Source organism: Oncorhynchus mykiss, chromosome 26, assembly GCF_057628025.1.
Source record: "Oncorhynchus mykiss isolate SJ-2025 chromosome 26, ASM5762802v1, whole genome shotgun sequence".
In the NCBI taxonomy this organism is placed as follows: domain Eukaryota; kingdom Metazoa; phylum Chordata; class Actinopteri; order Salmoniformes; family Salmonidae; genus Oncorhynchus; species Oncorhynchus mykiss.
In genome coordinates, this window is record NC_143047.1 from 34,297,176 (window position 1) to 34,369,264 (window position 72,089).

The 72,089-nt window shown below is 43.1% G+C and overlaps 3 protein-coding genes across 4 annotated transcripts in view; 2 read left to right on the forward strand and 1 right to left on the reverse strand.

Moving 5' to 3' along the window:
- Positions 1-2,070: 2,070 nt before the first annotated feature.
- LOC110506077 (E3 ubiquitin-protein ligase MARCHF3) lies at positions 2,071-11,279 on the forward strand. The gene is made up of 5 exons (XM_036963799.2): positions 2,071-2,376; positions 3,887-4,096; positions 4,537-4,741; positions 8,089-8,295; positions 9,433-11,279. The coding sequence occupies exons 2-5, from the start codon at positions 3,912-3,914 to the stop codon at positions 9,589-9,591; spliced, it is 756 nt and encodes a 251-aa protein (XP_036819694.2). The 5' UTR covers positions 2,071-2,376; positions 3,887-3,911; the 3' UTR covers positions 9,592-11,279.
- Positions 11,277-32,883, reverse strand: LOC110506858 (lamin-B3). 2 transcript variants are annotated; one of them, XM_090222837.1, is made up of 12 exons: positions 32,221-32,720; positions 24,482-24,638; positions 23,879-24,004; positions 22,674-22,844; positions 19,558-19,683; positions 17,595-17,815; positions 16,641-16,863; positions 14,369-14,476; positions 14,089-14,205; positions 13,591-13,695; positions 13,307-13,376; positions 11,277-12,351 (listed from the first exon to the last, which is right to left on the reverse strand). In XM_090222837.1, exons 1-11 carry the CDS (start codon positions 32,583-32,585, stop codon positions 13,338-13,340), a joined length of 1,758 nt encoding a protein of 585 aa, XP_090078963.1. In that variant the 5' UTR covers positions 32,586-32,720; the 3' UTR covers positions 11,277-12,351; positions 13,307-13,337. The 2 variants fall into 2 exon arrangements, with proteins under 2 accessions (XP_090078963.1, XP_090078962.1); XM_090222836.1 differs by lacking the exon at positions 13,307-13,376 and having other exon boundaries at positions 32,221-32,883.
- An 11,492-nt stretch (positions 32,884-44,375) lies between these two features.
- Positions 44,376-72,089, forward strand: part of LOC149971460 (ADAMTS-like protein 3) — a 231,058-nt gene continuing 203,344 nt past the window's right edge. Inside the window, exons 1-3 of the mRNA XM_090222838.1 lie at positions 44,376-44,740; positions 45,639-45,754; positions 70,206-70,331. Of these exons, the coding sequence (XP_090078964.1) occupies positions 45,686-45,754; positions 70,206-70,331 (195 nt within the window). The 5' untranslated portion in view covers positions 44,376-44,740; positions 45,639-45,685. The remainder of the gene's footprint in view (positions 44,741-45,638; positions 45,755-70,205; positions 70,332-72,089) is intronic.

Sequence of the window (72,089 nt, forward strand, 5' to 3'; positions counted from 1 at the left end):
ATGTTTATTAATTTTCCCTTTTGTACTTTAACTATTTGCACATAATATGACATTTGAAATGTCTTTATTCTTTTTGAACTTTTGTGAGTGTAATGTTTACTGTTCATTTGTATTGTTTATTTCACTTTTGTTTATGATCTATTTCACTTGCTTTGGCAATGTAAACATATGTTTACCATGCCAATAAAGCCCTTAAATTGAAATTGAATTGAAAGAGAGAGTGGGGACGAGACACAACTCCATCTCATCCTAAACCCCTGCCCCCAACTTCACCCTAGCCCCGTCTTGACAGACCCCCCTTCTAAAAATAGGAAGTCCTTTTTCCAAGGCGATGTGACGTTGGGAATCATTTGTGGTGTTTCTATTCTGGGAGGTAATCTGTTGCGTCTGGGGTTATGTGTGCTACTGCTGCAGGAGTGTCAGAGGAATTATCCATCCTCTCCGGTTGTTCATGACAGAATGCCCAAGGATGTCCGGAACTCTGTACCTCTGGGCTTTGTCAAGAGGCAGCCAGTGAATGAATGGCAGACAGGATTAGGAGAGGGGGGGGGGGTGGAGGAGAGAGGAGGAGAGCATGTGAGACAGAGAGAGAGAGAGAGAGAGAGAGAGAGAGAGAGAGAGAGAGAGAGAGAAACTCACAGAGACCAGCTTTGCCAGTCCAAGAGTAAGTCTCTCTCCACTCCAACAAGTCCTCTTCAGAGTGCTCCAGCAATACTTTCATCTGAGCTTAGTGTGAACGTATAATGAGAATAGAAGCCATATAGATATGAATGGAAAGGCCTCTTTTACTGGCCTTGCCTGCTCGCTACTAATCTCTAATCTTGCAGACAGTGGCAAATGCTTTCTCACGTTCTCTCAGTTTATAGGCTACAAAATCTTCCTCCCTGACACTTTTCATTAAAAATATTGCAACAGTTTCTCTCCCCCTATTGTGAATGATGTCAAAATGTTCTTGACACAATTGTTTCGACACCAACTCCTTCCCATAACATGTACAATAACAGGTTAAATCAACACTGGCTTTTAAACTCTGAATCACTGCTTGCACAAAACCTGAGGGAAAAACAACCCTGACTATTTATCTATTTATCAAGTCAAACTCAGTTTGGTGATAGAGGCAGAAAGTGACGTCACAAGGCAGGATCAAAGAACCAGTTATCTTCCCTAAATATTCAACAACAAAAAAACGTCCTATAATCCCAGTTCACAGAAAAAGACTAGAAACTATAATGGTATGATTTACTGGATATATCTCCCACCCAAATTAATTTGCTTCCTTCCTAATAAAATAGAAAATCCCCAAGGACATATCAACGTTTATCGAAGTCAGCTGGCTTACTTATAGGATCCTGCTTTGTGATGCACCCCTCTGATGTCATTCTGTTGCCTACCTAAGTACTTCTTCCATCCTGCCCTCGTCGCCTCATTGAGTAGGCTCTCAGACACAGACAACTGGAGGGTCTGAGCTGTGGGCTCTGTGGGAGACGTATTAAACACTTTACAGTCTGCTGCCTCCATTGACAGTCATGACAGAGTGTCAGACCTATTGAATTCTATAGTCAAGGCTTAGTTGATCTGCTATGAGGAATGTGGTTAAAAGATCTCCATCCTACTTCCAATTTCCTCTGGCCGAATAGATGGTCACAGCAAGTGTGCTCTCTAAAGTGCAGAAACAAAAACACTCACACACACACACACACCACTGAAGTATAACAAAACTACTGCATCATTATACAGTACACTGTCTCTGTCAACGTAGAATACAAAAATGAAGTATAACAAAAGTTCTCTTCCCTCATCCAAAGAATTCACGTGTACTTCCCTGTCAAATGAATAATATCAACCAAAATAAAAGAGTACACCAAAACCCTTGCCTCAGCCACCACCTTCGCTCCTCCATGGAAGGTTTATTCTAGGAGCATTACCATATGGACCGAGACGCGGGCTCAATGAGTGAAAGGGCCTTGGTTGAGGCTGTCTGTAACAGGATTATGGGGATATTATGGTGAGTAGGAGTGGCTCCCGGTGTAACTGGCTGTGATGTGAATAGGATTTCTGTGTGTCTGGTCTGATCAGGGCCGAGGCTGGGGGAGGGCTACTCTCCTCTCCCCTCCTCTACTCCAGATAATCCTTTACTGTTCTCTTCTCACCCCCTGGCCGACCGGTCGACCTTCAGGATACTTCATCTGCAGCCACACACACACACGCTGCTACTGCTGCGACTGAGTTTCTCACTCTCTCTGTCTCACACACACAGACACTCACACAGAAAGGGATAGAGAAGAGAGAGAGACAGAGAAATAGCAAGCAGCCCTTGAGAGTAGGGCTTCACACTTTTTATTGAGGCCTGGGGACATGAAGAACTCTACTGGGATGGTAAGATCACTTGTTTACGTCTCTCACTGTCTCTCTCCCTCTCTCTCTCTCGCTCTCTCTCTCCCTCTCGCTCTCTCTATCTCTCTCTCCCTCTCTCTCTCCCTCTCTCTCTCGCTCTCTCTCTCTCTCTCCCTCTCGCTCTCTCTCTCTCTCTCTCTCTCTCCCTCTCTCTCTCTCTCCCATTTTGGCATGTCCCACATCAAGATTTGAACCCACTTTATTTAACCTCTTGACCTGGGAAAACATGATTTATTATGAAGTTCAACACGTGCTCTTCATGACAGAATGTTACAATGAGGTGAAATGAATAGATTGACAGAATGACATGACCCTAAAGGCAGTCTACTCATAGAATGATGACCCATGTGTGTTTGGTGTTATCTTGGCTGTGCCTACAGTAGCAGCTTAGGTATCGGTGTATTGGCGCTAGTGTTTTGGTGATTCAGTGAAATTGTTTGTGATACTGAACATGTGGGCTATACTGTCTCTGCAAGAAGGCTTTGGTAGTGAAAGAAGTACTCAACTTTAGAAATATTTAGTCAATTCAATTGAACATTAGTTGTATGTTTTGTATGAATCATTGCATTATTAGGCTTAAAGCTAGAATCTGCAGTTAATACAATAACAAAACAGAAACTCTGTCTTTGTTTTGGTAAAAAACTGAGGGATAGGGCTGGAGAAATGTAACCACTCTCAAATTCAAAGACAGAGCTATGGATGCAAAGACTGACCATCTATGGTATTAAAATGACAGTTTTAACCATGTTTTAACGCTATACAGTGTGTGTTTACATTTACGTTGTTGACAAACATTGGAGTAAAACAAGCTTATATTTTGGGTTCTGATGGGTTACAACAGTTGAACTAAGCTCATGAAGCATTTATACGTTTTTATAAGTCCAAAAATTGATGTAGCACCTAAAGATTCTTGCTTCAATAGGTATTACAGTTTGATTGGTGTCAACATGTTTCCCTACCATCAAGCATTATGTGCAGTTCAGATATAATAACAAATTCATCTTCATATCTGACATGGTAGTAACTAGATTCCATTAACAGTGTCTCTTATACAGAAAGACGTCTAATCAAATAAGGGACCTAGAGAGGATGTGTTATTTCAGTTGTGATTCATCTCTCTTCTCACAGCCGCTGTAGCCTGCAGAGTGCCCTCAGTCTGGCCAGAGACTGGGATAGACTATTCTGAACATAGACCTTCCATAATAGTCTTATGTATTAGTGTAAATGGCTAGAGGTCATTGGTAGTGGCTGTGTCAAAGCTACTTACTGTATATGGGAGCGTATTCCTGACATAATTCAATTCAAATTGGGACTTGATTTTGCCATAATCAACCTCACAGTCAAATAGTTGGATGGTCAAACTCCTGGATTTAGCCACATGGCTTCATTGTTTTGAACTGATTCTCCTGCCAACAAATACCATTGCAAGATATATGATCACAGTGTACACTGATATTATATGATGCTAATATATTATTGTCCAAATGTGTAGCAGAACCCCACACCAGTCTGATTGAATGGCCCCCTCTGTAGCAGCCATGGCCCCAGAGCAGCTCCTGGGCCCGCAGGTATGCAGTCCTGTAGGGGAAATGAAGGTCGTGCCTGAGGAGGAACGAGGGGAGGAGTCTGACCCCTGTCCTCAGGAAGTGATGGACTGCTATGGCCACTCCCCCTCAATGACTCACAGCCCCAGCACCGACAGGTGGGTCAGGAAACAAACAGACACACAACACACAGAACACACACACACACACACACACACACACACACACACACACACACACACACACACACACACACACACACACAGAAACACCCACAAAGGGAGGCAAGGGAGAGAGTGAAACACAGTGAGGAAGAGAGAGGATAAGAACACATGGTACAAGAAGGAGGGGGGTTAGAGAAGTTGTATGTGAGGTTATTCATAGAAGAATCCTTTAATACGGGGATTTAAATGATGTACAATAACATTCATTGACTCTCTCTTACGTCCTCCTTGTCTGGGTCCCAAATGTCTCCTTATTCCCTATATAGTGCACTACTTTAGACCAGAGCCCTGTGGTGTCAAATAAAGGAAATAGTGTGCCATTAGGGACTCTCAGTTTTGCCCTGTGTTGACTTTGTCTCTCTGTTGTCCTGCAGTCTTAGCAGTGAGGAGCCCTTCTGTCGTATCTGCCACGAGGGAGGGAGTGTCGGGGAGCTGCTCTCCCCCTGTGAGTGTTCAGGGACGCTGGCCATGGTCCACCGAGGCTGCCTGGAACACTGGCTCACTGCCTCCAACAGCAGCCGCTGTGAACTCTGCCACCACCAGTACGCCCTGGAGAGACTGCCCAAGCCACTCACTGAGGTAGGGGAGAAAGAGTAGGGTGAAGTTACCCCTAGACGCTTATCTTGGGTCAGTTTATAATTTTCCCCCACTATTGGTTAAGGTTAGGATTAAGGGAAGGGATGCTGATTCTAGATCTGTCCTTCATGGAAATTTTACTGTGGTGTTAGGTGAGACGGAGACATACGCACTCACATGCATTAAGGCATAGACAAATGCAAGCAAACACACACGCTCAAGCACACATACACTAACAAACGCACACTCATAAGCAACCACACACATTTCCGGGAGAAAGGGTGCACACACCAGAGGAGGCTGGTTGGGGGGAGCTATAGTAGGACGGGCTCATTGTAATTAATGGTTGAACTGCAATTAATCGAACAGAGTCAAATGGGGTACAAAATAGATGTCATAAAAAACACCATAAAACTACAGTAAAATAGTCATCACACACAGTGCATTTGGAAAGTATACAGACAGCTTTCCTTTTCTACATTCATTTTGTTACGTTACAACCTTATTCTAAAATGTATTGAATTATATTTTTCCTTATTAATCTACACACAATACCCCATAATGACAAAGCGAAAACAGTGCAAATGTATATATCTTTTTAAATACCTTATTTACATAAGTATTCAGACACTTTGCTATGAGACTCGAAATTGAGCTCAGGTGCATCCTGTTTCCACTGATCATCCTTGAGATGTTTCTACAACTTGGAGTCCACCTGTGGTAAATTCAATTGATTGGACATGATTAGGAAAGGCACACACCTGTCTATATAAGGTCCCACAGTTGACAGTGCATGTCAGAACAAAAACCAAGCCATGAGGTCGAAGGAATTGTCCATAGAGCTCCAAGACAGGATTGTGTTGTGGCACAGATCTGGGAAAGGGCACCAAAACATTTCTGCAGCGTTGAAGATCCCCCGGAACACAGTGGCATCCATCATTCTTAAATAGAAGAAGTTTGGAACCACCAAGACTCTTCTTAAAGCAGTCCGCCCTGCCAAACTGAGCAATCGGGAAGAAGGGCCTTGGTCAGGGAGGTGACCAAAAACCCGATTGTCACTCTGACAGAGCTCCTCTGTGGAGATGGGAGAACCTTCCAGAACGACAACCATCTCTGCAGCACTCCACCAATCAGGCCTTTATGGAGAGTGGCCAGACGGAAGCCACTCCTCAGTAAAAGACACATGACAGCCCGCTTGGAGTTTGCCAAAAGGCACCTAAAGAACATGAGGAACAAGTTTCTATGGTCTGATGAAACCAAGATTCAAGTCTTTGGCCTGAATACCAAGTGTCACGTCTGGAGGAATCCTGGCACCATCACTACAGTGAAGCATGGTTGTGGCAGCATCATGCTGTGGGGATATTTTTCAGAGGCAGGGACTGGGAGAATTATCAGGATCGAGGGAAAGCTGAACAGAGCAAAGTACAGAGAGATCCTTGATGAAAACCTGTTCCAGAGAGCTCAGGACCTCAGAAGGGGGCGAAGGTTCACCTTCCAACAGGACAACAACCCTAAGCACACAGTCAAGACAAAGCAGGAGTAGCTTCGGGACAAGTCTCTGAATGTCCTTGAGTGGTCCAGCCAGAGCCCGGACTTGAACCCTATCAAACATCTCTGCAGAGACCTGAAAATGGCTGTGCAGCGACGCTGGCAAAGGTGCTTCAACAAAGTAATGAGTAAATGTTCAGAATATTTATGTAAATGTGATATTTTCAGTTTGTTTATTTTATTAATATTAACTTTGCTAAAAATTTGAAAAAACATTTTCTTCTATGTTATTATGGGGTATTATAGTGTGAAGATTGATGAGGGGGAAAAAACAATTGAATACGTTTTAGAATAAGACTGTAAAGTAACAAAATGTGGGAAAAGTACTTTCCGTATGCACTGTACATCAACTATATTATGCAGTCTCAATTTATCAGGATTGAGGTCACTTTCAATTCACTTCCTGAATTGACTCAATTGAAATGGAATTTACCCCAACCCACCTGTCACTTAATTTCAAACCCATTAAGGAATATACAAACTGCTGTCTCAGAGATAGTCTTCATAGAAGAGAAGAAAACAAACATTATTCAGGTTGCAGATAGATATATATATAATGTGTAGAACTGCAACGATTCCCTATACTACAGTCCACATAACCCTATCAATTCTATTCAATACATTTCTATCTGGCCAGTGTGTAACAATTCACCCTCCTGAACAGAGCCCCTAGCTGGATTCACATTTGAGTGTGTGATGTCACTGACTGCTTTTACCAGTAAAGCCACTTAGCCTGAGAAACAGATTAGATGGTGTTTCCTGTCACTAGCTGTAGCTGAGCTGCAGCTGCTCCATAGAGTTTGATAGATGGTTCACTTGGCCCAAACACTGTTTTAGCATGGGCACAGTGATATCAAGGGCTTTCATCATTGTGAAGTAGTCAACTGGGTGGGACTTGCAATGGCTTAAGGAAGGATCCCAGAATTTCATCCAGGTCAGCAGAAGGGGTCAGCCAATGAAATATATTCCTGAGAAAACATTCCGTAATGGCAGGCGACAGTGAATAACCAACCTTGGCTTTAGCCTATACTTCCAGATTATACACACTCCAGCACAGTAAGTGGTGCTATGCACCTTTTCCGTTTATTTAGAAACTGGCAATTCCCTCTCAGAAGTAGAAAAAGAGGGGATTGTCTACTTTAAATGGAGACAGCATTGCCCTCAATGGCACTGCCCATGCTGAAACAGAAGCAGCCATTGCAAAGATATGAGCTTTGTAATGCATCTCTATGAGATTCCTCAGGACAGATTCCTCAGGACATTACGTCGTCTTGTATTAATGGTCTCCTCCCAGCCTATCGCATGTGTGTTGGCCACTGGCACCGGGTAATCTGTTAAGAACCATGTGTTGTATGGAGGGAGCTAATGTACGAGACACACACACACACACACACACACACACACAGAGTAGGAGACAAAACAACAGCTGATCTGACAGATGAATGGAGATACAGCCTGGTCCGTCACCACAGCGTACAATATTCAGTGGTTAACATTTTAAAGTCTCAAATTCTAAAGTGAAATGTGATTTTCGATACTCATCCAAAAGCCAAAAGCCAACACCATCTAGTGTAGATACTGTATTGTACATAACAGTGATTTAGATGGTTCTGTTGTCTGGTCTACCCACTCTAACTTTATGTTCCCTGGCCTCCTCTCTGTGTCAGTGAACGACACATGTGAAGTCATGCGGTGCTTAATGTCATTTTGAATTGAACTGATATTACCGTCATTCTATCCATTCTAATTACAGTACATCCCCCACCTCCCCCGTCCCCTCTCTCCCTCCCTCCCTTCCTCAGTGGCTGGGCTCACCAGCCATGCAGCACCAGAGACGGACGCTCTGCGGTGACGTCATCTGCTTCCTGTTCATCACGCCGCTGGCTAGCCTATCAGGATGGCTGTGTGTGCAGGGTGCCATGGACCTGTATTTCAGTAACAGTATGGAGGCTGTTGGACTCATGGTGCTCACCCTGGCTCTCTTCACCATCTACTGCTTCTGGACTGTGGTGAGTTGTTGGGGCTGTTGTGGGTTGGGGTTACATTGGGATTGTGTATAGCAGTGGAAGCTGGTGGGAGGAGCTATAGGAGGACAGGCTGGAATGGAATAAACGGAACGGTATCAAACACACAGAAACCATGTTTGACTCCGTTCCATTTCTTCCATTCCAGCCATTACAATGAGCCCGTCCTCCTATAGCTCCTTCCACCAGCCTCCACTGGTATATAGTGTAATGGTGGAACAAAGTAAATAGAATTACTAAGAAAGTTAGAGGTAGTTTCACCAATGCTAACTAGCGTTAGCGCAATGACAAAGTCTATGGGAAAAGCTAGCTGATTGTGCTAAAGCTAGCTGATCCCATAGACTTCCATTCATTACTATCTGTCAGAGATGATAGTGTAAACCAAAGCCAGCTGTTATTGGGCAGTTTCCCATTTAAAACCTTTTTAATGTGTACGTGGACGTGTACGTGGACGTTCCCTCTCTCAAGTGAGAATCTTTGAGCATGCTTACCTATGTACGCTCACGTGGAAAGAATGCTTAAGCCCACTTACACAGACAGGAAGCAATGATTAACTGACTTTTTGCGACGTCTTCATTATCCACCATCTTTGCTGTCCGTTTTCTTCAGTTTGGTGCCTAATCAACATGGCCCTGGTTGGGGAAGTAAACAAACACAGCTTGCATAAGTGAAGTCACCTGTGTTTAAATTAAAGGGGAAGTTAATCCATGGTTCTGTTTTTTTAGAACAGCCACTACAAACTTCCCTGACTTAAAGAGAAATGTCACAGTTTTCCCTTGTCATACTCATCATCTCCAGCACCACCCCAACATCAACATGTGTGAAAATGGTGCGTTTCTATGTTTTGTAGTAAAAAATATATAGGAAGATAAACGTTTCCAATGACATCTGTGTGCATCATGTGATTTTAACCAATTATGAGTAGGCATTGCCTACCAATTGGTTGATGTCATTGGAAACACTTATCTTCATCTATCTTTATTAATACAAAACATAGAAATGCTCTGTTTTCACATATGTTGATGTTGGGGTAGTGCTGGAGTGAACATGAAGTTGAATATTTAAAAAACGTCCCTTTAAGCCACTGTCTGGTAAAAATCAACTGCTCTCTTCCACCACCAGGTGTCGCTGCGCTATCACATCCACCTGTTCAGGACATGGAAACAGACAGACCAGAGAGTTAGGCTACAGATCCCCCGACCAGCACGAACCATGCACACACACCACACACTGAGCCTCAGCTTCCTTAGCAAGGACACCAGAAAGGAGACTGTGGTATAGATGGAGTGGAACTGGGTACAGTGTCCACGATACTTTGGCAAGAAGACAGTGATGTAGCCAGAATGGGACGGGGTCTAGTGTCACATTTCTAGTGTCACATTTAACAGGTCCCCAGTGTCCGGTCTGGAGCGTGAAGTCACAAGCTCTGCTGGTTGGCTACTGCACAGCAACCTAGTGGTGCCAAAAGCCCTGGTCTGCCCAAAAAAGCCTATGTCAACCATCACCAGAACGGCCAAACATATATATTTTTACACCCGTTTTGGACTCCAAAAGTTCAATCCCGATGGTGAATTATTTAAAAGTTCGCTACAAATCGAGAAATTGTAATAAATAGTGATCCATTCTGACTGCTACATTTGTCATCACACAGAATCAGGTGCTGACACAGACAAATCAGGGACCATAAAGCTACGAGCAGGCTCTCTCAGGCAGGATGAAAACGACTACATTGACCATGATCCTTCGCTAGTTACTGCCACTTTCACCATGATCCTTAGTGATTCTTTGGCGCCATTCAGCAATATGGTCCGCTTCAAATTGAAATAATTCCATGCGCCATCGGGAGCTTTCATAGGAACACGTGGATGACGTCAGCGCTATCACCATCTACTGGTTTTAATGTCTATGGTTTCCTGGGCAAGGATACTTTGGTGTAGCTGGAGTAGGACTGGTCCCAGTATCCACTGTACGCTCAGCAAGGAGTCAATGACATGAGCAAGGAGACTGTGGTGTAGCTGGATTGAAACCAGGCCAGATCTCACTAAGGATACAGTGGTGTTGCTGTAATGGGACTGGGCCCAGTCCTCATGCTGCTTCAACAAGGATACAAGGTTCTATTAGAATAAGGCCCCGTCTCTACACTTTTAACAAAGACTTGGATCAAGGAGACAGCAATGAAAATGTTCTACCAAGGAACCTTCAGAGGAAGAAACCTTCCTCTGCGGAGAATACTTTTTATATATTTATAGACACCAGCCTTTGAGACTTACTCAGTTGAACCTAACTATTTTCTAAAGACTGTTTTGTAAAAGAGTGATGAGATTAATGACAATGAAATTGATGTCCCACTCCCAATTGATGTTGGGCCCAGAGTTTTTTCCAAACCTGTTCCCAGACTATGAAAAAAAAAAAACTCTTGGACTCTAAGAATGACTAGTTATCGTTCACTAAACACGCTTTGTTACACCTGCAAATAACCACCTTAGTTAGACCTGCAAACATCTTTAAAGGACTATTCACTCAAAAGGTTTGTTAGATATTTGTAGCTATATTCCTCAATGGTGAACACTGTCTAATTTCCTGGTTTCCTGGTTCTAAACAACCAATGTTGTGGGATGTGGCTACGTTTTTACATCAGACTACTTTAAGGTTTGAAAACATCTGACAAACTTTGACTTGAAAGTGTAATGTCCCTTTACGTGACATTTGAAAACAATCTTTCCTGAGGACCACAAAGTCAGAAATGTTGCTTTGACGATCTGTCGTGTTTATACAAATCTTTAGTTCCACTTTATACTGAGTTTGTCACTACAAACACTGTGGCTAATTACTGTTGTAATATCACTACTAGAGTAACTTCAGCATTACTACAGAGGTATAAGAACCATTTTATGTAAAGGGTTATCCATAGTCCTTCCAGGCACAGGCTATACCAAACCACACCAACAATAAACCAAACACTGACATTAGTTAAGGAAAAATCTTTATTGAAATCATAAGTATTTTGGTGCATAAGGACAAACCAACATGGAGTTTCTTCGGACGTCAATTGAACGTTCAGAGGATGTTACAGTTAGTTGTTTTTCTAAATAGAAAGAAAATAAAGTTTCAGAAATAAAATAAGAAACAATATTGCAAAGCCACCAAAGTACCTGTCAAACACAGGAAAAGCATCCTGTCCACATACTTCAGGATGAACATGAAACATGTCCACATTATATGATGGATATATTCAGTGTATAACTCCTCTCTCAGTGGTAAAAAGTGCTGCAGGTTGAAGGGTAAAAACACCAGAAAACATTCATCTTACAGTTAGTTATAGTACTAACATACTGTAATACCATACGAGTGGAACAATCTGTCATTTTCCCAAACAGGATTTTAAACAGTCAGGAGACAAGGCATATTCATACTGTATGACAAATGAAACATATTTTCTTAAAAACTTTGACAATTGAATGATGTGGCATTAAAGACAGTAAGGGGCACATGAATGTCACTCGCAGCAAGCGGGAGGAGAGACGTGTTGGGAACCAGAGTAGCAGGACAAACGCCATGTCGCTGCTTAAAGAATACAAGCCTGGTCCCAGATCTGTCTGTGCTGTTTAGACAAATGACCATAGGAGTTGACTAGACAGCACTAACAGATCTGCAATTTTAAAGGGCTCCTCACTATTTTTCCAGGTACAGGCAACTATACAACCAGCCAAACTCTTGCATTAGTTTAGGAAAAAATCTGCATTGAAATCACACACATTTGTGTAGCAGTGCTCCCAAATCACCATCAAGCTCCCACAGGGCACATAAATAATACCATTGGTGACATGGCCAGTGTCAAATGACACCCACTTCCCTGTGCAGTGCCCACGCTGTGGTTCATGGCAAAGTAACGCACTATGTAGGGGATAGGATGTCATCGTAGCCTTTCCAGTGGTATTCCTGGGAATTCCCGGGTCGGATGCAGCGTTCTCAGGTCAGAATTGTGAAAGGAGGAAGGTGGAGTTACATAACAGAGCAACTCTCGTTTGTTCTCCCCGGAGCCTGGAAAACATACAACACAGTGTCAGTGAAGAGATACACACGCTCAGCCTCTTGACACATGCCTCGTGCAAACACTCAAACATACAATTAGTACAGCAATGATCACTCACACAAACAATTAGACTCATAATGTGTGCGTTGGCCAGCACACAGCAAGCATGGTTCATGCAGGAGTGAGGAACACACAGCAAGCTGAGCAAGCTGTGTCATCACAAGGGAGGAACAGCAGCCATTTGCAATGAGGTGTTGCAGGCCACTTCATTTTGGATGCACCCTAGGCCGTACTTAAGCCCACAGGCTCTGTTCAAAACTAGTGCTTTAAGAACCATTTTGATATTAAAAGAACATTTTGAAATGATTATGGATTACGTATTAGAAATGTGTATGGTGCCATTCAGTCATTGGAATAGGCTGATAGACGCCAAGCAGAGAGTTTCCAACCATGTCATTTTGTTTGGCTTCTGATCATTTTAGTGCCATTTTTTAAGATAATTTTGCCATCATCATCATCAGCAGCTTTGTTCAAAATACCTGGAATGTCTTCATTACCCAATCCTGAAACTGTGTGAAAGAGCCAGACCTTGTGTGTAGTACATTTGTGAAGATCATTGCAATCAGGAACTCACACGTATTGATTGGATTTCTGGATGAATGGGAAATGAGTTGGAACCTCCAGTACCTGCATTTGTGTCTAAAATAAATGGCTATTTAAGAATGTTGGACCCCACAAAAGCCATAACAAGTGTCCTATATAGGGAATAGAATGCCATATGGGACTTACTATGGCACCCTACAGGTTAGGTTATGGAGCATTAAGAGCTGTAGTAGGGATTAGACAAACAGGGGCTTCGACCCAAATGGCACCCTCATCTTTATAGTGCACTATATAGGGAATAGGGGGCGATTTGAGACACATCCAGGGAGTCAACAGCCACGCTGTAGGCAGTCACCTCACCTCCATCGGTCTGTGTCATGAGACAGGCTGTTCACAACACCAGACAGCCTTTCCTTTTCCTTCTCTTGGGCTTTTCCATCAAGGGGAATGGAGATCAAAAACACAGTACTGATCAGTTTCCCCTGGGTACAGGCCTGGGTACAGCATTTACCTGTCTGCTGAGGAGCAGCGTGTTTACAGGTTTTCTGAGGGAGGGAGGGAGGTAGGTAGGTAGGTATGTATGTATGCATGCGTAGACAGATCAGTGTGGATTTACACATCTCCTGAGCAGTGTGTGTGTTTACCTGTCTCCTGAGGTAGTGAACATCACTCCCTTCCATAAACTCTTCATCAACCTCCACATCAGAGTCTTCCTCTCCTCTCTCCTGCACACGCAGCTCTGCGGTCTCCTAGTGATGATAGACAATGAATATCAAACATCCGCTCACAGCTGATCTGATTGGAGTAGGGTGAGGTTTCCCCCTAGACGCTGATTTTGAGTCAGTTTTCCACTTCCCCCACTATGTAAAAGGCTGAGAGGTTTGATACATATGGCCCCAGATCCATCTACGCAGCACAGCTGAAATGCAACAGACATCTCTGCGAGCTTAGGAGCTTAAAGATCTTTGCAAGATGGCTATTAGAGAAGTGCACGAGGATAGAAATCAAATTAACTATAGTCACCCGTGTACAAGGATATGAATGAAATGAACTTGATTTCCCCTGGTGCACAAAAATATAGAAATGTATTAAGTAGATTGGGCCAGTAGACTGGGTCGTGGTGGCCAGTAAGTATGGGTCACCTCTTCATCTGGGTTCAGTAGGGTGACAATCACGTTGTTGACCGGACCCCAGTTCCTCTGGTTCTTCATGACCAGGTCACCTGGAGAGGCCTCTACGCCTGCCTCCGAACCCCAGATCTGACACACACAATCACAGTCCCACACGGTCAGCTGGCAACAATGCATGTTTTAAATGTTATTTCAGTTTTGGAGATGAGGACCATTGTATATGGAGGCCTGATTAGTTTCCCCCAATACGTACATGCGTATATGTGTGTATTAGGTGCATGCGTGTACTCACAGTGAGGGTGTTGCCCCCAGCCAGTATGTAGGAAGGGGGGATCTGGAAGAACAGTTCAGGAGAGTCCAGGTGACTTCTCCTCACCACCCAGCCCCCTAGTGGCTGCTCCTGGAACAGCAGAAAAAAAACAGCCAGGTCTTATTCATTAGGCATGTCCAATAAGGACTGCTTGTTCTGTTACAAAACATTTACAACGGTGAGCCCGAATGAATACAACCCAGTTGAAATTCAGATTGGGGACAGCGGCACGTTCAGCTGGGCGTACTGGAGCAAAATGTTTTGCAATGGAAAACAATGGTCTCTTTTCTAAATTGGACAAGTTCAAGTAGCACTTCCGGTTTAAAAACGCTTCGCCCTACTGAACACAACCCAGATCTTTCACACAGTTTCAGAGACTGGAATCCTTGTCAGGATACATTTGCATTGCAATAACACAAAACACAGGTTCGTAAACACAAAACACAGGTTCGTAAACACAAAACACTGGACTTAAAGAGACTCAATGACACCCTATCCCTCATCTAGTACTCTACTGGTTAACCAGTGGCCTGGGTGACTTTAGAGACTACTTGTTAACCAGTGGCCTGGGTGACTTTAGACTCAAAGTAGGACACTAAGGAGAGACGTAGAGCTTCAGATTCACTCAACACTTGATTGGTTGAAGCCAGGCGGTAGGTACTTCAAGATTGAATCCTTATTAATGGTCAAACTGCCTTGTCCTTTTGTGATATTACAACAAAGAAATTACAAACACTTATTTCCATCTCTGACATCATCGCACTGCACGATAGAAGAGCACAATATGTACTGCATTTCATAACCATGCTGCACGATAGTAGAGCACAATATGTACTGCATTTCATAACCATGCTGCACGATAGAAGAGCACAATATGTACTGCATTTCATAACCATGCTGCACGATAGAAGAGCACAATATGTACTGCATTTCATAACCATGCTGCACGATAGTAGAGCACAATATGTACTGCATTTCATAACCATGCTGCACGATAGTAGAGCACAATATGTACTGCATTTCATAACCATGCTGCACGATAGTAGAGCACAATATGTACTGCATTTCATAACCATGCTGCACGATAGTAGAGCACAATATGTACTGCATTTCATAACCATGCTGCACGATAGAAGAACACAATATGTACTGCATTTCATAACCATGCTGCACGATAGAAGAGCACAATATGTACTGCATTTCATAACCATGCTGCACGATAGAGCACAATATGTACTGCATTTCATAACCATGCTGCACGATAGAACACAATATGTACTGCATTTCATAACCATGCTGCACGATAGTAGAGCACAATATGTACTGCATTTCATAACCATGCTGCACGATAGTAGAGCACAATATGTACTGCATTTCATAACCATGCTGCACGATAGTAGAGCACAATATGTACTGCATTTCATAACCATGCTGCACGATAGAGCACAATATGTACTGCATTTCATAACCATGCTGCACGATAGAAGAGCACAATATGTACTGCATTTCATAACCATGCTGCACGATAGAAGAGCACAATATGTACTGCATTTCATAACCATGCTGCACGATAGAAGAACACAATATGTACTGCATTTCATAACCATGCTGCACGATAGTAGAGCACAATATGTACTGCATTTCATAACCATGCTGCACGATGGAACACAATATGTACTGCATTTCATAACCATGCTGCACGATAGTAGAGCACAATATGTACTGCATTTCATAACCATGCTGCACGATAGTAGAGCACAATATGTACTGCATTTCATAACCATGCTGCACGATAGTAGAGCACAATATGTACTGCATTTCATAACCATGCTGCACGACGCTCCTCAGCTCAGCAACAACAATAACAATGCTGGTGGGGCAGCCAGTGGCACCATTTCCCCCTACTGCGGATTCCATCTTTAATTGGTCAGAGTGGGTGGTAAGTTCACACTCTCCTAATTGGTCAGAGTGGGTGGTAAGTTCACAGACTCTCCTAATTGGTCAGAGTGGGTGGTAAGTTCACAGACTCTCCTAATTGGTCAGAGTGGGTGGTAAGTTCACAGACTCTCCTAATTGGTCAGAGTGGGTGGTAAGTTCACAGACTCTCCTAATTGGTCAGAGTGGGTGGTAAGTTCACAGACTCTCCTAATTGGTCAGAGTGGGTGGTAAGTTCACAGACTCTCCTAATTGGTCAGAGTGGGTGGTAAGTTCACAGACTCTCCTAATTGGTCAGAGCAAGGCAGTAGGTAGGTACCTTCTCAGAGTTGTTCTTCAGTGTGACGTAGTTCCCCTTCAGGTCTATCTCCGACACCATCATGTGACTGTGGGCCTTGGCGTGCTGCGAGACCTTGTAGGCTGGCGAGGACCCCGTGCCACCTTCATTCTTGCGTTTCTTCCCGCGGACAACTCGGCGGGCGCCGTGTGCCTGCGTGCGTGCCACGGCCCCATGCTGGGAGGGGCTCGGGGAGAGGTGGAGTCTGGAAACACAGAACGTCAGGGAGATGTTTGGGAAACCCTGGTTTCTCTGTTTTATCTACTGTGCTCCATCTTTGCTGCCATCTAGTGACTTGTTTTATGTATGACTCCCTTGTTCTCACTAACTGTACCCTCCCCTATTCAAGACCACGACTACTTTGTCTTTTCTAATACTTCTAACCTTAACATGCATTTTGGATAATATATCTACATCACAATTTTGAATATATATATTTCCTACTGCCGTGTGGCTCAGATGGTAGCGCATGGCACATGCAACACCAGGGTTGTGGGTTCGATTCCCACAGAGGACCAGTATGAACAAATATGAAAATGTAAGCACTCACTACTGTAAGTCACTCTGGATAAGAGCTCTGCTAAATTAATAAACTGGAAATACCGTTTACCATGTTGTGTCCACCAATGACTATTCTGTAACCACTTCCTCTTCAAATTAGGGTTAAGTAGAATATGGTTTGTTTAAAACATTGTTACTCCCTGATGAAGGCCAGTTTAAATAAAGGCTTTTTAACTAATTACATGAAGAGTGTCTTGGTCCTCTTAGTTTTTTATGTTTGGTGAAAGGACCTTGTGTGTGTGTGCCAGACCTGGGTTGAAATTAAGGTTGCCCCAAAGATTTGAATAATTCAGAATAGATTTGCTTTACTCAGAGTTGATTTACTAGAATTCACCATTTCAAAACGTATTTAAACCAGGTCTGAGGTGTACGTACCTCTGCTCCTCTCCCTCCAGCATCTTGCGGTAGGCGTTGATCTCCATGTCCAAGGCCAGCTTGACATCCAGCAGCTGCTCGTAGTCCTCCAGCTGGCTCTGCATCTGGGCCCGCATGGCCGACATCTCCTCGTCCTTGTGGCTCAGTCGCTGCTGCCACACCTCGCGCTCCCGGTCCAGGGTCCGCTCCAGCTCCCGCACACGCCCCTCTAAGGCCCCGTTCTGAGGGGAGGAGACAGTGAGGGTTGTGAGAAAGTCATCCACACAGACAACTTTCAGACTCCCTAACACCAGTCAACATACAATCATGGCCAAAAGTTTAAAGAACGACACCATTATTAATTTACAAAGTTTGCTGCTTCAGTGTCTTTAGATATTTCTGTCAGATGTTACTATGGAATAATGAAATGCTTGTAATTATATTTCAGAAGGGTCAAAGGCTTTTATTGACAATTACATTAAGTTGATGCAAAGAGTCAATATTTGCAGTGTTGACCCTTCTCTTTCAAGACCTCTGCAATCAGCCCTGGCATGCTGTCAATTAACTTCTGGGCCACATCCTGACTGTTGGCAGCACATTCTTGCATAATCAATGCCTGGAGTTTGTCAGAATGTGTGGGTTTTTGTTTGTCCACCCGCCTCTTGAGGATTGACCACAAGTTTTCAATGGGATTAATGTCTGGGCAGTTTCCTGGCCATGGACCCAAAATATCGATGTTTTTGTTCCCCGAGCCACTTAGTTATCACTTTTGCCTTATGGCAAGGTGCTCCTTCATGCAGGAAAAGGCATTGTTCGTCACCAAACTGTTCCTGGATGGTTGGGAGAAGTTTCTCTCGGAGGATGTGTTGATAGCAATCTTTATTCATGCCTGTGTTCTTAGGCAAAATTGTGAGTGAGCCAACTCCCTTGGCTGAGAAGCAACCCCACACATGAACGGTCTCAGGATGCTTTACTGTTGGCATGACACAGGACCGATGGTAGAGCTCACCTGGTCTTCTCCAGACAAGCTTTTTTACGGATGCCCCAAACAATCGTAAAGGGGATTCATCAGAGAAAATGACTTTACCCCAGTCCTCAGCAGTCCAACCCCTGTACCTTTTGCAGAATATCAGTCTGTCCCTGATGTTTTTCCTGGAGAGAAGTGGCTTCTTTGCTTGAGGACTTTCTTAGGTGCCCTGAAGCCTTCTTCACAACAATTCAACCGCTCTCCTTGAAGTTCTTGAAGATCCGATAAATGGTCAATTTAGGTGCAATCTTACTGGCAGCAATATCCTTGCATGTGAAGCCCTTTTTGTGCAAAGCAATGATGACGACACGTGTTTCCTTGCAGGTAACCATGGTTGACAGAGGAAGAATAATGATTCCAAGCACCACCCTCCTTTTGAAGCTTCCAGTCTGTTATTCAAAGTCAATCAGCATGACAGAGTGATCTCCAACCTTGTCAACACTCACACCTGTGTTAACGAGAGAATCACTGACATGATGTTAGCTGGTCCTTTTGTGGCAGGGCTGAAATGCAGTGGAAATGTTTTTGGGGGATTCAGTTAATTTGCATGGCAATGCGGGACTTTGCAATTCATCTAATCACTCTTCATAACATTCTGGAGTATACGCAAATTGCCGTCATACAAACTGAGGCAGCAGATTTTGTGAAAATTAATATTTGTGTCATTCTCAAAACTTTTGGCCACGACTGTACATAGTGATCTCTAGTCTGTTGTTTTTCAGTCTGAAACCAGTCAAATGTTCCTATACTATAATAAAGCCCTAGCAGCAGCCTGGTAGGTACCGGTTTCTGGAATGTCACTCAGACACACCGCCGGGGTGAAGTGTTCCCTAGCTACAGATCTAGGATCAGCTTCACTTCCCCATTCTTAAGCATAACCATAGTGGGGGAAATGCAAAACTGACCCAAGATCAGCATCTATGGGCAACCTTAGCCCTACACACATACAGCAAGTACCTGTTTTTGGAAGTGATTGAGTTGTGAGGAGAGGGTCTCGATGCGGAGCTTGGTGGCAGACAGCTCCTCTCTGGTGGACGAGGCAAAGTCACTACTCTTCAGCGCCGTCTGATGGGCGTTCTCCAGCTGTCAAAACACACACCCATGTTACATACACACCAAAGGAAAAGCAATGTGTTAATGTCATATGTTTTGACATGAGACTGAGCTACATTATATGTTTACCATAAGCCACAAATTTGAAGAAAAAAAAAGAAGAAAAACATTTGGATTTACAGCAATGTTTCTAAATAACTTCATCATATGAGTGGAGGTACCTAACATACCAGAGTCAACTGCATACATGTTGAATACTTGAGGTGAACTTGATTTGACCAGTACATATGGTGGACTGGGTTTGCACTTTTGGGACAAGTCGGTTGGTTCCATTTTACAGAGCAAGCCAAATAAGGTGTACCTCAAGTGTTTGCTATTGGCTACAATATGAGGACACTTCTACCGAACACGGGCTGGACCGGTGAGAATACCTTGATCAGCTGGACAAAGCTCTCCCTAATCTGCACTGGCATCTTTCTCACTCCTCTTTTCCCTTCCGTCATCATGCACTCCTGCTCTAACAGTGTGCACGACACACACAGCGACTCCCTGACACACAGCTCTCTCTGAGAGAAACACATACAGTTATACACCAGCAACACACACACAGCGACTCCCTGACACACAGCTCTCTCTGAGAGAAACACACAGTTATACACCAGCAACACACACACAGCGACTCCCTGACACACAGCTCTCTCTGAGAGAAACACATACAGTTATACACCAGCAACACACACACAGCGACTCCCTGACACACAGCTCTCTCTGAGAGAAACACATACAGTTATACACCAGCAACACACACACAGTGCCAGTCAAAAGTTTGGACACCTATTCATTCAAGGGTTTTTCTTTATTTTTGACTGTTTTCTACATTGTAGAATAACAGTAAAGACATCAAAATAATGAAACACATATGGAAGCATTTAGTAACCAAAGAAAAGTGTTAAATCAAAATGTATTTGATATTCTTCAAAGTAGCCACCCGATGGCTTGATGACAGCTTTGCACACTCTTGGCATTCTCTCAACCAGCTTCTTTTTTTTTTTTAACTAGGCAAGTCAGTTAAGAACAAATTCTTATTAACAATGACGGTCTACTTGTAAAGCCCCCCGGCCAGACCCTTCCCTAACCCAGACAACGCTGGGCCAATTGTGCACCGCCCTATGGGTCTCCCGATTACGGCTGGTTGTGATACAGCCCGGGATCGAACCCAGGTCTGTAGTGATTCCTCTAGCACAACGATGTAATGCTTTAGACTGCTGCGCCACTCAGGACCAGCTTCATGAGGTAGTCACCAGGAATGCATTTCAATTAACAGGTGTGCCTTGTTAAAAGTTCAAAAGTGGAATTTATTTCCTTCTTCATGCGTTTGAGCCAATCAGTTGTGTTGTGACAAGATAGGGTTGGTATACAGAAGATAGACCTATTTGGTAAGACCATATTATGGCAAGAACAGCTCAAATAACCAAAGAGAAATGTCCATCATTACTTTAAGACATCAGTCAATGAGGAAAATTGAAAGAACTTTGAAAGTTTCTTCAAGTGCCGTCGCAAGAGCCATCAAGCGCTTTGATGAAACTGGCTCTCATGGGGACCGCCACAGGAATGGAAGACCCAGAGTTACCTCTGCTGTGGTATGATGAAACTGGCTCTCATGAGGACCGCCACAGGAAATACTTACCTCTGCTGTGGTATGATGAAACTGGCTCTCATGAGGACCGCCACAGGAAAGGAAGACCCAGAGTTACCTCTACTGCAGAGGATGTCCATTAGAGTTACCAGCCTCAAATTACAGTCCAATGCTTCACAGAGTTTAAGAAACAGACACATCTCAACATCAACTGTTCAGAGGAGACTGCATGAATCAGGCCTTCAAGGTCAAATTGCTGCAAAGAAACCACGACTAAAGGACACCAATAATAAGAAGAGACTTGCTCGGGCCAAGAAACAGGAGCAATGGACATTAGACCGGTGGAAATCTGTCCTTTGGTCTGAGGAGTCCAAATTTGAGATTTTGGGTTCCAACCGCCGCAGAGTAGGTGAGCTGATGATTTCTGCATGTGTGGTTCCTACCGTAAAGCATGGAGGAGGAGGTGTGATGGTGCTTTTCTGGTGACACTGCAATTTATTTTGAATTCAAGGCACACTTAACCAGCATGGCTATTACAGCATTCTGCAGCGATACGCCATCCCATCTGGTTTGCGCTTAGTGGGACTATCATTTGTTTTTCAACAGGACAATGACCCAACACACTTCCAGACTGTGTAAGAGCTATTTGACCAAGAAGGAGAGTGATGGTGTGCTGCATCAGGTGACCTGGCCTCCACAATTCCCCAATCAAATTGAGATGGTTTGGGATGAGTTGGACTGCAGAGTGAAGGAAAAGTAGCCAACAAGTGCTCAGTATGTGGGATCTCCTTCAAGACTGTTGGAAAAGTATTCTAGGTGAAGCTGGTTGAGAGAATGCCAAGAGTGTGCAAATCTGTCATCAAGCCAAAGGGTGGCTACTTTGAAAAATATCAAATATATTTTGATTTGTTTAACACTTTTCTGGTTTCTACATAACTCCATGTGTGTTATTTCATAGTGTTGATGTCTTCACTATTATCCTACAATGTAGAAAATAGTACAAATAAAGAGAAACTTTTGACTGGTACTGTACATACACACAAACCTCAACATAATCCAAAATACACTGTGTCTGTAAAATGTACATAGGTTCAGAACTTTGTTAAACATCACAGCATAGTTGAAAAACATATGGCTTATAGAAATCAAAACTGAATGGTCTTCAGATAGATGGGATGGGTTGAGGATTGCTGGGTGGGACTAAAACGATCTGCCCTTGAGCAAAGCACTTAACCCAAAAACAATACGCTGGAAGTAGAAGCCTAGCTGTTGTTGTCCATTAGTTTACTCCAGTTAGGGGAGGTGGGGCTAGGGGAAAGTATATATTTAAAAAATAAAAAGAGACAGGGAGGCAGAGAGGGAGGGAGAGTGAGAGAGTGTGTACCTTGGCATTGAAATTCTTCTCCAGATCCTCTTTATACTGCTGGATTTGTCCGTCGTGCTCCTGCCGTAGCTGCTGCATGGCCTCAGCCAACTTACTCTCAAATTCTTTCTGTCTCCCAGAATCCACCTCCACCAGGCGACTCTCATGTCTGCTCCGGATCTCCCTGACCTCCTACACACATGCGTGCGTGCGCACACACACACAGACATGAACAGACACACACGTCTACCGCGGGAAGACGACATGGGTCACATTCCATTCGAACCCCTAGTCCTCTCCCAGACCCTATTCCCCCCACCACGACCCCTTCTACTCAACATGGACGAAACGACATGGGCCACATTCCATTCAAACCCCTAGTCCTCTCCCAGACCCTATTCCTCCCACCACCACCCCTTCTACTCAACATGGAGGAAACGACATGGGCCACATTCCATTTCAATCCCCAGCTCTTAACCATTTCTTCTCACCCTCCTACCCCTAGCCACTTCATTAACCCCTTCCCTCCTGCATGCTGTGGATACCCCACACCTCCTAGAAAGACAGGCAGAGACAACATTGAGTTTGATATCTTACTATTATTAGTATTTGTAAATAGTTACCCACTTCAACAACCAATCAATCTGACTTCTGTGTCGCTTCTGTGGTAATAGTGGGCCACATGTGAGGTCTTTCTTATGCAGCAGATACTGCAGTGTGTGTGTCCGGTTTCAAGTGTGTGTGTGTCCGGTTTCAAGTGTGTGTGCGTGTCCGGTTTCAAGTGTGTGTGTGTGTCCGGTTTCAAGTGTGTGTGTGTGTGTGTGTCCGGTTTCAAGTGTGTGTGCGTGTCCGGTTTCAAGTGTGTGTGTGTGTCCGGTTTCAAGTGTGTGTGCGTGTCCGGTTTCAAGCGTGTGTGTGTGTGTCCGGTTTCAAGTGTGTGTGTGTGTGTGTGTGTGTGTCCGGTTTCAAGTGTGTGTGCGTGTCCGGTTTCAAGTGTGTGTGCGTGTCCGGTTTCAAGTGTGTGTGCGTGTCCGGTTTCAAGTGTGTGTGCGTGTCCGGTTTCAAGTGTGTGTGCGTGTCCGGTTTCAAGTGTGTTTGCGTGTCCGGTTTCAAGTGTGTGTGCGTGTCCGGTTTCAAGTGTGTGTGTGTGTCCGGTTTCAAGTGTGTGTGTGTCCGGTTTCAAGTGTGTGTGTGTGTCCGGTTTCAAGTGTGTGTGTGTGTGTTACCTGTTCGCCAATGTGTCTCTGGAACTCCAGCTGTTCCCGTAGCGTCTGCACCTGGTTCTCCAGGTCCACCCTCCTCAACATCTCAGAGTTCAGCTGGGTCTTAGTCTCCGCCAGCGCACACTCCAACTGAGACAAGGAGTCAAAGAGATCACCTTTTGCATTCGAGGACTTAACATTTAGCCAAAACAAAGCAACTCCCCTCATAAATTACATAACAGCATAACAGCCCATAAGTGTCTTCTCAGTAGATGCTCGCAAGCTAATGTTAGCCACCCTACACTAGTACCAACTTAAACCTATGGCTAACCAAACTAGTTAGCTTTAGACGATTTTTAAAAAATTATAACATGAGAATCAAAAGGTTGAATCAGCGCATCTCTAGGCAGAATATACTTTTTTTGTCTGATGCTGTTTAATGCCTTTTGCATTGTCAACCACTCCTTCTCAGAGCTGCGTTCACAGCCGACACAGAACCTGATGCATAACACTGTCAAAATGCTGCAAAAACATCTGTATGTGGTGTTGGTTTAATTGTATTTAACTTTAAACAAAACATTAAATTAACCTCACTAGAAGGCCTATAGATGGCAGTCTAGTCCTTACATTGGCCACCTGGGCCTGTAGGTCAGTGACGTCATCCGCCTGTCTTCTGTTATCTGCCAGTTGATTGGCCAGCTCTGCATCTTTAGAGTTGAGGACCGCCTCCAAGTTCCTCCACTGACCCATGGCCATGTTACACTCTGCTTCCTTCTTCTGGTTCCTGGTAGGATGAAAAAGAGAGGACAGGTGGTTACTATGGTTCCTGGAAGGAGGATAGATGAGAGAAGACAGGTGGTTACCATGGTTCCTGGAAGGAGGAGAGCAGAGAGAAGACAGGTGGTTACTATGGTTCCTAGAAGGAGGAGAGATGAGAGAAGACAGGTGGTTACCATGGTTTCTGGAAGGAGGAGGGCAGAGAGAAGACAGGTGGTTACTATGGTTTCTGGAAGGTGGAGAGCAGAGAGAAGACAGGTGGTTACTCTGGTTCCAGGAAGGAGGAGAGATGAGAGAAGACAGGTGGTTACTATGGTTTCTGGAAGGAGGAGAGCAGAGAGAAGACAGGTGGTTACTCTGGTTCCAGGAAGGAGGAGAGCAGAGAGAAGACAGGTGGTTACTATGGTTCCTAGAAGGAGGAGAGATGAGAGAAGACAGGTGGTTACCATGGTTTCTGGAAGGAGGAGGTCAGAGAGAAGACAGGTGGTTACTATGGTTTCTGGAAGGAGGAGAGCAGAGAGAAGACAGGTGGTTACTCTGGTTCCAGGAAGGAGGAGAGATGATAGAAGACAGGTGGTTACCATGGTTTCTGGAAGGAGGAGGTCAGAGAGAAGACAGGTGGTTACTATGGTTTCTGGAAGGAGGAGAGCAGAGAGAAGACAGGTGGTTACTCTGGTTCCAGGAAGGAGGAGAGATGAGAGAAGACAGGTGGTTACCATGGTTTCTGGAAGGAGGAGGTCAGAGAGAAGACAGGTGGTTACTATGTTTTCTGGAAGGAGGAGAGCAGAGAGAAGACAGGTGGTTACTCTGGTTCCAGGAAGGAGGCAAAAGTGATAGAAAGAAGTGAGAGGTCAATGAGGTTAGTATGATTCCTGGAAGGAGTGAAGAGATGACAAGAGATGAGAAGATATGGCTTCCATTGTTCCTGGTGGGAGGAAAAAGAGATCACATTTAAATTTGAGTAATTTAGCAGAGGCTCTTATCCAGAGTGACTTACAGGAGCATTTTGGGTTAAGTGCTTTGCTCAAGGGCAGATCGACAAATGTTTTATTTAGTCAGCTCAGGATAAGAACTGGCAACCTTTCATGACTACAACATTCAGGTTAGCCAACTATGGTGTTACAGGGACTACCTGTTAGTGGGACTAGGTCCCCATCTAGTGGCCTTCATGTGTATTGCACCTAGAGTATGTGACTTTGCATTGTTGTCTATCCATCCTAGCGTTCTGTTCTGAACATGACTGAAGTTAAAGTGCAAATGAATGCAAAAACCAACTTCTCTGGTTGAAATGTGGCATTAATCAAACATGTATTCCAGTGTCAAAATTGACAAAAAAGTGTAAGTATGATAATTTTGGGCATAAAATCAGTATTATTCCAAAACAAAGTAGTGGGATATTTGTCTAACGAGTTCGTCACGACTTATTTGGGGTTGGGTTTTGATTTCGATCATGCCCACTATAAAGGGATTGTAGCGCGAATTGTCATGCACCGAGAAACAGCTGTGCAGATTGCCCTCTGTCTAATCATACTGAAGAACACATACAGTTAGAGACCTGAACCACATTGCCAAATGATGGAGTTGGTTTTGCATGGCGCCAGGGACCGATGTGGAGATCTGTGGAAATCTGTGGTGGAGATTTCACATTAAGAACCAATGAGCAAACTCTGCCTACCTGGGGGCACCGGGCCAAGCAAAATGAACTTGACCATTTTTATGTTGAAAGAAAACTTGGCCCAGAAGCCCTTTATGAGGTGGCCACTTGCTGAGGTGTTTGATAGGGATCACTATAGTCTGCCTAGTGGTTGACTTGGACTGAAATAGGTGCCGGTAGCCTACTCCTTTTGGGTGCAGGAACTCCATAATACTTTGGAGCTAATATTCTATTTGAGGTGCAGGAACTCAAGCAGTTGACCTCTTGCCCAAGTCAAGCAGTCTGAGAATTGACTGGAGATGATGTGTGCACTTGTATCCCAACTGCCACTTGTCAATATTCCAACATTCTGAACCCAGTAGTGAGCATCTTGTATCCCAACTCCCACTTGTCAATCAGCTCGGGGGTTTGAACTTGCAACCTTCCGGTTACTAGTCCAACGCTCTAACCACTAGGCTACCCTGCCGCCCCAGGGTAGCCTTGTATCCTGCCATGACTTGCTTTGTTATTTATTTTTCCTTTATTTAACTAGGCAAGTCAGTTAAGAACAGATTCTTATTATCAATGACGGCCTAGGAACAGTGGGTTAACTGCCTTGTTCAGGGGCAGAACAAAATGTGTTTTTATACCTTGTCAGCTCGGGGATTCGATCTTGCAACCTTTTGGTTACTAGTCTACCTGCCGCTTTACATGATTCACTATGAAACAGTGCCAGAAAGACGCATACTAATAGAGAAAGTTGAAAAAAAACATAACGGCACCGAGGCACACACCCACCAGTGATTAAATAGGCTGATTTATCTAACGTGGCTTTCCTGCTCAATGTGCCTGCTAGCTAGCTTCATTGACAAACACAGATGGAACTTAGCCTGCTAGTGATTTTGAGCGCTGATAAACAGCGTGTAGCTTATGCTTTATTTACAATTGTTTGTCAGCTTGCTGATTAAGGTTGGAACGAATCAGTCCTGTGCAGCTGTTGTTTCTTCATGTTCTGTATGATGTCATGTTTCGTGTGGACCCCAGGAAGAGTAGCTGCTGCTTTTGCAACAGTGAAATGGGGATCCTAATAAAATACCAAATAAACAGCTCCGTGTGTGCAGCAGCAGACGGGATATTCATCTGCATTGCAATGCTAGTTGTCATGCACATTTTTGAACTTGAGAAATACTGCACCAAACACCTAGCTAGGATGTAAAATTGCACAACAAAAATGTCCTCTGCAAAAACGTCAAAATTAATTACAGATTTCTTGATTCATCTTAGATCAATTGTGACTATTTTGGGGAGGTGGTAAGCTAGTGGCTCTGTTGTTGCTACGGTGTGTCAAAAGCGACAAATGAAAAAGAGAGAAAATATTTGAGAAAAACAGCTCCCTTGGACCTTTTAAGAATAAAAAGATTTCAGTCTTGTGGGCGTGGTTCGATGTGGGTGTGTTATCAAACCACACCCCCAAGACTGAAATCTTTTTTTTTTTTTTAAGAAAAATTAAAAGGTCCACGGGTGCCATTTTTACCTCAATATCAAATCATTTCTGGGTAACAATTAAGTACCTTACTGTGAACATTTTATTTGAAAACAGTAAAAAAAAATATATATATTATATATATATTTAAAATAGCTTCTTAGCAAAGAGTAATTTCTCAAGCAAGAATTTTGCTAGGACTGTCAGAGTGGTCTGAATGGGGAGGGGAAAACTGACAACTATCTGTTATTGGCAGAGAGGCTTGGAACTCTTTCTGATTGGTCTATTAACTAATTCACAGCATGGCGATGTAACCACGGACAAAACCCTCATCCCACCAAAACAGGCCGACATTTCAGGTGGTCTTTCAAACAGCTTTTACACTAAAAGTACATTATCATTTTCACAAATTCACAGTATTAGTCCAACCTCAGTGTGAAAATGTATATAAAACTCAGGAAAATCATATTTGACTGCACTAGGCCTTTAAATGAGCAACAGAAAAACAAAAGGAATCACTGAGTTCAGTCGCCCTTTAAAATCTTAGCTCCGACTCTTTGCCATTATTACTACACAAACACCTGGTGGGAGGAAAAGAGATGACAGAAGACAGGTGGTTACTATGGTTACTGTTAGGATAGAATAGAGATGACAGAAGACAGGTGGTTACTATGGTTACTTGTAGGGTAAGATAGAGATGACAGAAGTCTGATGGTTACTATGGTTCCTGTTAGGATAGAATAGAGATGACAGAAGACAGGTGGTTACTATGGTTCCTGTTAGGATAGAATAGAGATGACAGAAGACAGGTGGTTACTATGGTTCCTGTTAGGATAGAATAGAGATGACAGAAGTCTGATGGTTACTATGGTTCCTGTTAGGATAGAATAGAGATGACAGAAGTCTGATGGTTACTATGGTTCCTGTTAGGATAGAATAGAGATGACAGAAGTCTGATGGTTACTATGGTTCCTGTTAGGATAGAATAGAGATGACAGAAGTCTGGTGGTTACTATGGTTCCTGTTAGGATAGAATAGAGATGACAGAAGACAGGTGGTTACTATGGTTACTGTTAGGATAGAATAGAGATGACAGAAGACAGGTGGTTACTATGGTTACTTGTAGGGTAAGATAGAGATGACAGAAGTCTGATGGTTACTATGGTTCCTGTTAGGATAGAATAGAGATGACAGAGACAGGTGGTTACTATGGTTCCTGTTAGGATAGAATAGAGATGACAGAAGTCTGATGGTTACTATGGTTCCTGTTAGGATAGAAAAGAGATGACAGAAGACAGGTGGTTACTATGGTTCCTGTTAGGATAGAATAGAGATGACAGAAGTCTGATGGTTACTATGGTTCCTGTTAGGATAGAAAAGAGATGACAGAAGACAGGTGGTTACTATGGTTCCTGTTAGGATAGAATAGAGATGACAGAAGTCTGATGGTTACTATGGTTCCTGTTAGGATAGAATAGAGATGACAGAAGTCTGATGGTTACTATGGTTCCTGTTAGGATAGAATAGAGATGACAGAAGTCTGATGGTTACTATGGTTCCTGTTAGGATAGAATAGAGATGACAGAAGTCTGGTGGTTACTATGGTTCCTGTTAGGATAGAATAGAGATGACAGAAGTCTGATGGTTACTATGGTTACTGTTAGGATAGAATAGAGATGACAGAAGACAGGTGGTTACTATGGTTACTTGTAGGGTAAGATAGAGATGACAGAAGTCTGATGGTTACTATGGTTCCTGTTAGGATAGAATAGAGATGACAGAAGACAGGTGGTTACTATGGTTCCTGTTAGGATAGAATAGAGATGACAGAAGTCTGATGGTTACTATGGTTCCTGTTAGGATAGAATAGAGATGACAGAAGACAGGTGGTTACTATGGTTCCTGTTAGGATAGAATAGAGATGACAGAAGTCTGATGGTTACTATGGTTCCTGTTAGGATAGAATAGAGATGACAGAAGACAGGTGGTTACTATGGTTCCTGTTAGGATAGAATAGAGATGACAGAAGACAGGTGGTTACTATGGTTCCTGTTAGGATAGAATAGAGATGACAGAAGTCTGATGGTTACTATGGTTCCTGTTAGGATAGAATAGAGATGACAGAAGTCAAGTGGTTACTATGGTTCCTGTTAGGATAGAATAGAGATGACAGAAGACAGGTGGTTACTATGGTTCCTGTTAGGATAGAATAGAGATGACAGAAGTCTGATGGTTACTATGGTTCCTGTTAGGATAGAATAGAGATGACAGAAGTCTGATTGTTACTATGGTTCCTGTTAGGATAGAATAGAGATGACAGAAGTCTGATGGTTACTATGGTTCCTGTTAGGATAGAATAGAGATGACAGAAGACAGGTGGTTACTATGGTTCCTGTTAGGATAGAATAGAGATGACAGAAGACAGGTGGTTACTATGGTTCCTGTTAGGATAGAATAGAGATGACAGAAGACAGGTGGTTACTATGGTTCCTGTTAGGATAGAATAGAGATGACAGAAGACAGGTGGTTACTATGGTTCCTGTTAGGATAGAATAGAGATGACAGAAGTCTGGTGGTTACTATGGTTCCTGTTAGGATAGAATAGAGATGACAGAAGTCTGATGGTTACTATGGTTCCTGTTAGGATAGAATAGAGATGACAGAAGACAGGTGGTTACTATGGTTCCTGTTAGGATAGAATAGAGATGACAGAAGACAGGTGGTTACTATGGTTCCTGTTAGGATAGAATAGAGATGACAGAAGACAGGTGGTTACTATGGTTCCTGTTAGGATAGAATAGAGATGACAGAAGACAGGTGGTTACTATGGTTCCTGTTAGGATAGAATAGAGATGACAGAAGACAGGTGGTTACTATGGTTCCTGTTAGGATAGAATAGAGATGACAGAAGTCTGATGGTTACTATGGTTCCTGTTAGGATAGAATAGAGATGACAGAAGACAGGTGGTTACTATGGTTCCTGTTAGGATAGAATAGAGATGACAGAAGACAGGTGGTTACTATGGTTCCTGTTAGGATAGAATAGAGATGACAGAAGACAGGTGGTTACTATGGTTCCTGTTAGGATAGAATAGAGATGACAGAAGACAGGTGGTTACTATGGTTCCTGTTAGGATAGAATAGAGATGACAGAAGACAGGTGGTTACTATGGTTCCTGTTAGGATAGAATAGAGATGACAGAAGACAGGTGGTTACTATGGTTCCTGTTAGGATAGAATAGAGATGACAGAAGACAGGTGGTTACTATGGTTCCTGTTAGGATAGAATAGAGATGACAGAAGACAGGTGGTTACTATGGTTCCTGTTAGGATAGAATAGAGATGACAGAAGACAGGTGGTTACTATGGTTCCTGTTAGGATAGAATAGAGATGACAGAAGTCTGATGGTTACTATGGTTCCTGTTAGGATAGAATAGAGATGACAGAAGTCTGATGGTTACTATGGTTCCTGTTAGGATAGAATAGAGATGACAGAAGTCTGATGGTTACTATGGTTCCTGTTAGGATAGAATAGAGATGACAGAAGTCTGATGGTTACTATGGTTCCTGTTAGGATAGAATAGAGATGACAGAAGTCTGATGGTTACTATGGTTCCTGTTAGGATAGAATAGAGATGACAGAAGTCTGATGGTTACTATGGTTCCTGTTAGGATAGAATAGAGATGACAGAAGTCTGATGGTTACTATGGTTCCTGTTAGGATAGAATAGAGATGACAGAAGTCAAGTGCTTATATGCTTCACTTCTTGAAGGGAGTGATTTTAGAGATCGTTTTTTATTCTGGGTATAATTCAATTGTTACTTTAATTGTGGATGTTAATACACGGCATATGGTTCTATTGATATTAGGCTACTATTATGATATTAGGTTACTATTATGATATTGTGGTTATTCAAACAAGAGATAGCAGAAGGATAATAATAACAGGAGGATATTCTCATGCTTCTTATTAGGAAAGATGACAAACCAAATCTATCTGAGGTCTCTTCCTCAAAAGGTAATCATTACTATCTGTAGATCATTCAAACAATATGATCATAAATGGGGAACCCCATAATCCAAGAGTGTCTAAGGGGAGTTGGGATATGCCAAAACACTAACAATTCACAAGTGTATAATACACAGTTATACATGGGTGAAATAGGACAAATAAGCACCCACCTAATTAGTATGATTTAAATTGAGAATTTGCGATTGTTTAATTAATGATAAAGGCTACACATTGATTTTTGAAGAATTTAACTTAGAAATGCATCATTAGCTTAGTTCAACTTTCGTACCCTATCCCAAAATATAAAACTTTTTACTGCAACAATTTAGGCCTAATTGCAAACTAACAATTTATGCTATTTTTATTTTTAAAAACTATGGATCTCAACACTCAATGACAACAGCGCGAATACACAGTACAAACATAGATTGGTTTGTAGGTTATTATATCTAACGTTACCTGGCTTGTAGGTTGCTATGCTCTTCAGAAAGATGACCCATCTCTATCTGCAGCCGGGCCCTGTCGTTAGCCAGCACGTCCAAGCTCTTCCTCGCGTCGGCCAACTCGGTCTCGTACAGCCGCCGAACGTTGGCCGTCTCCCGGGTCGTGGACTCCTCTTTCTCCTCCAGGAGAAGCAGCATTGAGGACTTGTCATTCTCCAGCTGGCGGACCCGCTCTATGTAGGCGGCCAGGCGGTCGTTCAGGTGGCTAAGCTCCTCTTTCTCCTGGCTTCGGGAGAGCCGCGTTGGACTGGTGCTGGACGGGCCGGCGCCGCTTCGTCGGGAGGAGCGAGTTGAGCGACTGGTTGAGGTAACTGAAGCCATGGCGCGTTCTCATGTGACTGCATGCGCTGGGTTTGGGATGAGTTTGCACCAATAATTTATGTATACAACTAGATGACTTTTAGGGGGCGCTGTGTTGAAGCCGCCGTGCCTCCATCTTGGCACTCCCCCAACGTTGTAAAAATTTAGGAAGCTATAGATATGCATGTATTAATGTCTACATTCGTTTTTGCCACATTCATTATATTACATACACCTTAATGCATACGTTTACATTACTAATATGTGAGCTAAACATACAAATAAAACATGACAAAAAAATATATAAACATTACAAGTAAAACAAGTATACTTTTTAGAGATAGCTAATGTTACTGTCCCCAACATTACAAAATAAGTACTTAAATACATGTCATTTTGTCCTTGAAACAATTAATTGAAATAGTGTAGAATTCCATTCATTCCTGTGGAGGACTGCTCCTACTGGGTGTGCTCTCAATGGCCAATAGATAGAATTGCATTCCAGGATGTTATACATTATTGGTTTGCACTGAGTTCTTCTTTTTTCTTCTTCTTCTTCTTCTTCTTCTTTGGTATAATGGTGGTCCGCAAACAAACGTTTGAGGTGAATGCTGACACCTACTGTGCTGGAGGTGGTGGCGCAGAGGAATGGAGAATAAATGAATAATCAGTGTATGTTATAAATAAATGGAGGGCATCCGTAGAAGAACGTGGAATAGGCAGGTACGTGTAAAGCCTATCAATGACAAAAGAAATGTGCATTACACTTATTAGAGATTTCACATGACATTCCTACACAATTAAACGTTCTAAGAGTGTGGAGGTGCCATTACTAGAAACAATACTGTAGTCATCTGATTGTTCATTTTAAGGCCATTGGCCCATTTGAATTAATTGTTTGTTTGCTCTGATTAGTTGCAGGAGTGGCTCTGGAAAATGCACCAATTCAGTTCGATTAAATGAAGGCAGGTACTGAACGTTCTGGAACAGACTCATATGTATGTTTGCTCCATTTGGTGGGTGTGGCTTGATGCAAAGAGTGATGCATTTTGAACCCACAACCCAACCCCTCCTAGTTGTTCAACTGGTCATTCAGAACAGCACCATTTCCGTTTAATTGAACGTTGCAGTATGTTTTTTCGTACTGGACGCAGCCCTAACCTCCTGTAGCAGCAAACCTACTTTCATTAAGGGGATTCGATTAATCTGGCCGGGCGCCCGGGATGGCGTGTTGTGTATCGAGTGAAAGTTGATTGCATTAGTTTTGGAACCGAGCTGACTCCTGGGCGTGAGCCAGGCGCCCAGTTCAAATCCCACGGTCATCTAAAAAAGTGACATAATTATGAGTAGGATTCTGTGTTTTCACATGCAAAAGTGATTCGTTTTGATAAAAATGCTTTACGTGCCTTCCCAATGAAAACTAGTTTGAAAATTCAAACGTATATTTTACGGAAAAAATATGTTGTATGTCTCTGGAAGATGCACCATGCTGCCTTCATTTTGACATCATGGCCGATCGGCGCAGATTACTGCTCCATTTGAGAAAGGCGCTCCTCCTTCACCGCTTTTTCCCGTTCAAGTCATGGGCCATAGACCGATGCCCCACGGCTCAGCATAATCAAATCCGACGATTCACAGCTGACAGGGCTTCTATTCAGTCTCTGTGTTCTGTTAATGTGTTAATTGTAAGTAGGCCTATCCTGAATAACTTGTGTTTGGTAATTGTGCGGACATGGAGACAACCAGCAAAGGTATTTATTGTGTAATTGTACAAAAGCGTAATTATTTAGACGCCACTGTCGGATGCTTGTAACCAACTATTATTCATTATACTGACAACATAGTCGAGTGACCACTCTAACGCATGTCCTCAAAGATGGAAGGCAGGCGAGATCAGGTGGGACCATTCTAGCCAATGAGAGGGCAGATATGTGTGTGAACAACGGGCACAACTCTAATATAAAATGTTTTTTTCAAAGTTGCCGAAATTCCACATGTGTCCACTTATATCAGTGCATTCGTAACAACCTAAACATAACGAAACTTTTATTCGATCAAAGAAGCCTCATGTAGCAAATTAGCAATTGCATTTTTTGCTGACCAAATTCGACCCTCTCATTGACCTCCTTTGTGGACAGATTTTGGGCGGAGTAAACCCTTCCTCTTTCTCTCTGTTGTGACATATGCAAAAATCTGAATAGAACATTGTAACATCCACAGGTTTTATGATAGGGCAGGATCAGTGGAGACCACACCTGGATGCTGGTAATGGAATCACACAACACAGGATTATCACAAAATATATATTTTATTACAAAGATGTTTAAAATAGTACACAAGCTGTAGGGGCTGGCGGGCTTAGAATGGCAGGTTCAGTGTTTTTAATACAAAAGGCTGATATAATAATTTCAGTGTAACATTCAATATTCAATTCTTCAGTAATGTAGCTCAGGCACAGCAAATGTCAAGATATCAAGTTCAGCAGAGCAAACTTCACACAACACGTCTTGTAAGGTAGGGGCCTATTTCCAAAAGGGTCTCAATGTTGTAAACACTGAAAGTGCTTCATGCAATAAATAATCAAGCACTTGTACAATATAAATACATGAAATCTGATTACTGTCATTTGTCACTGGTTAGATAAGAATGCTGGTAAGCTGCCTCTGTGTCCCAAACTCTCCTGACTCCTAGCTCTAATGCGTCCCTCCAACTCTCAAACTCACTTGACTCAACATGCTGGCTCTCAAGGTCCCTCCAAATGCCTTCTACAAGAAGATGGTGGGGATCTTTGCGGATCACGGTTACCCTGAGAAGAACTGAGAAGTTCAGACGTAAATTGGGGAACATGCTAAGAACCTACAAACAGGCCAAAGAACGTTGCCGGGAGACAGGCCAAGGGAGAACCACTTGCCTGTGTTTTGAGGTTAATGTCTCTCTGGTGCATAGGGTTATGATTAACACAATATGATCTTCAGGATTTCTTATTCCCCTCAGGTAATGAATGATATACAGTTTATAAATCATTCACTATTTATTCTAACAAAAGTTGAAACAAAAAAACATATTTTGGTGTTCACACGTGTATTTGTTTGATTTACAAAGTCTGCACAGGACCAAGAAAAACATCTAAACTGAAATTGAGATGGTTGGCTCTATTCTTATGCATTTCACTGTTCCTGTGCATATTGACAATAACACTTGAACTCAGAGGAGAAGGTGGTTCGAGACCTCAATGCTGGAGGGAGTGGCTGCCATGCAGCACATTCTTCAGTCAGAAAGAAAGGGTTAAACTGTTGAAAAAGGAAAAGAAATGATGCTTGACATTCCTTCTTGTCTGTCTTCACTATCCCAGCTGTTGTCCCATTATGTCTATTTGGAGTGTTTATCTCCTTTATGGTGTAACCATTGAACACCTCTAACAGCAGACATGCAGATGGTAAACTTGTTTCTAAAATGCTGCTTTCACTTTGTGCAAAGTATAACCCTTTATACAGCCTGAGTGTGATGTTTCTTTGTCAAGACAGGCAGTCTGGATATGGAATCTTTATCCGATTTGAATCAGGCAAAGGATGACAGGAGGTAGTTTGTTGAACCGAGGTTCCCAGACGGATTTGGGCATGAAACGATGCCTGTTAGACAGATCAGTTTCGTCATCTTCAAAAAATGCAGCCAGTTTCAATTGTCTGGTAGGAACTTATCTCTGTGCGTAGTTGTGTCTTGCAGCCCCATGTAATGCCCAGCGTTGGAATAACTGACAAACCTCGTGGTAAAGTAATCTGAGCCAATGTCAGCTAGAAGTGACTGGATAGGGCCCCTTGGCACCCAGATTGATGCTCTGGGGAACACTTGAGCCGCCGTGTTGAACAAAAGGAGAACACTCTTGTTGTGGGACTGAGTCGTGCCCTTGTCCTTGACCAAAGGACAGGATCTCCTTCCTCACCGAGGGAAACATCCTTCCTTGTGGTCCCTCCCAACTTCCTGCCAGTAGGAAAGGAAGTCACTGGAAGCCCCCAAATGCGTCTGATGTCGTCCACCTGGATGCCCATGCCGAATGCCACTGTGTCCACCACACACCTGATGTGGCCATTGCCTGAAGTGAAGTCTGACAGAATGTGCTCTTAGGTCTCTGGGTCTGTCTGGCTGTGAAACATCTCCACCATTCTTGTGTCTATGCACTGAGTTTCTCTAGGCATAAGGTTCCAGTGCTTCCCGAAGGCAGAAGTAAACTTCTGTGACCAGTTTAATGGTCCTGCAGCCATCAAAGACAAGTAATATTGGTACTGATTTGTTAATAATTCATTCCTACATGCCTTTTTTTTACATGAAGGAATTGCCAATTGCATCATTTATAGTTACGACAGTGGATATACTGTACTGCATGCTGCATAACACAACATTTCAGTGCCTCAAAAAGGGTGTAGGTTCCCCTGGACTCAACAAATCTGCAGTACACTATGACCTTGGTTTCTTCTCTGCCACTTTCTCTCAATTTATCCACCAGCCATGGCCCCTCAACTACGATGTTGATGCTATGGACGGACAGTTACATTTTGGGTCAGTCTTGGATCTGATGATACACAAGCCCAGTTGTATAGTTACTGTAGCATCCGCATCATGGAACATGTGACAATGAAACATGCAATATTTTCACACTCATGGGCTGGACAAAAGCACTGTATAAGCTATAACTAATAAAGGAGGAAGTAGCCACAATCACAGACTAGGAAGAACAGTCATCATCTCAACGGAGCTCATGGAGCGGTCCATGCCCTCAATGGACTCCGCCATCTTCTAGTGAGCATCAGGACGGGTGCTGAAATTATACTTCTTACAGAAGGGATTTTGAGGTACTCCTCTCGAAAGGATGTGAACCCCTGTTAAACAGACAGACAGACCAGTGGAAGAGGATTTAGGAATTTCAGATGAAATTTGGCAGAGTATGCTTCAGGGATACATTCTTCTTCTTCATATGTCTGAGACATGCTATAATACAATTTAAAATAGTCCTTCGGCTGCATTGGTCAAAGGCAAGATGATCCAAGTTTAGACCAGAAATGGTCTAAACTTGTGACCTATGTATTAAAGCAGGCTCCTGCTGCCTTATTTCACATGCTTCGGACATACATGAAATGTATTGATTTCTGGAAGTCCATTTCTGAGATGTTTTCCAAGGTCCTGGAAACCTTCTGCCTTTGTTGCAGTGGAGACTCCTCAGAAGAGAAAGGGGAGGACCATCCTCCACAGTTCATTACATAAAAATATATTTAAAAAGTCATTCTTTTTAGATAAGACTATACTAAATATTTATTCACGTCACCAAATAATTCATTAAAAACACTGTTTCAATGAAGGTCTACAGAATCCTCAGCAGCACTCTGTAGGGTAACACCATGGTAGCAGACCGCTAGCTTCTGTCCTCTGGGTACATTGACTTCAATACAAAAGCTAGTAGGCTCATGGTTCTCACCCCGTTCTATAGACTTACACAGTAGTTATGACAACTTCCCGGAGGAGGTCCTCCAAACCGGTCAGAGCTCTTGCAGAATAAACTGACATGTTGTCGACCATATCAAAGGATCACAGAATTAATATAGTACTGAAAGCAAAAACTACAGCTAGCTATCACTGCAGTGCACAAAATGTGTTGAGTTGTTGACTCAAAGAGAAAGACTATATTTGAACAGTTTAGAAAAAAATTGTACACTGTACTGCACCGGGGTGTAACGGCTAAACTGTACACTGTACTGCACCGGGGTGTAACGGCTAAACTGTACACTGTGCTGCACCGGGGTGTAACGGCTAAACTGTACACTGTGCTGCACCGGGGTGTAACGGCTAAACTGTACACTGTACTGCACCGGGGTGTAACGGCTAAACTGTACACTGTACTGCACCGGGGTGTAACGGCTAAACTGTACACTGTGCTGCACCGGGGTGTAACGGCTAAACTGTACACTGTACTGCACCGGGGTGTAACGGCTAAACTGTACACTGTGCTGCACCGGGGTGTAACGGCTAAACTGTACACTGTACTGCACCGGGGTGTAACGGCTAAACTGTACACTGTACTGCACCGGGTGTAACTGCTAAACTGCTTGCTGCTGACTGTACACTGTACAGCATGATTGTAGTGGAGCTACATTGACTATGACATGGCATGGATGTAGGGTGTGTGTAGCGGTTAGCGGGAGTTTTTTTTGCCTGGTCACAGACAGCTGATGTAAAGTCCACAAGGGAAGGAAAAAAGTGCGAGGAGAGCATGTAGATAGATGCGAGAAGGAATTATATATACAGTGGGGCAAAAAAGTATTTAGTCAGCCACCAATTGTGCAAGTTCTCCCACTTAAAAAGATGAGAGAGGCCTGTAATTTTCATCATAGGTACACTTCAACAATGACAGACAAAATGAGAAAAACCACATTGTAGGAAAACCACATTGTAGGATTTTTTATGAATTTATTTGCAAATTATGGTGGAAAATAAGTATTTGGTCACCTACAAACAAGCAAGATTTCTGGCTCTCACAGACCTGTAACTTCTTCTTTAATAGGCTCCACAGTCCTCCACTCATTACCTGTATTAATGGCACCTGTTTGAACTTGTTATCAGTATAAAGGACACTGTCCACAACCTCAAACAGTCACACTCCAAACTCCACTATGGCCAAGACCAAAGAGCTGTCAAAGGACACCAGAAACAAAATTGTAGACCTGCACCAGGCTGGGAAGACTGAGTCTGCAATAGGTAAGCAGCTTGGTTTAAAGAAATCAACTGTGGGAGCAATTATTAGGAAATGGAAGACATACAAGACCACTGATAATCTCCCTCGATCTGGGGCTCCACGCAAGATCTCACCCCGTGGGGTCAAAATGATCACAAGAACGGTGAGCAAAAATCCCAGAACCACACGGGGGGACCTAGTGAATGACCTGCAGAGAGCTGGGACCAAAGTAACAAAGCCTACCATCAGTACCACACTACGCCGCCAGGGACTCAAATCCTGCAGTGCCAGATGTGTCCCCCTGCTTAAGCCAGTACATGTCCAGGCACGTCGGAAGTTTGCTAGAGAGCATTTGGATGATCCAGAATGTCATATGGTTAGATGAAACCAAAATATAACTTTTTGGTAAAAACTCAACTCGTCGTGTTTGGAGGACAAAGAATGCTTAGTTGCATCCAAAGAACACCATACCTAATGTGAAGCATGGGGGTGGAAACATCATGCTTTGGGGCTGTTTTTCTGCAAAGGGACCAGGACGACTGATCCGTGTAAAGGAAAGAATGAATGGGGCCATGTATCGTGAGATTTTGAGTGAAAACCTCCTTCCATCAGCAAGGGCATTGAAGATGAAATGTGGCTGGGTCTTTCAGCATGACGATGATCCCAAACACACTGCCTGGGCAACGAAGGAGTGGCTTCGTAAGAAGCATTTCAAGGTCCTGGAGTGGCCTAGCCAGTTTCCAGATCTCAACCCCATAGAAAATCTTTGGAGGGAGTTAAAAGTCCGTGTTGCCCAGCAACAGCCCCAAAACATCACTGCTCTAGAGGAGATCTGCATGGAGGAATGGGCCAAAATACCAAAATACCTTGTGAAGACTTAGAGAAAACGTTTGACCTCTGTCATTGCCAACAAAGGGTATATAACAAAGTATTGAGATAAACTTTTGTTATTGACCAACTACTTATTTTCCACCATTAATTTGCAAATAAATTCATTAAAAATCCTACAATGTGATTTTCTGGATTTTTTTTCTAATTTTGTCTGTCATAGTTCAAGTGTACCTATGATGAAAATTACAGGCCTCTCTCATCTTTTTAAGTGGGAGAACTTGCACAATTGGTGGCTGACTAAATACTTTTTTGCCCCACTGTATACAATGAACTGTTTGTATGTGGCTGCTATGAAAGTGGACTTTGTTTGCGTGTAATCAGGGCTGTATTCATTGCACCAATTATTTTGAAAAACGATTCTTAATAGGAAGCAAACAGGATGAAACCGGATAAACATATCTGAATTTGTCCAATAGAAACTCTCGTTTGCAACTGTTAGACTAATGCTTACACCCTAGATCAGCTAGATGCAGGCAAGAGTGTGAAAGCCAGTATTGAATGTCTGTCACCTAGATTACTCAAAATACTATCGACCTGTTAACTTTGATTCAGGCTAGGTTGTAGCAACCTCATGATGGTTATAGGGAAGATAACAGTATCATGTAGTCGCCTGAACCTATCGATGTTACATTGAACTGGGTGAATGGAATATGAATAACAGTCATCCAATATGTTGTAATAGAAATAAGGCCATGTTCATTAAAAAAGGTATCATCTCCCTCATCTTTAACTGCACCAATGGGCCACTGCTTTGTTGTATTATTGGGAGTGGCACCACAGGATTCCCCTCTGGACAGGTATATCTTTTTATATTTCACCTTTATTTAACTAGGCAAGTCAGTTAAGAACAAATTCTTATTTACAATGACGGCCTTGGAACAGTGGGTTAACTGCCTGTTCAGAAGCAGAATGACAGATCTGTACCTTGTCAGCTCGTGGATTTGACCTTGCAACCTTCCGGTTACTAGTCCAACGCTCTAACCACTGTCAGCCATTGGATAAAGGAAGTCATGGTCATCTCAAGCTAGAGAAAAGGCACTATTCCTTAAAATGATCTGCAATTCAATTGTATGGTATCTGGCAACTTTTCTTATCTTTTGTAGAAAACATGGACCTAGCCAATTTCACAACTGCATAAACTAACTCAAATTAGAATTTATATCACTATTTTTACTTTTATAGTATCTGTGTTTTTCATTATTTGATTATGTCACTTCCATTCTGTCATGGCTGTTTAATAAAAGTCTGGTATTCGGGTGGTGCTCTGTAGGAGCATGAGGGTTGGGGTGAGTTTGATGTGGTAACTTTGTGGCGCAGCTAATCATATACCGAGCACAACATAACGATTCTAAACAATATTAGTTGGTCGTTGTAATAATGGACAAGAGATCGGTGAAATGTGTTTGATCTTTACATACTGTGTGCCCACTATGTGTCTGGCCTCGAGCTCCAAACACTGCTGAACATCTTACACCACGGTACTCAATAAACAATGACATAGTACCTATGCATTCATTATCATTTCTATGAGATTGTGACAGGATGAGAACAGTCACAGTCCCACTTGACAATAATTTGACAGTGGGAAAAATGTGGGTAATTTGGTTAATCAAACAGCAGAGGGAGACAAATCTCCAGAAAATAGCCCTGCAGCAATCGAGTGTAAAGGAGAAAGTGTGTTTCAGATTGTCCCCCTGCACCGGCTGTGATCTTAGTAGAATGACTCGCACAAAAACTAGAAAAGCATACCACAAAAACTGTGGCAAGCCCAATACAATATAGGAACAGAGGGTCTGTAATGTCCTAGTTCAGTCAAAAGCCCCCAATTCTGCCTCTGCCTTTTTTCCTGACCTCTCAATTACTGGCAAGCTGACTACCTCCTGACTGTGATGCCTATGGTCAATACTAAAGGGGAACCTGTACTGTACTGTACCCAGGCATTCAATTGGGTTGCGCAGGGGGTGGAATCATCCATTCATCCATCCACCTACCAATCCATTTGATCCATCTGTCTGTCCATCCATCCATCCCCCTATCTATCCTAGCTGTGAGTTTACAGGTAAGTACGCCAGAGTTACAAAGACAATAGGATCATTGGTTGAAAGTCAAGTGAGTTTGTAGTTCATCCATGTCCAAAGCCCTCTCTCTCATCTCTCCCTCCCATCTCACTGCCCTCACTCGTCTCACTCTCTCATCTCTCCCTCCCATCTCACTGCCCTAACTCATCTCACTCTCTCATCTCTCCCTCCCATCTCACTGCCCTAACTCATCTCTCCCTCCCCCTCTCACTGCCCTCACTCGTCTCACTCTCATCTCTCCCTCCCCCTCTCACTGCCCTCACTCGTCTCACTCTCATCTCTCCCTCCCCCTCTCACTGCCCTCACTCGTCTCACTCGCTCATCTCTCCCTCCCCCTCTCACTGCCCTCACTCGTCTCACTCGCTCATCTCTCCCTCCCCCTCTCAATGCCCTCACTCGTCTCACACTCTCATCTCTCCCTCCCCCTCTCAATGCCCTCACTCGCTCATCTCTCCCTCCCCCGCTCACTGCCCTCACTCGCTCATCTCTCCCTCCCCCTCTCACTGCCCTCACTCGTCTCACTCTCTCATCTCTCCCTCCCCCTCTCACTGCCCTCACTCGTCTCCCTCTCTCATCTCTCCCTCCCCCGCTCAATGCCCTCACTTGTCTCACTCTCTCATCTCTCCCTCCCCCTCTCACTGCCCTCACTTGTCTCACTCTCTCATCTCTCCCTCCCCCTCTCAATGCCCTCACTCGCCTCACTCTCATCTCTCCCTCCCCCTCTCACTGCCCTCACTCGCTCATCTCTCCCTCCCCCTCTCACTGCCCTCACTCGTCTCACTCGCTCATCTCTCATCTCTCCCTCTCACTGCCCTCACTCGCCTCACTCTCTCATCTCTCCCTCCCCTCTCACTGCCCTCACTCGTCTCACTCTCATCTCTCCCTCCCCCTCTCACTGCCCTCACTCGTCTCACTCTCTCATCTCTCCCTCCCCCTCTCACTGCCCTCACTAGTCTCACTCTCTCATCTCTCCCTCCCCTCACACTGCCCTCACTCGTCTCACTCGCTCATCTCTCCCTCTCAATGACCTCACTAGTCTCACTCTCTCATCTCTCCCTCCCCTCTCACTGCCCTCACTCGTCTCACTCGCTCATCTCTCCCTCCCCCTCTCACTGCCCTCACTCGTTTCACTCTCATCTCTCCCTCCCCCTCTCACTGCCCTCACTCGTCTCATCTCTCCCTCCCATCTCACTGCCCTCACTCGTCTCACTCTCTCATCTCTCCCTCCCCCTCTCACTGCCCTCACTCGTCTCATTCTCTCATCTCTCCCTCCCCCTCTCACTGCCCTATCTCCCCCTGTATCTCCCCCTGTATCTCCCCCTGTATCTCCCCTATGCTTTGCCAACATCTATTCCTCACCTCATAATAAAGGAGAACCTCCCCAGCATGTTGTAATAGCCACTTTGATCTGCCACACCACAGAGCATGGTGAGTGATAGCTGTAATACACCACTTCTCTACAGTGCCTGTATTAGGGCCAGGCGAGTGAGCAGCGGTGACAGCAACAGCATAATATGAGTCCAAAATGGCACCCTATTCGCTACTACTTTTAGCCAAGGCTCATAGGGCTCTGGTCAAACGTGGTGTTCTATATAGGAGATAGGGTGTCATTTTAGATGTAGACAAAACTGTGCTGGAGTTTGCCTATCTGGGTTGATTAAAGGCCCAAAATCACAGTGTGACAGTGGCACACAAGTTTATTAGGGAGGTCTTGAAACGTTGTATTAGTTTCAGAATGAAAATGTGGCTGGGGTACGCAAGAAAAAAGACCTATGGAACTAGTTACAGTTCATACTGTTGGAAACTGGTGTACTGATAATATTGCCATTATCTTCATTCTTTACTGTTTGCCCCTTGTAATAAATGAGATGATGATGACTGCATGATGATTGTTTATGATGATGATGATGAAAATCATGAGTATGATGATCATGATGATTATTAGGATAATGATCTGAATGATGATGATGGTGAGGAGGATGATTGTTGTTATTATAGTTATTATTAATGTGACGAAGATGAATATTATGATCATCATGATGATGATAACGATGTTGAAATCTACTGAATAAACGTGAAGCTCGAACAAATCAACATAATCACGTACCCCTATTCTCCTGTAGCCGATTCTCAAATCCATATTGGCGATGGGACGAGGGCGGCAATCAGCTGCGCAGCGCTCTAACTTTGTCCGGTCATTATTTGAGCTCCATATCGCTACTTCCCAGTCGCGCTACATTTAGAGCGAGAGAAAGAGGGAGAGAATTCAGACTTTTATTGTGACTCCGTAGTAGGCCACAGCACAACGGAATATTTAGTTGTTGTGTGCGAATAAGTTGTGTATCGATTTGATACATCATATTTGACTGCGAGTTTTGGTTGCGGTTCTGAAATCGGGGAGTGTCGCGCTGGGTGGAAATCAGGTTTGAGGAATCAGTGGGATATGTTGATCTGTACATGAGCGCAGCGCATTCTTCCGAAAGAAGGTAACATTATATATCTGTGCCATCGTACTGTCATTCTGTCCAAATGTCTGAAATATTTGGTGCCTGTGAATGGTCTCTATCGCGCCACAGAATCAGTTTAACCAAGTGCAAGTTGATTATTTCAGCCTAAATATTGTTGTTGTTCTGGCATTTTATGTTTACAGAACACCGTTTACATGTAGAAATGCGCCGCGTCATCTTTTTGACACGGTAGACATTTTCTGTCATTTTCTGTTGTCAATATCGTTATTATTTTAAATACGTTTTATAGACACGTGAACTACCTGCTATACTGCCGTAGACATCGCTGAACTGTGCCATTAGATCTACCCTTACCCTGCGGGAGCATCCTTCACTGTCTAGAATGAACTTTCGAGAAAGCGGGAGCCTATCTGACAAGTAGAATGAATTTGCTAGATATCATTAATTGGCCAACGCTATTTCCAGCGAGGGAAGTGCTTCTCCTAGGATTCCATCCATGTAGCGGTTGTGCTGTTACATGTGTCAGTTATCCAACATATTTTCAGTACATCGTTATAATCACATTCATGCAATATTGAACCCTGATACCCAAAGAAACTACCTACCTAGTGTCATTCATAGTAGTTTACAGACGCACAGATGCCAATATCTCTAATTTTTTTATAGGCTATACATTCAATCTCAATCTGATTCCTTTTATTTAGGCTAATTTATACAATTTAACTTTATCATCGGTGACAGCTGATCGCCTATTCCTGTATTTTCACACATGTTTTTGCAACATCACTGTATTGTGTAAGTATTAGACTGGCCATAATAATATTTTGATTTGATGGGAAGAGCGGTGCACCTTCTGGGTTTTTGCTTTTCTCTCCCCTGTCTTGACACTGACTGAAACATGTGCTCCCTATCCCAGGCTGCACCTCACCAACACATAACAGCACGTTTAATCGCGGAGCTAAGATGAAACCACTCCTGTTCCTGCTCTGGGAGACTGGGCTAGCTCTCTCTCTGCTCTACTCGACTGCACAGGTACTGTACCATTCACATGGTGGCACTTAAATAAAAGTTTGATTCAATTTGATATGGCACAGTGTTTCCGAAATTGTGGGTAGGGCCCGCTAATTGGATGATGAGGCCACCCACTGTGGAGTCGTAAAACGTAATGTAAAGTGTGAGCAAACCTTCACTTATGTGATATTTTATTTGAAGGTTGCTTGTTCAACCCTGAAAAAGGCCCTGGGTTCCAGAACGTTGGTTCTGTTAAAAATGATTGGGAGTGATGAAGGGTGCATCTCAGTTGTATTTCCTTAATTCTTTGAGTCTGATGTTCTCACCTCCTTCTCAAAGCATGTTGGAGGAGAAGGTCTGAGGGGAGAACCTCCCCACTGGGCACAGATGTCAGTTCAACGTCTAGTTCTGATTTACATTTGGTTGAGTTGTCAACTAACGTGAATTCAATGTTCAAATTCACTCAGTGTATTTAGGTTAAAAGTTGGGTGAAAAAATGATGAAATTCCCTTCATTCATGATTTTTTACAAATCCAATCAGTTTGATTCAACGTCATCACATTGCAATTTTGGGTTGAAATGATGTAGAAACAACATTGATTCAACCAGTTCTTGCCCAGTGGGTCAGATCTTCTCCAATGCGTTTTGAAAAGGAGACAAGGATGTGAGAAATCAAGCAAAGACCAGATTCACCCGTAGAGTGGCTCACTTTCTTTGTTTTTTCAAATTGATGGTCAGTATATAGTCTGCACCTTGTCAACTATGTGGGGGTGTGCCTCTCTTCCAAATGACACTCCGTTCCCTATGTAGTTTACACTACTAAGTAGTGCACAATATAGTTTACACTGCTAAGTAGTGCACTATATAGGGAAAACGGTACCGTTTGGGACACACAGATGGTCACATCTCGAAGCTCTTGTTCCTGGCTATTTCAGCCTATACAGGTGTGTGGCTATTGTACAGTGCCTTGCGAAAGTATTCGGCCCCCTTGAACTTTGCGACCTTTTGCCACATTTCAGGCTTCAAACATAAAGATATAAAACTGTATTTTTTTGTGAAGAATCAACAACAAGTGGGACACAATCATGAAGTGGAACGACATTTATTGGATATTTCAAACTTTTTTAACAAATCAAAAACTGAAAAATTGGGCGTGCAAAATTATTCAGCCCCCTTAAGTTAATACTTTGTAGCGCCACCTTTTGCTGCGATTACAGCTGTAAGTCGCTTGGGGTATGTCTCTATCAGTTTTGCACATCGAGAGACTGACATTTTTTCCCATTCCTCCTTGCAAAACAGCTCGAGCTCAGTGAGGTTGGATGGAGAGCATTTGTGAACAGCAGTTTTCAGTTCTTTCCACAGATTCTCGATTGGATTCAGGTCTGGACTTTGACTTGGCCATTCTAACACCTGGATATGTTTATTTTTGAACCATTCCATTGTAGATTTTGCTTTATGTTTTGGATCATTGTCTTGTTGGAAGACAAATCTCCGTCCAAGTCTCAGGTCTTTTGCAGACTCCATCAGGTTTTCTTCCAGAATGGTCCTGTATTTGGCTCCATCCATCTTCCCATCAATTTTAACCATCTTCCCTGTCCCTGCTGAAGAAAAGCAGGCCCAAACCATGATGCTGCCACCACCATGTTTGACAGTGGGGATGGTGTGTTCAGCTGTGTTGCTTTTACGCCAAACATAACGTTTTGCATTGTTGCCAAAAAGTTCAATTTTGGTTTCATCTGACCAGAGCACCTTCTTCCACATGTTTGGTGTGTCTCCCAGGTGGCTTGTGGCAAACTTTAAACGACACTTTTTATGGATATCTTTAAGAAATAGCTTTCTTCTTGCCACTCTTCCATAAAGGCCAGATTTGTGCAATATACGACTGATTGTTGTCCTATGGACAGAGTCTCCCACCTCAGCTGTAGATCTCTGCAGTTCATCCAGAGTGATCATGGGCCTCTTGGCTGCATCTCTGATCAGTCTTCTCCTTGTATGAGCTGAAAGTTTAGAGGGACGGCCAGGTCTTGGTAGATTTGCAGTGGTCTGATACTCCTTCCATTTCAAAATTATCGCTTGCACAGTGCTCCTTGGGATGTTTAAAGCTTGGGAAATCTTTTTGTATCCAAATCCGGCTTTAAACTTCTTCACAACAGTATCTCGGACCTGCCTGGTGTGTTCCTTGTTCTTCATGATGCTCTCTGCGCTTTTAACGGACTTCTGAGACTATCACAGTGCAGGTGCATTTATACGGAGACTTGATTACACACAGGTGGATTGTATTTATCATCATTAGTCATTTAGGTCAACATTGGATCATTCAGAGATCCTCACTGAACTTCTGGAGAGAGTTTGCTGCACTGAAAGTAAAGGGGCTGAATAATTTTGCACACCCAATATTTCAGTTTTTGATTTGTTAAAAAAGTTTGAAATATCCAATAAATGTCGTTCCACTTCCTGATTTTGTCCCACTTGTTGTTGATTCTTCACAAAAAAATACAGTTTTATATCTTTATGTTTGAAGCCTGAAATGTGGCAAAAGGTCGCAAAGTTCAAGGGGGCCGAATACTTTCGCAAGGCACTGTAGATGTGTGTAGTACATATTATTGTAGATGTGTGTAGTACATATTATTGTAGATGTGTGTAGTACATATTATTATAGATGTGTATAGTACATATTATTGTAGATGTGTGTAGTACATATTATTGTAGATGTGTGTAGTACATTGCTATGGGACAGTTTGAGGATGTTCGTCTGCCTGGCTATGTGTCTATTTGGAGCCAGCTGAATTGAATGTCACCTCTCTTTATGAGGATCAACCCTCTAAAGCCCTAAGGTTGATATATATATATATATATATTTATAGTGATTATAGTAGTGTGTTGTAGTGGTGTCTAATACACACACATAAACAGACACAGACACAGACACACACACACACACACACACACACACACACACACACACACACACACACACACACACGCTGCTGAGGGCCAGGTGATAACAGAGATCTGTTGGGCTCTGCCACTGAGTGGTGAGGCCTTTTTTTAGGATAAGGGATGCATCCCAAATGGGACACTGGTCAAAAGTAGTGCACTTTATAAAATAGGGTACCATTTGGCATGCAGACAAGGCTTGCTAGTTAACATGTAGTAAGCTAGTGTCTGAAAACAGATGGAGCACACTGAAACCTGAATCTGCCAGTTGACTGTGATGTTGGACATGCTGCTTTAGGCTTCTACAGGAGACCAACATAGAGTTGGAAGTCTGTTTTATGATTTGTTTGTATAACATGCTGGTATTTGTATTTACATGTTGTCTGTATGGAGTAAAGGGAATTACCCATAGAGATTAGAATAACTTTGATTCTCCTCTCCTCTCTAGTGTTGATTCAGTTTTCCCAATAGCCCAATGTAGGGCCCCTTTACAGCACTTGTAATTGTCTGGCTTCTGAAAGACGTGTCTGTCTTATAGGTCCAGTCCTGCATTTCATTTCTGTCTGTATGTGAGTGTAACACGTGGAGCCGTTGCGTGGGTAGTAAGTCAGAACAATGAAAGCCACCAGTGTCGTGAGGACAGGCGTGTCTGCTAAGGCTCTCTCCTAGTTCCCAGCCCTCTCACTCATCTGCTCATACAATTAGACCCTGAATCTGGCGCCTAACCTCTTAGGGACCATGGCCCTGACACACACCTGCACGCATGGACACACACAGACACACACATGGATGCAATAGACAACAAGGAATCCACAGAGTCCGACCAATTGGATCCTGGTATAAGTGTGCAGCGCCCATCATTGTTGGCTCAATAACCCCTATTTTTTATTTAACATTGTTATCAGGAAATATTCCAAACGTATGTAAATCAGCTCTTGTGCTGCCCCTCCAGAAGGACGGGGATAGTAGTGATCTTAATAATCATCACCCCATTTCAAGGCTTCCTTTTCTAGATAAGATTATTGAATCCTTAGTAATTGTACAACTTTGCTCTTTTTTTGTCTGAGAAATGAATTTTGAATGTAAACCTCACAGGGTTCAGGCCTGGACAGAGCACTATTACAGCAACCACTCTAGTAGTTAATGATCTTGTCAAAGTTACACACTACAATGAAATGTGCTGCTTTGTTTGTGGACCCGTCAAACACTTTTGATACTGTTGATCAAGCTATTTTATATGTTTTCCTCAATAGGCCTGAGCTCTGTCTCCTGTTCATGGTTTCAGGATTATCTTAGTGACAGAACTCAGGATGTTGTGATTGATGGGGTTAAGTCTGAATTTCTTGAAGTATGTAAAGGTGTACCACAGGGGTTGATTTTGGGTCCTGCTCTCTTCACTATTTACTGTATATACACACCATTGGTCAGTCTGTTAAAACTGGTTAACTTCATCTATATGCAGATGATAGTATTATGTCTGCTACTGCCCGACTTGATCTGACTGTTTGATCTGGCTGTTGATCAGGCTGTTGATCTGAATGTTGATCTGGCTGTTGATCTGGCTGTTGATCTGGCTGTTGATCTGGCTGTTGATCTGACTGTTGATCTGGCTGTGTCTAAACTACAGTCAGCTTTTAGAGCTATGCAGGAATCCCTTGCTGATTTAAAACTTGAAAACTAAATACATACTGTTTTGAAACTCTCTCAGAATGTTTCAGATGACCTACATGTTCACTCTTTAGATTTTTCTCCAATCAAACGTGTTCCCGCATATAAATACTTATGTCTTTGACATTTTAAAAACATAGATGAACTGGTTAAGAAGCTAAGATTTAAAGTTGTCTTTTTCTACAGAAACAGATGGTGCCTTTCTCTAAGCAGTAGGAAGCAGATCATTCAGTCAACCTTTTTATCTGTTCTTGTTTATGCAGCTGCTACTACACTCAAACCTGTGGATATCATCTACCGTAGTACCCTTTGTTTTGTTACAGGGGAAGGTTTTAATACTCATCACTGTATCATCCTGTATCAAAAGGTTGGCTGGACTTGGCTTAAGACCCGTAGGTCTCTACATTACTCCCTTTTTGTTTACAAGGCCCAACTTCATAAACTTCCATCTTATCTAACTTTGTTTTTGAAGTATAGACACCTGAGTTGCCTAATCCATTCATGTGATTGGTTAACTGTTGAGGTTCCTAGGGTCTCCACAGGGCGAGTTAAATCTGCTTTTAGTGTTAATGCACCGTATTGCTGGAACAAAATTCTAAATACTTTTAATCTTGATGTTCTGGTGCCGTTCTGATTGGGGACTTATTGTGGAGGAATGTCTTTTTTTTCTGGGTGATTTGTGATGTTTTATTTAAATGTGTATAGTTTGGGTGTAATGTGTTGTTGTAAATACGGGGCGCATTTGCAAAAGAGACCCAGGTCTCAATATGTTGTCCCTAAAGGTTAAATAAAAAATAATAATATGGATAGATACATATGTACGCATGACTGCTCTCTCTCTCACACACACACACACACACACACACACACACACACACACACACACACACACACACACGGATGCATACTCACAAAGGCAGGCACATGCACTCAGGTAGGCTTTCCCTCTCTCTCCTTCTCTCTTTCCCCCTCTCTCTCTTCTCTCTTTCTCTCACACACAGCTGCCAGGGGTCTTTCACCGGCCACACCTGTGGCTTAGCCTCCCTCTGTGACCAGTGGAACAGAGGCTCACACAGGCCCTGTGTGTGTGGGAGAGAGAGAGACTGAGAGTGAGAGGGCGTGAGAGAGACAGCAAGAGAGACTGAGAGAGAGATGGAGGGAGAGAGAGAGAGAGAGAGGAGAGAGAGAGAGAGAGTCTCCTAGGGAACAGATGGAGGGGAACACATTATATCAGCTGAGTGCTTTAGCAGATAGCATGTCCAGGTTTATTTGTAATTCTGTTGAGTTCATGTCTCCATAATATATCAGTTGTCCATTCCCCCACTTTATCTCTCTCACACACACACACACACACACACACACACACACACACACACATACACACACACACACACACACACACACACACACACACACACACACACTCCAACTGTGCCTCTCTTAGCTGCATATCGCCCCAGTAATGAGTTAACTGCATAAAACGACGTGCTAAACTCCTTAAAGTCTCTTAAAAGTGCTGATTTCACCACATTTGTGATCACGTGTCGCTGTAAATACTGCTGCTGACAGGAGCAAGGGACACAGCTTGCTCAGTCAGAGCACCGGCCTCCAGAATGCTGCAGTGATTTGTGAGTTAGACCTCAAAACACTCCTCTTTCTCCCCTAAACGCTGTTTTCCCGGACTCAGAGTAGCCCTTTCCTGCAGTCAATGACCAAAAGCGCCCTCTTTGGCCTCATGGGTGGAATGTTATTACTTTTTCATCATTTCATAATTATTGACGATACTTTTTTTTACGACATCTGGTGTGTCAATGTCAAACAGTTTTGTTATATTTCAGTCTTCTGTGATCTATATAAAGTGTAATATTGGGATGTTATACATTTCAACTCTATATCTGACATGGTACATTTTATTTTTATTTTTTATTAGTCCATAACCATGTGTGTGAGGTGTATACTTTTGTTTCAAAGTAGATTTGCTTAACACTACAAATAATCTCTCTGTGTGGCCCTGATTTAGCCCACTGCAGTAATTGGAAGAAGGCATCTATTTATCCTTCAAAAGTTTAACTCATTTAAATTTTTTCTTAAAAAAAAAAAAAAAACAGACTAATTACGGATGGTCTGTTGCCGGTCAACGTATGAGCCCCATACCGTCTTGGGCTCAATGTTAGTCTCCATGTTTTACGGAATTCGTGACTGATACAAAATCTCTGAATCTCTGTGTGGCCCGCTGTAATCTACTCCTGACCTGTACTATAATGTAAACTCAATGAAGAATGTCCACTGAAAGTGTTTTTCTGTTGAAGCGTGAGGGAAAGATTAAACTTGGTGGTGGAATGTTTTGGGCATTGGACAGTAGAGTCAGCCAGCCAGCCAGCCAGATAGCCAGTCAGTCAGGTCAAATGAGGATTAGTAGGGTGGAGGGTTATGGGGGCTGTAGTTAGGGAAGGGTGGGGAGTTATGGGGGCTGTAGTTAGTAGGTCCATGCTTGGCTGGGTGTCTGCCTGGATTATGACAAGCAGATGTGGGATTAGACTCACGCTTGATTGGCTTTTATTGTTGCCGTGGTTTTCTAGAGGTGCTGTAAGACTTAGAGCTCTGCTTTCCTCCTCTTCAATTTCTCTCTTTCTCTTGATCTCTCTCTCGATCTCTCTCTCCTTCTTTCAGTGTCACTCTTTCTCTCTGTCTCTATCTCTCTATCCCCCCTTTCTCTCTCTCTGTAACCTCTTTCCTGTCTCTGTCTGTCTTTCCTGTATCTCTCCCTTCCCCTCTTTCTCCCTGTCTCTATCTCTCTATCCCCCCTTTCTCGCTCTCTGTAATCTCTTTCCTGTCTCTGCCTTTGTCTTTCCTGTATCTCTCTCTCTCTCCCTCCCCCTCTTTCTCTCTCTCTGCCTCAGACTCCAGAGGTTACTGAGTACAAAAGTTCACTACTGGTATTGCGCTGTTAGTCAGGCATCCATTTTGACAGATTTAGCTCAGGTCAACAGGTCAAAACTTTGTTGTTGTGTTCATTGGCAACAGAAAATAGTGAGAAGACTGTGTGTGTGTGTGTGTGTGTGTGTATATAGACTCAGGAATAGAAGAATAGACAGTAGAGGTCGACCGATTAATCGGAATGGCCGATTAATTAGGGCCGATTAATTAGGGCCGATTTCAAGTTTTCATAACAATCGGAGATCGGTATTTTTGGACGCAGATTTTGCACATTACATTTTTTAATTTTTTTTTTTACATCTTTATTTGACCTTTATTTAATCTTTATTTAACTAGGCAAGTCAGTTAAGAACACATTCTTATTTTCAATGACGGCCTAGGAACGGTGGGTTAACTGCCTTGTTCAGGGGCAGAACGACAGATTTTAACCTTGTCAGCTCGGGGATTCGATCTTGCAACCTTACAGTTAACTAGTCCAACGCTCTAACCACCTGCCTCACGAGTAAGAAGCCAAGGTAAGTTGCTAGCTAGCATTAAACTTAATCAATCATAATCACTAGTTATAACTACACATGGTTGATGGTATTACTAGTTTATTTAGCGTGTCCTGCGTTGCATATAATCGATGCAGTGCGCATTCGCTAAAAAGGACTGTCTTTGCTCCCATGTGTACCTAACCATAAACATCAATGCCTTTCTTAAAATCAATACACAGAAGTATACATTTTTAAACCTGCATATTTAGCTAAAAGAAATCCAGGTTAGCAGGCAATATTAACCAGGTGAAATTGTGTCACTTCTCTTGCGTTCATTGCATGCAGAGTCAGAGTATATGCAACAGTTTGGGCCGCCTGGCTCATTGCAAACTAATTTGGCAGAATTTTACGTACTTATGACATAACATTGAAGGTTGTGCAATGTAACAGCAATATTTAGACTGATGGATGCCACCCATTAGATAAAATACGGAACAGTTCCGTATTTCACTGAAATAATAAATGTTTTCTTTTCGAGATGATAGTTTCCGGATTTTACCATATTAATGACCTAAGGCTCGTATTTCTGTGTGTTATTATGTTATAATTAAGTCTATGATTTGATAGAGCAGTCTGACTGAGCGATGGTAGGCAGCAGCAGGCTCGTAAGCATTCATTCAAACAGCACTTTTGTGCGTTTTGCAAGCAGTTCTTCGCCGTGCTTCAAGCTGTTTATGACTTCAAGCCTATCAACTCCCGAGATGAGGCTGGTGTAACCGATGTGAAATGGCTAGCTAGTTAGCGAGGTGTGCACTAATAGCGTTTCAAATGTCACTTGCTCTGAGACTTGGAGTAGTTGTTCCCCTTGCTCTGCATGGGTAACGCTGCTTCAAGGTTGGCTGTTGTCAATGTGTTCCTGTTTCGAGCCCAGGTAGCGGCGAGGAGAGGGATGGAAGCTATACTGTTACACTGGCAATACTAAAGTGCCTATAAGAACATCCAATAGTCAAAGGTATATGAAATACAAATCGTATAGAGAGAAATGGTCCTATAATTCCTATAATAACTACAACCTAAAACTTCTTACCTGGGAATATTGAAAACTCATGTTAAAAGGAACCACCAGCTTTCATATGTTCTCATGTTCTGAGCAAGGAACTTAAACGGTAGCTTTCTTACATGACACATATTGCACTTTTACTTTCTTCTCCAACACTTTGTTTTTGCATTATTTGAACCAAATTGAATATGTTTCATTATTTATTTGAGACTAAATTGATTTTATTCACTTGAATAAGAGTTCATTCAGTATTGTTGTAATTGTCATTATTACAAATAAATGTAAAAAATCGTCCGATTAATTGGTATCGGCTTGTTTTGGTCATCCAATAATCGGTATCAGTATCGGCGTTGAAAAATCATAAGCGGTCGACCTCTAATAGACGGGCACATGGCTGTTATCTCCCTCTGACGATGGTGTTGGGGTAACAGCTACGTAATCACAGGGTGTTCTTCTTGGAGCCTTCCTGACATCAACACCTTCTCTCTGTAGTGGAGGGAGACTCAAAACACTCAGAGGGTATTAGCACTGCTAACGCGTTTTCTCCAAAGACTACTTTCTGGTGAGCAGGTTGTCGCACCACAGAGATTTTCATTGCAATCCAGTGAAGGATACACAGTATGTGTGCTAGAGACTGTAGCTGCCCTGTAGGCAGAGGAGGGTGGGGTGGGAGTGGTGTTCCCATGGCTCCTGTTTGGATACAGAGGGGTTAAGGGGGCACACAGTAACCACATTGTGTTTGAACAGCTGTCTGTTACAAACAACAGACTGAGTGATGACAGGAAGTCACCTGGGAGGTCAACAGGAAGAGGAAGTGGTCAGGGGTATATTTGATGTCACTCTATACTGTGATAAAGGCACAAAGGAGAAATGGCTTTCACAATAAAACCATGGAAATCCCTGAGGGAGATGGTCTCTGTGTGTGTTATAGAGGGAATAGTATGTTAACTTGTTATTATCCATTAATGCAGGTTTTCACAGCAGTCCCAGCGTGAATCTCCCTATATCAACCCCTCCCTCCCTCTCTTTCTCTCACCATGTCAACCCCTCCCTCCCTCCCTCCCTCCCTCCCTCCCTCCCTCCCTCCCTCCCTCCCTCCCTCCCTCACTCACTCTTTTTCTCTCAACATGTCAACCTCTCCATCCCTCCATCCCTCCCACTTTTTCTCTCAACATGTCAACCTCTCCCTCCCACTTTTTCTCTCAACATGTCAACCTCTCCCTTCCTCTCTACCTCTTTTCCTCTCAACATGGGAGGAAACTCACTGATGAGGAGATTTAGCAGTTCACAGAAACATCACGTGTGCTGTTAGCTGACTCTGTTGTGACTCTTATCTTGGTTTGGGTGGATTCTACCATGGGTTCATGGTATTGCACTGGGGCCATAAGACCTACTCTTTATAGTAGGGGTACACTTGGTGTAGTGGGTGTGTTTGGGTGTAGTGTGTTGTTGATTCACCACAAGTGTGTGTGTGTGTTAGTCTACAGTGTATTTGTGTGTTACTGTGCAAGCTTGGAGTGTGTTGTCAATCTTGTGCTGAGGCCCCTAACACCACAATTCAGTGTTAGCGTGTTGTCAATCTTCTACAGGGGCCCCTATAACCCAATTTTGAGGCCCTTGGATGCTATCCATCTTTGATTCTGCCATGCAAACTACCCTGGCAGCCACAGGCACCAGTCCTTCACAAATTGGACTCCATTAGATCCTTGCAGGCGATAGCATTAGCGCTAGCGTCGTCGCTAGCCAGTCTCTCAGTGTCAATCATTAGCATGGATTTCACAGCTCTGTTCAAAGGGGAAACCCAAAACCCTGGTGCAGGATGATAATACTAAGTGCAATCTGGAGTACAATCTGGAGTAATGTAATTTTGACCATGTGGCTGGGCTAGTGACGGCGGCTAGCCTAGCGTGTCTTAGCGTGTTTTGTGTTATCGCCGTTGTCCTTGTTTATTCACAGTTTGGCTCCTGTTTATTTTTCGGTAGTGGATTCATTACGTCTTGGAATGTCGTTATCAAGACGAGTCTTGCTGGTGAATTTCCTTTCTGTGGTTTATTATTGATATTACTCCAGCCCCGGCTGACACTCTCTCACAGCTGTATGTGTGCCTGCGTGTGTGCATGTGTGTATGTGCGTGCATGTGTACGTACGTGTGTGTGTTTCAGCCATCCATTTAGCAAAACTCTTTCCCGGCCAGGAACAAAATCATTTTCACGTGTGGGTGTTATTAAAGGGACAGTGAGTCAATTCTCCTGTTTTTTAATGATATTTCCACACGTGAAAATTATGACAATGCACTTTTAGTGTAAGAGCTTTAAAAAGAAAAACACCTGGAATTTTAGCCTGTTCAGAGGGGAGGGAATTTTTGACCCACAGCATGACATCACAATCACACCTGATTATTCTGATTATTTGCATATGTGTCCTCCTACATTAAAGGGGTAAGCGGGGTAGCCTGTTAAACTCTGAGTGGTTGTTTTGGATGATGTACAGTACACCTGTGGTACCCACTCTGTTCATTTCAGTCAGTAAATAGAAAGTGACATATCATTTAAAAGCTACAGCACTTGTCTTTTTGGAAATGAAACCCAAACCTTACTACTGGCAATGTCATAAGAATGCCCCCCCCCCCCCCCTTCATATTCATAGAGTATGCAATTTAGGTCAAGTCACGAAAAGTGCAAAAATGTTGCATGCATGGAAAATGCCATTTGGGGTGCCATGTGGGACACAGATTGCTTTTACATCTTGTGGTGGAACAGCTAACACACCAGCTGCCTGTGGGCCCTGGTCAAATGTAGTGCCCTATATAGGGAATAGAGTGACATCTGGGACTCAGCAAAGAACTATGAACTCTGGAGGATAGCAAACTAATATTCCCTAATAAAAGACACATAGTGAAGGGATGCGAGGCAGAGGTAGTGGTTCTCACATACTGTTTGTAGGGCTTGTGTATGGATCAGTGGGTGAGGAGGTGTAGCTGTTCAAAGCAGATTAGCTAACTCTCTCTCTGCCTGTTTATTGAAATATCTGCCCATGTCTGTTTCTCAACCTCCGATCTGTGGACAGTTTATGTCCCAGGGATGGTACTCATTGGTCCTTCAGATGGTAGACTGACAATCTCTATACTTGTTACAGTGAGGGAAAGGTATTTGATCCCTTGCTGATTTTGTACGTTTGCCCACTGACAAAGAAATGATCAGTCTATAATTTTAATGGTAGGTTATTTGAAGAGTGAGAGACAGAATAACAACAAAAAAATCCAGAAAAACGCATGTTAAAAATGTTATAAATTTATTTGCATTTTAATGAGGGAAATTAGTATTTGACCCCCTCTCAATCAGAAAGATTTGTCTCCCAGATGTCTTTTATACAGGTAACGAGCTGAGATTAGGAGTGCTGCTAATCTCAGCTCGTTTCCTGTATAAAAGACATTTGTCCACAGAAGCGAACAATCAATCAGATTCCAAACTCTCCACCATGGCCAAGACAAAGAGCTCTCCAAGGATGTCAGGGACAAGATTGTAGACCTACACAACGCTGGAATGGGCTACAAGACCATCGCCAAGCAGCTTGGTGAGAAAGTGACAACAGTTGGTGCGATTATTTGCAAATGGAAGAAACACAAAATAACTGTCAATCTCCCTCGGCCTGGGGCTCCATGCAAGATCTCACCTCATGGAGTTGCAATGATCATCAGAACGGTGAGGAATCAGCCCAAAACTACATGGGGGGGATCTTGTCAATGATCTCAAGGCACTGGTACCATAGTCACCAAGAAAACAATTGGTAACACACTACGCCGTGAAGGACTGACATCCTGCAGCGCCCGCAAGGTCCCCCGGCTCAAGAAAGCACATATACATGCCCGTCTGAAGTTTGCCAATGAACATCTGAATGATTCTGAGGACAACTGGGTGAAAGTGTTGTGGTCAGATGAGACCAAAATTGAGCTCTTTGGCATCAACTCAACTCGCCGTGTTTGGAGGAGGAGGAATGCTGCCTATGACACCAAGAACACCATCCCCACTGTCAAACATGGAGGTGGAAACATTATGCTTTGGGGGTGTTTTTCTGCTAAGGGGACAGGACAACTTCACCGCATCAAAGGGATGATGGACGGGGCCATGTACAGTCAAATCTTGGGTGAGAACCTCCTTCCCTCATCCAGGGCATTGAAAATGGGTCGTGGATGGGTTTTCCAGCACGACAATGACCCAAAACACACGGCCAAGGCAACAAAGGAGTGGCTCAAGAAGAAGTACATCAAGGTCATGGAGTGGCCTAGCCAGACTCAAGACCTTAATCCCATAGAAAATCTGTGGAGGGAGCTGAAGGTTCGAGTTGCCAAACGTCAGCCTCGAAACCTAAATGACTTGGAGAAGATCTGCAAATACTTATTTCCCTCATTAAAATGCAAATCAATTTATAACATTTTTGACATGCGTTTTTCTGGATTTTTTTGTTATTCTGTCTCTCACTGTTCAAATACACCTACCATTAAAATTATAGACTGATAATTTCTTTGTCAGTGGGAAAACGTACAAAATCAGCAAGGGATCAAATACTTTTTTCCCTCACTGTATGTAAATGCCTCCTCCAAGAAGAAAATACCCTTGCAGGTAGGGTTGTACATTCTGGGGAATATTCAGAGGTGGAAACTTTCCCTGGGAATTTACAGAAATTAATGTTAATACCATTTAAATGTTGTTGTTTTTTGCATTGGATATATTTACCATATCATATAGAGACCGACACATAAACCTTTTACCTTATCATAAGTAGACATCATTTCAAATGATTAAATCCTTACAATAGAAATAAAAACAACAATTTTGTTATGAATTGAACTTTACATGAGTTGACTCTTCACATGGGATGATTTCACTGAACAACAAAAGAAAGGGAATATTGAATGAACCCCAATGATCCATCGCATCTCCCAAAAATGTTTTCAACATACATCTGTAAAATGATGAACTACAACTTTGGTTGTCTTCCTCAGGCTTCCTTGTCTTCTCCCTGGACCTCCTCAATGTCCACCTCTTGAACATCAGACTCTGAGTCCTCATCTTCACTGTCACTTTCCAACCTTGTTGAGGATGGCTCGTTGTCAGGCTCAAAAAGCCTCAAATTTTCCTGGATGGACACCAATTTTTCAACCCTTGTATTGGTCAGCCTGTTGCGTGCTTTGGTTTGTGTGTTCCCAAACAAGGACCAGTTGCGCTCTGAGGCGGCTGATGTTGGTGGGATTTGGATGATGATGGAGGCAACACGGGAAAAGAGCCTCAGATCCACAAAGTCCCTTCCACCAGGTGGCTGATGACTGTCTTCAGCTCATCTGCAATGTAGAGACTGGTATGTCTGTTGTCCCTTGTGTCTGTGCTCTTGTAGAATACTGGTTGAGGGGTGGAGATGATGTAGTTAATTATTCCTTGCCCACGAACATTCAACCTCTCATCAGAGATTATTGCAATACAGTCCGCTTTCTCTATGATTTGCTTGACCTTCACTTGAACTCTGTTGAACTCTGCATCCTGCAAATGTGTAGATAAAGCATGTCTGGTTGGAGGGATGTATGCTGGGCAAAGAACATTCAGAAATCTCTTCCAATACACATTGCCTGTGAGCATCAGAGGTGAACCAGTTGCATATACAGCTCGAGCAAGATATTCATCAGCATTTCTCTGACTACGTTCCTCCATTGAGTCAAAAAAACTTCTGATTCCAGGAGGACCATGAGCTGTTGCTATCGATAAGGTGTCTGATTCATCATTTTCACCTTGAATAGAAGTAGAGGGACTTTTGTCAGAAGTTGCTTGTTGTGAGCGCTGAGGGAACTTTATGCACTTGGCTAGATGATTCTGCATCTTTGTTGCATTCTTCACATATTATTTGCCACAGTATTTGCAAATGTACACAGCTTTTCCTTCTACATTAGCTGCAGTGAAATGTCTCCACACATCAGATAGTGCCCATGGCATTTTCCTGTGAAGATTAGAAAAAATAAAATAAAATACATTTCCATGTACAGATAAATAGTTAAGCAGATAGATTTAACAACTTTCTATATAAGATAAATGTTTTAAAATGAAACATGTATGGAAACAGCTGAATTAACACTCATCAGTTAGCAGGCTCAAGCAAGTTAAAATCCACATGGTAGCAAAAACTAACTAGCAGAAATTGTTAACAAGTTAGAAATGATTTAAACACACTTTGCTGTAGGCTACTATTTACTGGTTAACAAAAAATCATGTCATATAAAATATATTCACGCCACCCAGTACTGTAATCAATATATTCACCCCACCCAGTACTGTAATCAATATATTCACCCCACCCAGTACTGTAATCAATATATTCACCCCACCCAGTACTGTAATCAATATATTCACCCCACCCAGTACTGTAATCAATATATTCACCCCACCCAGTACTGTAATCAATATATTCACCCCACCCAGTACTGTAATCAATATATTCACCCACCCAGTACTGTAATCAATATATTTACCCCACCCAGTACTGTAATCAATATATTCACCCCACCCAGTACTGTAATCAATATATTCACCCCACCCAGTACTGTAATCAATATATTCACCCCACCCAGTACTGTAATCAATATATTCACCCCACCCAGTACTGTAATCAATATATTTACCCCACCCAGTACTGTAATCAATATATCCACCCCACCCAGTACTGTAATCAATATATTCACCCCACCCAGTACTGTAATCAATATATTCACCCCACCCAGTACTGTAATCAATATATTCACCCCACCCAGTACTGTAATCAATATATTCACCCCACCCAGTACTGTAATCAATATATTTACCCCACCCAGTACTGTAATCAATATATTCACCCCACCCAGTACTGTAATCAAAACTTACCAGAAAGCATGTAGTCCTTGGCTCAGACTGTGTAGTAGTGTGGTTTCAATAGCATCTCATTAGTGTGCAAGATTTTGAGAATTAGCTGTACATGTCATGGAAGAGTGTACTGCACATGTGATGGAAGAATGCACTGTGCATGCAGAGGGTTGTAATTCCATTGAATTGAGGATAGTTTAACCAAAATATGCCATAAGTCCTAGAATTGCCTTGTGTATCCCACAAAAAAGGATCACTGTTATAAGCAATATTTTTGGGAAAATTTCCAGAAAATGTCCTAACATTTCCCGGAAAGTTTCCAACCCTTTGCAACCCTACTTGCAGGTCTCTGCTATAGAAGAGTTATTACAGCACATCTAGTATGGTACCAAACTAGGCTGCTCTGCTCTGCCTGCTCCCTCATCTTCTCTCTAATGCAGGTTCAATGTCAGCAGCCCTGGTATTTGAGCCAAAGCTGAAGAGTGAAAAGATCACTTTCTGTCCTCACACCTCAGGCACCAGTCACCTCTTCACCCCACAGCTGAACCTCTACTGAGGACTGCTCTATGGCCAACCCTGTGGCCTGCATGGGCCAATGTGTGCGTGTGTGTGTGGTGTGTGTGGTGTGTATGTGAGATGTGTGTGTGTGTGTGTGTGTGTGTGGTGTGTGTGGTGTGTATGTGAGGAGCAAGTCACAGGCTTGTGTGAAAGACTCTTTCATTCACATGGACAGTGTGTCCATTCAGTCTCCTCTCAGCTGCAAACACACTGGCTCCATTTCCACTCTGGGTTCTCTGCCAATCAGCTGGTTGGAATCTGTTTCTCTCTCCTCTCTGTCACTGTCTATCTGATTTATCTCACTCTTCCCCCCCCCCCCCCCCCCCCCACTGATTCCTCCACTTTCAAGTGGGCCACGTATGCAATCTCCAGAATGATTAAATCAACGATTTAAAGTTACAGTTGCGCTGTATGTGACAAAATAACAAAGTATACTGTAGATAATCATTGTACCATCTAAACTGCAGTGAAATATATTTTCCAGAACCAAACATATTGTTAATTCAGCTGCTTGAAGCTGGTGTACAAAACAGAAAGTAAAAAATGCAAAAACAAAATGGGAAGCATGGAAATGGCACACGTAGAACATATCTACCGCTTCTTAGACTTGCTTTTAAGTAGAATGATAGATCTATAACTCAATTTCTATGTGAATTTGGTTGGTGTTCCCAAAAAGTTATATATGGCCACTTTAAAACTTCTAAATGAACATTTTAAAGAAGTGTCATCATATAGAATAGAACTTTATTATTCCCACAACTAACAATCAGCACAGAACACACATTTGGGAGGAGCACAGCGTAGGGCGTCATTACAGAAAGCAAACATTTTAATAATAGTTTTTATTTAAATTGATCAAAGTCAACAACAAAAAACTACATATATATATATATATATATATATATATTATAGGGATGTAAAATAAAAATAAAAATAGAGTTAATCGCAGGATTTGCAATGTTCAAATTCTTAATTTGTTTGAATTAAGCTGTAATTTAAGATTTTCTTACAAAAAAGCATGAAAAGAATATTGACGTCCTGATTTTTCTAAAGTGATGGTTAGCAACATTAGGTAAATTAAGAAAGCACACTTTCGTTAACCTCAATGTCAACTTGTTTTTAGATTGCTTTGTTGGTTTTAAGCTGTATATATATTATGTATTTGGGATGTTTTCAGTGTATTTTGAGTGCTTTCAGACAATGCAAGTTATCGCGTAAAAATAAATGATGCACAGAAATTACAAGAAGTTAATTGGAGTTATGTGATTAACTCTGACAGCCCTAATTATTTATGGTAATTCTTAATATTTTTTCCCAATGATAGTTTCCCCCTCATCTGATCGACACGTCCCTCAAACCTTTATAATCCGATTGTCATAGGGTTGGATGGGATGCCTCATGATATCACTCTCGCCTGAGGCCTTTAGTCCAAACTGGTATCTGTATCACCCTGTTCACCCTGTAGCCTGTTCTGCAGGACAACTTTGTCTTTGGTTTTTGGATTGTCTTTGCATATCCATGCTCTGTAGTCACATCTAGGTTAGGTGTGGAGTAGATGCCTCTCCTATCAACTTGCCCTCTTCCCACTGGTACCCAGATCTTTCCGTTAAATGTGACGGGCCATGGGCGACACACGCCATTAAACCTCTTCCTCTTTGGTTCACACTCCATTAACATTCCCTGCTTTTGGTCCATCTCTCATAACAAACATCCATCACGGCGATAGTGACAGGAAGTGTTACCCTGGTGAGGGAAGCATTCTGGAATCTGTGGAAGTCTGAGCTATTTGCCTCTGGAGAGATGACGTAGCGCTCTGAAGGGATGCCAGTCGGGAATACAGATCAGGAATACCACACTTCCAGCAGGGCATTAACGTGGGAAAACAGCAGGGCTTTGTTCAACAGGGCACAACGTTGTGCAACGTTCAGTTGAATGAAAAAGGTTGTTGAAGAACATTGCGATTATAGCGGCTCAGGGGGCGAGTGCAGGGCCGTGCACAGACCTTTCAGGGGCAGATGCTCAAAATGAACCCCCTCCCCCCCGCTTGAAAAAAATGAATACATTTATAATTAATTTGAAATTCATAACAAACCAGATTTGTTGTTGTTGCATTGCATATTTATTTCTGCAACAACACTCACTCATCATCACAAAGTGTAAGCAATCTAGTTACAGTGCCTCCTAAAGACATGATTGACATGGGGGAAAGAGGGTGGACAATCAGCTGATCATTCATGTTGTTGATTGATGTAAATATGCTACTTAGTTATCTCCATTTATTTGACTGATTGTGATTTACCTCTCTATGTATTTCTGCCTCTCTCTGCTGCGCATCAGCCAACCAGACTGAATATTGATGTAGGCTAAATGAAATGTTATCAAGTGATAATGAAATGTCATGCTGCTGTGGCAGTACTGTTGTATTTAAACTAGGGAGCTAGACAGACACTTGACTGGTGACCGCATCTCTCAAGCTGTGCATGTTTAGATAGCGGGCACACGCAATCTCTGTACAGGCCATAATGGGGAAAAGGGGCAACCGGGCATGGGGGGGGAGGGGTGGCAAACTTGACAATGACTTGTGGGCAGTGGGTTCCGAACAACAATAAAAAAGAGCTATACAAAAAAGTCCTAACACCACAAAAAGGGCACTTTGGAGACAGGAAGGGCAAAGGGTCATGTGCTCTGCACAGGTAGAGCCTGTCTGTGCACGTGCCTGGGTCCGTGTGTACTGCAGCTGCTGCACAAGTTTTTCAATTCCAAATGGTGACACTCTCATATGGTCACACCCTGCTACACCCAACAAACCGTCATAGAAGTAGCAAATTGTTTAATGAACTGAATGCGTTCCCTCTTCCAAAGTTTCTCCCAGAGTTTCCCACAGACATTCATGTCAGAATTACTCATAGACTGTCTACATGGCAGCTTCAGAGACTTATGCTTCATAGTCAAGAGGCAGTGTTTCCCTTGAAGAAGCCTTCTGGGCAGCAACAATTTCCATTGAAACCAGTTGAAACCAAAGTATTTCAGGTGGGGGGAGATAGATATGACTTTGAAGAGGTCAACACCTCTAAATAATGGTTTCTTCCAAGAGGGGCTCTTTACATTTTCTTAAACTCAGGGGACGGCTTTAGTTTAGCTTTCAACTTCGTTCTGATAAGCAACTGGATATAATTGGAACGCTTTGAACTCTTAACAGCACTGTTATTAATACTGTGTGTGTACTCCCCCTAAACCTTACCCTCTCTGAACAGCGAAGTAGATAAGACGGTCCATCCATAATGCCAAGCTAGGCCAAAGGGGTCCAAAGTGGTCCCAATTGGGCCAAGTCGGGCCTCGTTGGAATCTATGCTTCTGTTGTGGGATTTTCTTTTGGGTCCAGCCAGTCCTTCAGTACCCTTAGTAGTACCCTTCCAAATGTTCTTTCTAGGGGAATTGGATTTTTGTCAATTGCCCCATGTCGTGATGTGTCTCTTAATTGTCCCAGGAAGAAAGCTGTGATTATTTGGCTGTGTATACACACACTCACGCACTGATACACACTCACGCACTGATACACACACACACACACACACACACACACACACACACACACACTCTGTATCTGATGTTTCAAAAACACATTCTATTTAGATCTTCAAAAATGACCATCGTGGAATCAGAGTGTGTGTGTGTGTGTGTGTGTGTGTGTGTGTGTGTGTGTGTCAGTACAGGTTAAATCAAGATATTGTCCTACGAAGAAATGACCATTCATGGGTATCGTGGAATCAGAGTGTGCGGGTGTGTGTGTGTGTGTGTGTCAGTACAGGTTAAATCAAGATATTGTCCTGTGAAGAAAGGACCATTCATGGTAAAACATTTGTTGGGGGGTGACTCTGTGACTGGGATCACCAGTGGTGTGCTGGAGCTGAACAGATTAGTGTGTGTGTGTGTGTTTGTATATGTGTGTGTGTTTTGTATGAATAGAGAAGTTATTGTTCCTACTCTACTGCCTCTGAGGGTGAAAATAGACTTTTACACAATGAGATCAGACTTGACTTTCCCTCTCTATCACACTTGCTCTCTCTCTGTCTCTGTCTCACCACTAGTGGTGGGGTGGCTGGTGTGTTACTTTTTAATCTGCCACTTTAACATTACTTTTCCCCCTCACTTGGCTGTAGATGATACTCCAAAAGGTTTTGGGATATTTAGTTCCCCTACCGAGATAGTAAACAGTCATATTTTCTGTAGTCAGGTTAATGTCATAGAGCCCCATTCATTCTGAAAGTGCCTAAAACACCTTATATACATTCCAACCCATGTTGGGGGAGGGTTTGTCCAGGGTTGGCCGTCATTGTAAAATAAGAATTTGTTTTTAACTGACTTGCCAAGTTAAATAAAGGTTACATTTAAAAATAATAATAATAAATAATATTAAAGTAGTTCTTGACCAGGTTTGCACACACTGCAGCAGGGATTTTGGTCCACTCCTCCATACAGACCTTCTCCAGACCTTTCAGGTTTCAGGGCTGTCGCTGGGCAATACGGACTTTCAGCTCCCTCCAAAGATTTTCTATTGGGTTCAGGTATGGAGACTGGCTAGGCCACTCCAGGACCTTGAAATGCTTCTTACGGAGCCACTCTTTAGTTGCCCTGGTTGTGTGTTTCGGGTCGTTGTCATTCTGGAAGACCCAGCCACGACCCATCTTCAATGCTCTTACTGAGGGAAGGAGGTTGTTGGCCAGGATCTCGCGATACATGGCCCCATCCATCCTCCCCTCAATACGGTGCAGTCGTCTTGTCCTCTTTGCAGAAAAGCATCCCCAAAGAATGATGTTTCCACCTCCATGCTTCACAGTTGGGATGGTGTTCTTGGGGTTGTACTCATCCTTCTTCTTCCTCCAAACACGGCAAGTGGAGTTTAGACCAAAAAGCTTTATTTTTGTCTCATCAGACCTTCTCCCATTCCTCCTCTGGATCATCCAGATGGTCATTGGCAAAATTCAGACGGGCCTGGAAATGCGCTGGCTTGAGCAGGGGGACCTTGCGTGCACTGCAGGATTTTAATCCATGACGGCGTAATTTGTTACTAATGGTTTTCTTTGAGACCGTGGTCTCAGCTCTCTTCAGGTCATTGACCAGGTCCTGCCGTGTAGTTCTGGGCTGATCCCTCACCTTCCTAATGATCATTGATGCTTTACGAGGTGAGATCTTGCATGGAGCCCCAGACCGAGGGTGATTGACCATCATCTTGAACTTCTTCCATTTTCTAATAATTGCGCCAACAGTTGTTGCCTTCTCACCAAGCTGCTTGCCTGTTGTCCTGGAGCCCATCTCAGCCTTGTTTAGGTCTACAATTTTATCCCTGATGTCCTTACATAGCTCTCTGGTCTTGGCCATTGTGGAGAGGTTGGAGTCTGTTTGATTGAGTGTGTGGACAGGTGTCTTTTATACAGGTAACGAGTTCAAACAGGTGCAGTTAATACAGGTAATGAATGGAGAACAGGAGGGATTCTTAAAGAAAAACTAACAGATCTGTGAGAGCCGGAATTTTTACTGGTTGGTAGGTGATCAAATACTTATGTCATGCAATAAAATGCTAATAAATTATTTAAAAATCATACAATGTGATTTTCTGGATTTTTGTTTTAGATTCTGTCTCTCACAGTTGAAGTATACCTATGATAAAAATTACAGACCTCTACATGCTTTGTAAGTAGGAGAACCTGCAAAATCGGCTGTGTGTCAAATACTTGTTCTCCCCACTGTACATACATACATACATACATACATACATACATACACAGACTCACACACACGTGCATACACATACATACACCACGCATGCACGCACGCACGCACACTCACACACACACACATGTACACACACACACACCACAGACACACTCTGGGGTGTTGTGTAAGCTATACTTAGTGGTGATTTCTCTGTCCCTACAGACATTGAAGCGATGCATGACCCTTGCAAAAGAGATCGAGAGACCGGGAGAGTGAGACAGAGAGAGCGAAAGAGAGTTACAGAGAGATAGAGATAGAAAAACAGAGAGATAGAGACAGAAAAAGAGAGAGACAGAGAGTCCGAGAGGGAGAGAGAGAGAGGGAGAGAGAGACCAGCTGTGCCCTCCAAAGTGCAGGATAGCCCAGACACCAGACACGGTCACTCTAGTGGTGTGTAAACTCAATTAGAGGTCTTGCTGTTATGGTGGGCTGTTACGCCATGACCCAGTGACTTCACAGCGGGAGAGTGTGTGCGTGTGTGTGTGTGTGTGTTTGTGTGCATACATGCAGGTGTGAGTGTGTGTGCATGCAGGTGTGTGTTAGAGAGAGTGTGAGTCTGGCCAGATGTGGGCATAGACGGATTGCTGCTCCAAATGTGACTCATGGCTTCTTTCTAAACCTTTACAGGGGATGTAGACACTCTGGGTGTGTGCTGCTTGATAGTGTTTTGGAGTGCTGTGAGGAGGGTCCAGCATCTGTGTGTGTGTGTGTGTTTGCACGTGTGAACGTGTGTTCAAGGGTACAGGCACTTTCTATAATTTATGGACCAGACAGAACCTATTCTGTAGTGCAAGACCAGTTTGATCAGAGACTGAAGGCTATCTCTCTGATTATTCTATGGTATTTGGAGCGACTGCACTGAATCATAAACAATATGTATGTATTTGTCTCTTAGTGACTCAACATTGTGTCTGTTCTACTCTGCCTGTGGTAATGCCTGTCAAACCCAGTGGACTCAGAGCCTGCTGTCTGAATCTGACAACATCAGTGTCTCCACCAGCCAGCCTGTTTCCAGGGTAACTACTGTTTTAACCCTTTCAGACAGAATGGGCACCCTACTTAAAAGTCATGTCTGTCGACACCTGAGGGACTTACGTGTGTCTGTGTTTATTTTGGTTCCTCTGGTCCAGACTTATATATAGGGGGGGGGGGGGGGGGGGTCACAGGATGCACCCCAAATGGATCCATATTCCTTTCATAGTGCACTACTTTAGACCAGCGCCCATTGAGTTTTGGTCAAAACCAGTGCACTATATAGGGAATAGGGTGCCATTTGTGATGCAACCCCAGTTCATACAGATGGCAGTGTGCTTTGTGTGTCCGGGTGGGGTGGGGGACGAAGGGGGGGGGCTTCACACATGGGCTTTGTTTAGGCTGGAGTCTGGGTGCAGGGTTGTGTCTGTCTGGAGGACAGCTCAGTGGGAGAAGACTGGAGTCCTGCCTCTCAGCTGGTGTCTTCTCTGGTGTCCTGTCAGACACCCACCAAGTTACTGATGAAAGAGTGTGTGTCTGACTCTCTTCTCAGTGTGTGTGTGTGTGTGTGTGTGTGTGTGTGATTTGCACAATTTCAGGAAGAATGCCGTGTTCGCCACAGAATTCAGTGATGTTAGCTGGAGCACAGCTAGTCTCTCCTGTGTATACACACAGTGTGAATACGATACCAACCCCGGTCTACTTGGGGAGACGATATCACTGCATCTGTTTATTAAACAAGGACTTAGGTCCAGGTTTCTCTCCTCTAATGAACATCACATAGATTAGTAGTGTGATTTACGGTCTGTTCTGAGAGCTATGGTGACTAGCACTACGTCGTCTTGGAGCTCTGCAGCTGAGAGGAGTGAATGTTGCTCTGCACATTTGCACAATGATGACACACATGCGTGTGTGTGTGTGTGTGCGCGCATGCGTGCGTGCTCGTGTGTGTGTGTGTGTGTGTTGGAAGAAGTTCACATTATTAGCTCTATTCAGGTAAAACCTCTAACAGAGTTACCAGGGATCTCTTCTTTGGTAACAGAGTTACCAGGGATCTCTTCTTGGGGAACAGAGTTACCAGGGATCTCTTCTTGGGGAACAGAGTTACCAGGGATCTCTTCTTGGGAAACAGAGTTACCAGGGATCTCTTCTTGGGGGATTTCAAGTTTTCTATTCATATGTTTATTTTCTACCTCCTGTCTCCCCAGTGTGGAGCGACCCAGAGCCAGACCCAGGGTGCCGTGTTCCTGCCTGAGTTTGCTCTGTCCCCTCAGGGAAGTTTCCTGGAGGACGCTACCGAGGACCAGTTCCTTACCTACAGATACGACGACCAGGTGGGTACACACACACACACACACACACACACACACACACACACACACACAATGGAAAACCTGATCCTCTGAGTGAGTCTGCTGTGAGTGGCGTGTGGGAGTAAGGGAGAGAAAGATGGGGTGTTTTTGGGGTGTAGACAACAAATGAGACACACATGACATGTCAAAAGAACAACTATTTCTAAGCAGTAGGAAAAGTCCCCAAATGTCTTTTTCTATCGTATACACTATGTGAGAAGATATTGAGAGGTCCAGGATACAATGCATTCTTCTCTCTGCATCTTCTCACATGTGGAACCTTTTCTCCAGTTTGATTCAATAAAGCCGCGTGCTCCTGCTGATCCATCTGGCGTTGGGCTGAAGAGCTCAGGATAATAAAGATATCTTGTTTTTTTGCTCTCAATTTGGCCTTTTGGATCAGGAACCACAAAATTCTGGTTAAAATGTTGAGTACATGATGTTTTGAAAAGCTCGCATCTGACCAATATCAGGACAAATGATCCCTAATTATACGCAGAAACATGTCTGAATGTTTCAAGTTGGATTTCTCCTGAAGTATTTGTCTGGAATTTGTATGGTTGTCTGGCCCAGCACTTTTTTTGAAGCACCAAATTCAATAGAAAATACTGGTCTGTCACTTGGCCCATGGGTTAGTTGAATAGAGATGAATAGCATCACATTTGTCTGTGAATTTCAGACATGCAGTTAAATGCCAGAGAGGCTATTGAAGAGAGAACAAGTGGTATAAAGAGGCAGAGCCTGACAGAATATCTGTCCCATTTTTTTAGGCACACAGCAATGAGACATTTCCTTTAAAACACAGGTTTTCAGGCCATAACCTTTCTGTAGAGATGGACCCTGTACTGGGGTCGGGAAAGTGTTGGTCACTCACATTATCACAACCTATCACATTAGAACGGACTGAATCAGTGTTGACTAACTATCACTATTAAGGTTGCAAAATTCTGGTAACTTTCCCAAGTTTCCCAGAAATCCTGGCTGTAGAACGCAGGATTCCCTGCTTATTCCCTTCTGATACTGAGAATCATTCAACCAGGATGATTCAGTCAGCAACATCACTGTGACCATGTCGGTCCCCAGACCTGCTGCTATAGGGACTTGACTTAGGACTCAGTATCAAATACAGTACAGGAGCGCAACTTTGGTTTAGAAGGGTGAAAGTAAAATAGAAAGTTGTTTCATTTTATTTTGATAAATACAGTCAGATTAACATTCCAAACAGCCTATCCGACTACTCGGAGGCGTCCACATGGTCCTAAAGCACATCGTTGTCTCGTTTTGTATCACATTCCTATGATAAAACTGTGGGGGACAAAAATGCAATTTCAGAATGTGGGGGGAAACATGTCGCCCCTGACTCAGTATGTTCAGTTTAGATATTCCAGTGCTACTAGGGGGATTTGTATGGAATGGGGTGCTTACCTGGGGAATGTCATATATTCCATGTGATGGCATCTCCCAAAAATACTGTATTTTCTTATTTATTTTTAAAGCTGACACATTTTGACCTCATTCAGGATTTGTCAAAGCTTGCTTTTGGTCTTTTTGGGAGATGCCATAACTTTTAATTTTTTGAGTACACAGTATGTTTGACTCTTTGTTTAAAACTTCCTGAATGATTCAGCCTGTCTCCCCTAGTCTTGACTGATGCAGTCATGTTAAGTCTAAGATTGTAGAATTGGATGCTTCTGTCTCTCTCTTGTTGAGGATGTGTGTCTAATGCTGTTCATGTTCCTG

Coding starts and splice junctions, on each gene's coding strand:
- LOC110506077 (XM_036963799.2), top strand. CDS start 3,912: ATGGCCCCCTCTGTAGCAGCCATGGCCCCAGAGCAGCTCCTGGGCCCG. Junction 4,097..4,536: donor CACAGCCCCAGCACCGACAG/GTGGGTCAGGAA, acceptor GTTGTCCTGCAG/TCTTAGCAGTGAGGAGCCCT. Junction 8,296..9,432: donor TCTACTGCTTCTGGACTGTG/GTGAGTTGTTGG, acceptor TTCCACCACCAG/GTGTCGCTGCGCTATCACAT.
- LOC110506858 (XM_090222836.1), bottom strand. CDS start 32,585: ATGGCTTCAGTTACCTCAACCAGTCGCTCAACTCGCTCCTCCCGACGA. Junction 17,816..19,557: donor TCAATCACTTCCAAAAACAG/GTACTTGCTGTA, acceptor TCCTCCCCTCAG/AACGGGGCCTTAGAGGGGCG. Junction 12,352..13,590: donor TTCACTACCTCAGGAGACAG/GTAAACACACAC, acceptor TATGTTTTCCAG/GCTCCGGGGAGAACAAACGA.